We start from the raw sequence: 69641 nt of genomic DNA on the forward strand, positions 1-69641 counted from the left end.
CTCAGGTAAAATCACCCTGGCTGCATGGATGGTGTTTCTCACAGGGGTCAGGGATCCTATTTTTGACCCAGTGTTTGGAAATTTTGGATATTGTAGTCAGGCTTTCTCAATCAAAGTTCCAAATTAAGGTCTTTGAGCTTGGGATTTGCAGCTGGCCCCAGAAGTCTTCATGGATGCAGCTCTCACCCTACAGAGATCAAGCTGATGAGGCTCAGGTGGATTGTACAGAAAGCACTCTCAAGTGATAGAATAAACCAACGCTAAGTCGCATTGCTACAGGTGCGTCGCTGATATACTATTCTAGTGTTCTCGGACTTTCATATAAGCCTGCTGGTTCTGTTTCGATGTTATCAGGCATGATTGTGAGCTTAGTAATAACAAGGACCTGGGGGCTCTGGGGCCTTTTCACAAGTGCCCCTCCCAGCACAGGCCCCTAACCTGAAGGACAGAAAGGTTGCAAAACTCTCCTGCACTTTTGAACTGTTTGCCAAATTCTATCCAAGTTTTAAACATGATGCTTTCACATCGTTAGTCGTCCGCAGTTGTGGTTCTTCTCTGAAAACACAATCAAAGGAGAAAACAGATATTTGCAAATACGGGTTGTCTGACTAAAGCTCAGTGGACGCACTCACCTTTCCAAAAGCTGATAAGGAAGTTGATGGATTCACAGACCTGCTAACGGAGATCACACAGGGACAAGAAGCAATTACAGGAGAGCCAGCAACGTGATCATATTTCCGTGTCTGTGTCTTCCATGAGCCATTGTTGGTTCTGCACATAGAGACCTCGTCTTATAGGTTAAAGATTTTCCTGTGATTCCTATGGTTTACAGTGCTTTAGTGAAATACAGTTTTGCAAACAGAGGCAAAAACAATTCCCTTTCCCCCTGAGTCTACCCAAAATCCAAAACTTTTATAAAGTTTTCATGGCAATGCATTGTTTACACGAGTTCAATAAAAATCTCTTCTTGTCATAATAGAATATCATTAAAAACATTGACATGTCCAAATACCACACTCGGAATGCCTGACTTCCTGGGCTCCCAGCCTTCCAGAGTCCAGTGAATAAATAAAGCTGTCATTTCAGAGTGAGCCATAAAACCTCAAAAGAGCAGGCATGTTAGTTTAAAAAAAGTATTTTCTTGCATTGAGTGTTTAACTTTGAGAGTTTTCCAAATCTGAGGTTATTAAATGACAAAGGGACTTCTGGTACTTTACTTGGTGCGAACAGGCAATCAACAAACTATAATACACCTGCTGTTGGATGGACTCTGTACATGGTTTTGGGGAGACAAACCTGATCTGTTGTGCTCATGTTGGTCTGCTCTGTGTTCTCTCGTGAGCTTTATGTCTATTGCCTGTCAAAACTACAATTCCTGCAAGATAATGCTGGCTTAGAGACGATGGTTCTCACCACCAAACTGCTAAGGTTAATTTTACCAATGGAGTCCAGGTAGAGGACGCCCAAGGTCCCCTCCTTCCAAAATGTCTGCTGTTTAAACATGTTACCTAAAGGATTGCTGGCACTGACTCTTGGCTGTCAATCACACACCCTCCACTATGGGACAAAATCAGACCAACTTCCAGGACACTCCTGTCCTGACAACAAGAGATAAACAAAACTAATTACAGGATGACTGATCAGTTTTGTTTAAAAAGAGAGAAAGTAAGTGAGCAGAGGGGGTAAAAGGTTAAGATGAAGTCACTAGTGTCAACCCTAAATAAAACACATAATACTGACATTACAGGAATTTGGAGTTGGTTCTGTGTCTCACGGGGATGAAGAGTTATGATGAGGACACAAATGGGGGTGAACAAAGCAAGTGAAAGTAGATTTTACTGGGAAACAGAGACTCCTGCACGCCAGAGAGGTCCTCAGGGAAGGAGCTGTCAAGGTCTGGATATTGGGAGCTTATACATGGAGAGCTTATCAATCGATCAATTCTTCTACATGGTTTTGATACATCAGGGGTTGGCCTTTTTATTTTTAAGATTTATTTATTTGAAAGAGTAACAGGGAGATCTTCCATATGCTGCCTCATTCCCCAAATGGCCTCAACAGCCTGAGCTAGGCCAGGATGAAGCCAGAAGCTTCATCTGGGCCTCCCACATGGGTGCAGGGGTCCAAGGATTTGGGCCATCTTCCACTGCTTTCCCAGGCACATTAGTTGGGATTGAGATTGGTAGTGGAGCAGCCAGAGCTCGTGAACTCATGCCCAGATGGGCTTATGGTGTTGCAGGTGGCAGCTTACCTGACCGTGCCACAATTCTGGAACCTGCTATGTTATTTCTGTGCTTTTTGTGTAGCAGGGATGGTTCCTGGCCAGCTAACAAACATCTCCATGTCCACCCCTTGGAAGATGTGACTGATTAGAGACACTGTTGACCTGAACAGTGAAGGCAGGTTATACCTAGCTCATCAGTTGCTAAGCACTTGAGATACGTTGCTTATTGGTGTGCTCTGTTATGAAGCCAGAATCTAACTTCTCACAGGGTTATCTATGAGTGTGGGACCAACCATGTCCCCTATCAGTCTTTCATTTTCAATGGGCAATGTCTTCTGTTTAATCAGTGAATGGCAGCTTTCACACGAACACCTGATTCCTTACTCCCATAGGGGTTCTTCCTAACTGCCTGTTAACCCTTCTAACTCCTGACACCAAGAGGTTGCAAAAAAAAGAAAGAAAAATAGAAAAAAAGAAGGCATTCATGAAGGCCTGATAATGACAATATCAAAAACTATGCCAGCTGGCCGGCGCTGTGGCTCAACAGGCTAATCCTCCACCTTGCGGCGCCGGCACACCGGGTTGGGTCCTGCACCCGCGTGGGAGACCAGGATAAGCACCTGGCTCCTGCCATCGGATCAGTGCAGTGCGCTAGCCGCAGCGCATAGGCCGCGGCGGCCATTGGAGGGTGAATCAACGGCAAAAGGAAGACCTTTCTCTCTGCCTCTCTCTCTCTCTCACTGTCCACTCTGCCTGTCAAAAAAACAAAAACAAAAACAAAAACAAAAAACCCAACTATGGCAGGGACACAACTCTACAGAAGCCATAATTGGAAAAAAGGAATAATTAGTAGATACGACATCTATTGCCCTAACAGCCTATTCTTCCTGGTGTGTTTAATTAATGTTTTATCCCAATAAAAATAAGGATTGATAAAATTGAGAGATAGTCTACCAGGCTCCAACTATCTTTCGATCATCAAAAACCACTACTCTCAATGAGCAAAAATTGTTTTTCAAATTTATTCTTCTGGATGCCACCTTAAATGAGAGCTGGTTTCAAAGGAAATTTGAATAGGATCACTTCTAGTAAAGTGTTAAGACTACTGTGGGCTTAAATTCATTTTATATATATATATTTTTTTTTTGATAGGCAGAGTGGACAGTGAGAGAGAGAGAGAAACGTCTTCCTTTTGCCGTTGGATCACCCTCCAATGGCTGCCGCGGCTGGTGCGCTGTGGTTGGTGCACCGCGCTGATCCGAAGGCAGCAGCCAGGTGCTTCTCCTGGTCTCCCACGGGGTGCAGAGCCCAAGCACTTGGGCCATCCTCCACTGCCTTCCCGGGCCATAGCAGAGAGCTGGCTTGGAAGAGGGGCAACCGGGACAGAATCCGGCACCCCGACCGGGACTAGAACCCAGTGTGCCAGCGCCGCTAGGTGGAGGATTAGCCTATTGAGCCACGGCACCGGCCCTCATTATATATTTTTATACACAAACTTTATAAACACACAACTCAACCAACAGGTGAACAAATGCCTTTGACCTGCTCTCCTTAAGGGGAAAACGAATACACATCAAAGCTTTCATTCCTAAAGCCTTTTCTTCAGGCCCACCCTGAACAGGAGTGTACAACAGGAGGGAACCACCTGATTATGACTCATGGGTGGAAATGCTCTCGCTCCCTTCAAAATGAGGCAGGAAACCATATTTGCCCAAGGGTGCCAGGGTGGTGCAGTCACATCCTATAGGAAGTTGGAATGCAGAGGGGCAGCCAGCCTGCTATTACTGCACATAAAGTTGTTCTTCTATCTAACGTACAGAAAAAACCCTCAGAAAATGACTGAGTTGTTTACCCTATCTTTCAACACATCACTCCACTTGGGCACGTACACAGAAGTCTCTTGCTACACATTCTGCTTCCTGCTGATGAGCCAAGTTTTGTTATGGACAGAGCCAAAAAAGAGGCACCAACCCCTCAATGATGAGAACCCCAGGCCCACTCTCAATCACGCGGCTTCCATCCCAACCTTACAGCCTGGTTGGAACCCTACTGTAGACGGAGACAGTGACAGAATCTGTAACCACAGGAGATGGGTCCTGGCTGGCCTTGGACACGGGGATCATTGGTCACCAGAAAGACGATTGCCAGGCTGTACCTCAGATAATCTAAATGTGAAGCTTCAGGCTGTGTCCACTCTGAGTCCTGCCGCTCTCCTGCCTGTTCATGAAAATGTGTTCCTTCATCAGGAGAGTCTGCAAATCTTCCAGGCTGTTTTCTCCAGCAAAATGGACCTGTGGGAGCAGCCCCTGCCAAGACGACTGGGCCCTCTTCCCCCAGCGGAGCAGGTGTATTGGTAATGGGCAATGAAGGGCTGGGTGAGCAGCCACCCAGGAATGCAGCCCGGACTGCTGAGCCGCTCACTCTGACAAGAGCTCTCCAGCTCCCAAAAGGAAAGAAGGTAAATATTGGCACAGACACCAGACAAGGCAAATATTGGCACAGACACCAGACATGTCTTCACCATTGTGCATGCTCTTGGTGCTATTTGGAAGGAAAGGGGCCCCTGACAACAGGGATAAGGATGCTACGTATGCAGCTGAGATCCTGACCCTGTGCAGGCAGTGGCGGAGCCAGAACAGGTGACCACAAGCCATTGTCCTAGTCACCAGTTGGTGGACACTTAACGTTTCTGCAGGAAACGAGGCTGCCCTTCTGGCTGCCAAAGCCACAGCTCAAGGCAAGGCTCTTCTTGGGGGCCTTGATACCTTCGGCTGATTGAGAACACTGGAACCTCCTTACACCGAGGAAGATGTGGAAAGAGCAAAGGACTGGGTATTGACACTGGGGTGACACCAACTGATGAATACAGAGCTCCTATGGACTCATCCTTGTATCCTTGGCCCTGGTCCACCCATCACAAAGCACTTGGGTGAGAATCCAGATAATGGGCTCAAGGCCTTCATGAGCACTGCACAGCTTCATTCATGAGGACCTCCTCTTCATGTAGTTACAGTAATAAATAACACAGGGCTGTTCTTAATGAGCTTGAAACAACCCCCAAACAGCAAAGGTTTCCAGCTCAAAGGGACATCCAACATGTGAGGGCACCCACCTCTTTGATGATTGAGAAGTAGGTTTTGCTCTGATGCCTAGGACAACTGAGAACTTCAGATATTTCCTGGTATGAATGGACTTCCTTCTTCTATGCAAGTAATAGTGAGCACTGCTCAGTGTGTGAAATAAACTGAAGATATATAAATTCTTTAATTTAAAATGAAAAGCAAGTGTGTCCTATGATCTCAATCTACTAAAAAACCCAAAAGAGAAATCACATCTTTAAAAGGTGATTGCTCGTGCCACGGCTCAATAGGCTAATCCTCTGCCTGTGGCGCCGTTACCTGGGTTCTAGTCCCGGTCGGGGTGCCGGATTCTGTCCCAGTTGCTCCTCTTCCAGTCCAACTCTCTGCTATGGCCCGGGAGTGCAGTGGAGGATGGCCCAAATGCTTGGGCCCTGCACCCACAAAGAAGACCAGGAGAAACACCTGGCTCCTGGCTACGGATCAGCGTGGTGCGCTGGCCACAGCGCGCTGACTGCAGCGGCCATTCGGGGGTGAACCAACGGAAAAAGGAAGACCTTTCTGTCTCTCTCACTGTCCACTCTGCCTGTCGAAAAATAAAAAAAATAAATAAATAAAAAGGTGATTGCCAATTTACACCAAGAAAAAAGCCTAAGTTGATATCAGGTACCTCCACTTAAATTCCTCCATATAGGGGTGGCTCCTAGAAGCAGGCTTAAATTGAGCCACTATAAAGTAATACATGGGAGATTCTGCCTGGTGCACGTTTACAATTCTGGTTCTGAGTCATAGTTATATCTTCTAGTGACCCAATATTCAATCTACTACAGTTCCCAAGCATGGGTGCTTTCACACTGAGGATGTAGTTTAAGTCAAAGAATTGTGGTGATTTTGGAAAGGCTAGGAACTTATTTCTACAGTGGCCAGTGTGATTCCAAATCTTTAGTCTTTCTTTCACATCAGGACCAGCACTTCTGAATCTTTCCCGATCCTTGTGAGGGGTTCTCCTTCCTGGTATGACATGATGTCCATTGTTTTGCCACAACTGGACTTCACAGGGTAGAGCTAGAGCATACAGGTGCTAACAAGTAACACAACCAATAGCCACTGTAGATGCAGACCTATGTGTAACAACTCCTCTTTTTGCTGGAACCCCACACACCTCATCCAGACACCACTGCAGTGGAAACCAAGATATTCTCTTCAATTTTCCGCGGACTGACACTCGTGCACAGGGGGAGTAGTGTTGAGTTTTGTCTGCACAGAGACCCTTCTTCTGGAAACGACATGACCTGGTAATTCTGAGTGCGACTGAGTTCCCAATCAATCCATCATTGATTATTCAGGGCCTCTCCCTAGGGGAAGCACTTACTCAACATTTATGTGAACAATGAGAGCAGTGCCCAAAGGGCCTCAAGCAACAACTGCCTGGCCTGGCCACTGTCTGTCTGTACCACAACCAAGCCTCTCCCCTTGAGCCAATGTTTGTTGAGCTCTTCTGATCCCCTCTGTTCAATCAGGTCCAGTCTGTGGCTTCTGCCTCTGTTCTGTAGAGCTCTAGCCAGAATCCATTGCCCTGGCTACTTGACCACATTTCTACCCATACCACCCCACACTGCCCCCACCTGCAGCTGACATCTGATCACTGAACCTGCTTTCTATAAATATCCTGTTAGTCCAGGACCAGGTTGAACAAGAATGTAATTTTGGACCTAATCTGTGGTCATGGAAACCCTGGCTATTGCCCCTCCTTGGCCCTATGGCTTCCTTCCTCTTGCTGTTTCTCCCTGAACCATGTGTCTTTAATACTCTCACCAATTTGGTCTCTAGTAGAGTATCAGCTGTCCAGCTCCTGATGATCATGAGACGTGGCACCCAGCCCAACCCTTTGGACAATATGGCCAGTACTCTGGACCATACAAGACAATCATTTCCCAGGCCCTCTCTGAACACTCTAGGACAGACAGCAAGAGAAGAATGCCCATCACCAGCTCTATACCCATAGGTCAGCTCTGGATAAAACACAGGAGATGGACCTTCCTCCATGTTATCCCCATAAGATTACAGGTTACTTCTCTTGAGGGGGGAGTGTTATGGTAGCTCAGTAGACACGAGCCTATGTGTTTGAGGGGCTGAAGAGAAATGGGAATTTCTGGGTGATGGAACCAGGAAGCAGCCAGCATTTACTTATCAAAGTCTTGCCATTGTCCAATAACCTGGTCGAGGGGCCTGAGCTCTCTCCTAAGGGCAGCTCAGGGGACTCTCATCTGTCCTTCCCCCAGGGGACTATTATGAAGTTCTGGGAGGGATTCCACACCCAGAAAGCCCTCCACCCAGCTATATTCCAGGGAGGGTGTAGGGGGAGGAGGAAGAAGGCCCACACCAAACAACCATAAATACTCCAAGTGAAAGCAGACTGGGCTCTCGGTTCTTCACTGAGATGCCCACTGGTCTGTCAGCTGTATTCTCTTCATTATTTCCCTTCATTAAACTTTTTTTTTTTTGACAGGCAGATGGACAGTGAGAGAGAGAGAGAGAGAGAGAGAAAGGTCTTCCTTTGCCGTTGGTTCACCCTCCAATGGCCACCGCGGTGCACGGCGCTGATCTGAAGCCAGGAGCCAGGTGCTTCTCCTGGTCTCCCATGTGGGTGCAGGGCCCAAGGACTTGGGCCATCCTCCACTGCACTCCTGGGCCACAGCAGAGAGCTGGCCTGGAAGAGGGGCAACCGGGACAGAATCTGGTGCCCCGATCAGGACTAGAACCCAGTGTGCCGGCGCTGCAGGCAGAGGATTAGCCTATTGAGCCGTGGTGCCGGCCCCTTCATTAAACTTTGCTAGCATGCTGACCACCAAAAAAAAAAAAAATCCTCTTAGATCAGGTTTGCAAAGACTGACCCTACCCCCAATGACAACCCTCTCTCTCCAGCTTTTCCCTTGGGTATCAATTCCCAATTTTCCTTCCTGGATTCCCCATTGAGCCCAATCTCTCCCCTACTGCAAACTCTTACAGCAGTGCTATCAATATCCATCAGGATGACCCTGAATAATTCTGCCTTGATGTTGCTTAGTGTTAAAAACAATTCTTTTTGAGAAAATCTCTAAATTGCCTATGTTATTGCAGCATTTATAGATTCACATATGAGAAAGGAGTGTTCCTTACTGACATGGACAGTATCCTAGTGACCTTGAGAATGGCACGTTAAGTAAAATGGAGAGGAGGCCATTTATTTAGACTGAACTCTAGTGAGTCCCAAGTCATGACACCAAAATTGGAGACACTTGCAGTAAAGTTCCATGTTCCTAAGCCGCACAAGTTAACTGGGAGAAATCGGAACACACAGAGATAACAGCCAAATCCCCAAATAACCCAGTGTTAGCTGGCATGACTGGAAGTCCTCTCCACTTATGTCTGCACAAGAAAGGTCACTTTGAAACAACAAATCTGCTTTGTGTTTTCTGTGTCTGCTTTCCTCCGCCTGTTCTCTGCTCCCCTGCTCAGTCCATCCTAACACTCCTACTTTATGGTGGGAGGCATAGGACGATGCTGTTTTTTATTTTTTATTTATTTTTGTTTTTTTGACAGGCAGAGTGGACAATGAGAATGACAGAGAGAAAGGTCTTCCTTTGCCGTTGGTTCACCCTCCAATGGCTGCCACTGCTGGCGCGCTGTGGTCGGCGCACCGTGCTGATCCGATGGCAGGAGCCAGGTGCTTCTCCTGGTCTCCCATGTGGGTGCACTTGGGCCATCCTCCACTGCCTTCCCGGGCCACAGCAGAGAGCTGGTCAGGAAGGGGAGCAACTGGGACAGAATCCAGTGCCCCGACTGGGACTAGAACCCGGGGTGCCGGCGCTGCAGGCGGAGGATTAGCCTAGTGAGCTGCAGCGCCCGCCAGGACGGTTCTAAAAATGCAAACAAATCCAATGAAGATCTTGAAGCAAAATCTTAAAGCAAAATCTCTCCCGAGGGTTGCAGGGCCCCAAGCACTTGAGACGTTGTCTGTATCTCCCAGCGATGTTGGCAGGACGCTGGATGACAAGCACAGTAGCCGGGACTGGAGCTGGCGCTGCCACACTGGATGTGGCTGTCCTGAGCAGCAACTGCCACAGAGCCTGTGCCTTGGCTAGAATTCTGTAGACATAAAGCAGTGCACGGGAAACCCAGCAACCCCGAGAGAAGGCTGCCTCTCATTGCTGCTTTGTGCCAGCCTCACTGTCATCGGATAACATCCTCCATTCCTGCAAGTGGCAGCCTCCAGGGGCCATCTCTTGTCACCATTAAAAAAAATCTTGCTTATTTCAAAATCAGTTAAAAAAAATCGATCCATAGCCTAAATCTCAATCATAGAGATGGAAGAGGACCTAGAAATGACCCCTGGTGTTGAAGCCTGGGAAACACCAAGGTCCCTTTGTCTGGAAAGCCCTCCCCTCCCCAGAGGCTCCAGCTTCCCACCCTGCACCCTCCCAGCCTCTCCTTCTGCTCCTTGGGGGTCCCTTTACTAGACTCTGGGGCCGATCCTGCACCCCAGGATCGTCTAGCAGACATACCCCACCACTCCAGGGGCTCTGGGGAGGTCCCCCGCCCAGCCTCCTTACAATCCATGTAGATGGCCGCGTTGTTGACCAGCACGTCCAGGCCCCCGTACTCCCGGCGCAGGAAGTCGCGCAGGGCGCGGATGCTCTGCAGGTCCGTGATGTCCAGCTGGTGGAAGCGCGGGCTCAGGCCCTCGGCCTGCAGCTGCTGCACGGCCGTCCAGCCCCGCGCCTCGTCCCGCGCCGTGAGCACCATGTCCCCCGAGAAGAGCCGGCACAGGTCGCGCGTGATGGCGAAGCCGACGCCCTTGTTGGCGCCGGTCACCAGTGCCACGTGGACGCAGGATGATAGGGCTTTTTGGGAGCTCAGGACACCTGCGTGGAGAGTCCGGGTGCTGCAGTCTATGCGTGTTTGGAGCGTGCTGCGTGCGCACTGGCAGGCCGTGCGCTCTGAGCCGCCCGGAGAAGTGTGAGGTGTGCCGAGGCAGGTGCCAGCCCTGCTCTCAGGTCGGGCTTGGTTTCCTGTAATGGCCATGGATTGCAGAGATGTCCCAGAGGAGCCACCTGTCTGAAGATTGCAAAACCAGCAAACTGAGGACCCAGGCTGGTGGCGCCTGGGCGCTGCTTGCCTGGCATCAAAGGGCCATTCAGCTTGGCCATGCTGTTGATTTGGGCTGAGCTTTATCTGTGGTCCTAGAAAGCTTCCCCCTACCCATTCTCCTATCCTTTCAAGGGCTGGTCACCATCCTTCCAGAATTGAGACGTCTGCTCCCCCACCCCATTCGGGAGAGGTTCTGAAACTGGAACTTGAGTCTTTGGAGCTAGAATTGTGCAAATAAATTAGAAGAAAATGACAGAGGATCACATTTCTGTTGATTTCCCCCTTTATGAGATGAGAATGAATTTCCCAGCTTCGCAGCACGTTTTCAGAATACACAGTTGTGGCTGAGGTCTCTGTTGGTAAAATTTAGACCCTATAGCACCTTTGGATAAAGCCTTCCTTCTGGGCTGTCGCATCTCCATTGCATTAAAACACTGTCAGGGGTGAGCGCTCTGCCGTAGCGGGTAAAGCCGCTGCCTATAGTGTCAGTCCGAGTCTCGGCTGCTCCACTTCCCGATCCAGCTCTCTGCTATGGCCTGAGAAAGCAGTGAAGATGGCCCAAGTGCTTGGGCCCCTGCACCCATGTGGGAGACCGGAAGAAGCTCCTGGCTCCTGCCTTCAGATCAGCTCCGTTCTGGCTGTTGTGTTTACTTGAGGAGTTAACCAGTGGATGGAAGATCTCTCTCTCTCTCTCTCTCTCTGGCTCTACTTCTCTCTGTAACTCTTTCAAATAAATAAAATAAATCTTAAAAACACAAAACACTGCCAAGGTGGAGCCTGGCTCTACTTGTGCTGTCTTTGGCCTGGGAGGAGCTGGGTTGGCAGCTCTCATAGGCTGTAAAGCGACTGTGCATCCCAGACCATTGGTGTGGGTTTGAATAAAGAGACATTTTCAAGGGCCAAAGAGTTTGGAGTCACTGATTGTATTAACTCCCAAGACTTGGGTAAACCCAGCCAGGGATGCTCACTTGCGGTGACTGTTCCTCACCACCGCTGGAGAATTAGGCAGGCTGCCCGCAGCTTGCCTTGACCGAGGAGGGGAAGTGCGCCACCTGCCACTCAGCCTTCCCAAACCCGGGGGACAATCAGGCACGGTGTGGAGCCCAGTCAAAGCAGGGTCTCACTTTATTGTAAAAGGGAGGTGTATATATAGCTGAGGTACAGAGCGGATGGTACAGAGGGATGAGTGGATGCAGGCAAGGGGTAGGGTGATGTGATGTAAAAGGGTCTTAGCCACTCCTATTACACCACCTTAGTGATCCTTAGGCAAAAGCGCCCTGGGGCTGGGGTGTTTGCTACCAGGGATTTGAAACTTAAAGTCAGGTTTTCAAATTCGAGGAAGGCTCTGGAAGTTTCCTCTAGGCCTCTCTGGATTCAGCCTCCCCCACACTCACCCAGAAGACTGATGGAGACAAGGCCTGTTCCTTCGAGTGCATGGCAGCATGAGGTCATGACACCAGCACCCGGGGCATGCCACAAAGGCTGGGGCTTCAACACGGTGGCTGGAGTAGCCGGTCCAGGCGAAGAACTCGTGCCTGTCCTTTCCAGCTGGTGACAGGTCGCATGTGGGAAAGCACCATCTCTGGAGGATGGGAGAGTGTGGCAAGTGTCCCGGAGTTTGTGCCTGAATGTTTGATGAAGAAAATAAAAGTTGATGCATTTGTGACCAACAACCTGCTTTTAACGACATTGACAAAGCCGTTGGGCTGATGCACTCCGGGAAGAGCATTTGGAGTATTGTAAAGATGTAAATTCAGATGGGAAGTTTGTCTGTCCCGGACTTAAGTCTTCTTATCTGATGGCAGGCGAGACACACAGAAGAATCTCTTCCTACCACACGGCTTCTGGCACCTTCACTTACCACGCTAGGGCTTAGTTATGCCACATCAGTGATAAATCTGGTCACTGGTGTCTTCCTCACATGAATGATTGCTAACTCATAAAGGAAGATTTTAACATAATTAAAGTGATCTCTGCAAAAAAAACAAAAACAAAAACAAAAATATAGTGCACAGGCACTTGCTGGGCCATCGTCTCACCTGGATGGGGGTCCCGCAGTGCACAGGTGCAACGGGCCTTCACAGCCTAATAGTTCAGTGTTAGGATGCACCTTTTTCTTTTTTTAAAAAGATTTTATGTGTTTATTTGAGAGGTAGAGTTACAGACAGAGAGAAGGAGAGACAGAGAGAAAAGTCTTCCATCCACTGGTTCACTCCCTAGATGGCCGCAATGGCTGGAGCTACACCGATCTGAAGGCAGGAACCAGGAGCTTCTTTTGGGTCTCCCACACAGGTGCCTATGCCCAAGCGATTGGGCCATCTTCTACTGCTTTTGCAGGCCATAGCAGAGAGCTGGATGGGAAGTAGAGCGGCCAGGACTAAAACTGGTGCCCATATGGGATGCCAGTGCTGCAGGTGGAGGATAAACCTACTGTACCACAGAGCCAGCCCCCAGGATGCAACTTTCTATCCCTCTTTCAAAATGAAGAGATGGTTCTATCCTTGGAGATGTGGCCGATTGGTTGAGTGGTGGGAAATGAATGTTCCTCACTACGGTCTGCTTAGGATGGGGGACTGGAGGCTGTAGGGTCAGCTTTCATTTCTGTGTCATCCCGTAGTTGCCACCACACACAAGTGGCCACTGCAATGTCCGTTATAGGAAACTGAATGAAGCAATGAAAAAGTTGGTTCTTGGTTGCAATAGTCACATTTCAGGCACTCACTGTTCGTGTGTCTCAGTGGCCACTGTCTGGGCTGTGCAGACACAGGACATTCCTCACAGACCATGGGGCTTCACATGGATTCCAGACAGGTTGCTGTAAGGTAGGGTTCCAACCAGGGGTTAACAGAAGGTCAATAGCCCGGGACAGACCCTTGCTGCATTCCAAGGGAAATTTTTATTGGGACAATTGTAGATCCACATGCAGTTGTGAGCAATAACACAGAGCTTCCATAGACTTTGCCGATTGCCATCACCGGTAACAATTTGCAATATGCACAGTAAAGTATCACAGTTAAGACCACAACAGTGCAACCCTACTCAGAGTCCCCAGCTCTGTGTGTGTTTGCCCGTGTGTTTAGTTCTGGACAGTTCATCTCATGCAGTTTTGCATTTCCATCACTACAGTCAAGATCAGAGCCTGTCCACCTGCATCAGGAGCCCCCCTGTCACCCTGGTGGAAACAAACACTCCTCCCTTGTCCCCTAATCCAACCCTGTCCTCTGGCAGCCATGAATCTGTTCACCATTTCCACCCTTTCGTCAGTTCAAATATACTGCATGAGGGATCGTCCAATGTGTGACCTCCTGGGATTTCTCCCTCAGCAGTTAAGTAAGAGATGGTGTATACGCTTCCTTGCCACCATGCATGTTGCTCCAACAATGGCTGACTTCCTTCCACACTACGGCTACCTTGTATGGAGGTAGTGTGACCTAGTATTAGCCAGAAGTGGGTTGGATTAAATCCACCAGTATGAGAGTGGATAACACACAGTGTGCAGGGAAATCTGTCTGTGGGGTGCCTGCTGCTGCCTCACCTCCGAAGCCCAAGATCACGATGTTCAGCCTGATTTCCTTAGCATTTAGTGTTAGCACAATGCAGAATCCACAGGTCAATGCAGCTGGATGCCCTAGACAACATAATCCTAGTGAACTTCATTGTGGGAAAATCGAGTTAAAAGATAATGCACATTTTTCTATGAACTTTAAACAATTGTCTTTATTCATTTGAGACTCATATACACACATCTCTCACTCATTGGTTCACTCTTCAAATTCCCAAAATGCCTGCAGGCCAATGCTGGGAGACAGAGACTCCATCAAAGCCCCCGTTGGCAGGCTCCCAGCCACTTCAGCCATGGCCTGCTGCCTCCTGCCTCAGTGTTAGCAGGACACTGCCATCAGGAGCCAGGGCCTGGGGGTCTAACCCAGGTCCTCTGGTGTGGGGTGTAGGTTAGGCCGAATGCCCACCACTCGCACAAACGTTTTGAAGTCACCTTGTGTATCTAATGAAATGGGGTCAAGGTTACTGCAGGGCCTGAGCAGGCAGGACAAGCAGGCCTGTGATGGTCATTCTTGGGGGAATCAGGGTGGCCGCTCCTTTGGGGCCCAGGAATCAGACCCCGGCCTCTGTATTCAGATTAACTCAGGGCAAAGGGGGCCTCTTTTCTTCTCGGCCCTGACACTTGGAGGAAGCCGGTCTGCCTGCCAGTGTGGCAGGAACCAAGTGAGGTGTCTGAACCTGGGCTTCACGCCTGACACAGAAAGGGCCAGGCCGTGCCAGGTGGAGAGGAGGCCTGCGACCCTGGGACCTCCATACCCATCAGGCTGGGAAGCACCCAGGCTGGGACGAGTGGGTCATTGGCCCTCAGCCCTGTCCTTTGGGCCCCCATCACTGCTTCTCTAAAGTCTGCTTTCTACCTCGTAGCTTGGAAAAGCGTTGCCGAGGCTTAGTCAACACGGCCATGCCTACACCTCTACTGGGTGCAGAGTGGTGCAGCCCACCTGGAGAGCACTGGCCTGTGCGAGTCTTCCGGGGAGGGGATTCATGGGAGAGGTTTTCCTGCAGACTCTCTGTGACCTCAGAGGACTTTATAGCTGAGTGCTTCACACAAGTGGCCCTCACATGGTCACACATGGACACTGGGTCTTCTTCCCAATGACTTAGGCTTCTTAAAGAAAGAGGCCAACTGCCTTCCCCTTCACAGTCCTGTCCATGAAGTCCTAGAGGTTCAAATCCTGAAGTCTGAGGGCCACCTTCAGACACGGCCATTGTTTTCCATGTAGTATCGGCTTTCATTTACCTAATGGAACATCTGAGTGTTTGTGACCGGGTGTGTGGCCTACAGATCCAAGGACGTTTCCTATGTGTCCTGTCTCCAGTGTTTGTTATCTCATGAGTTGCACCATCCATTCCTTTGCTCTCACTTTTCCATGATTAGAGTTGGGGGATGAATTTTCTCAGTATTCAAACAATGTGCACAGCAGCTTTATAACGAATCATTTATTTGATTCTTGATTTCCATGAGTTATTTCCAGTAATTACAACTAGATTCTCCCCCATATCACAGAGGAAATCACAAGAGAATTCATGGAATTAAGAGTCAAGTCACTGAGTTACCTACACAAGTTGTAGAACATTTGCAGGCCTTAGTTGATAGCGATGTTTTGATTTCCCCAGTGGCTGGGACATTTGCTGACAGTGTAAAGTCCTTTGGGTTAAATCAGGACAGGATAGAAAACAGGATCTGTGGGTGGAGCTGGGAATGAGCTCACCACTGTTCAACCCTTTTTTCCATGACAAACTGTCCATGAGGGCCCTCGGCATCTGGAGGCAAAAGGGCCAAGTACACGGGGGTCTCTGCTCCTTCTTCTGGACTTTTGGGGGCTTTGGGTCCCCCCAACTCAGTTTTCACCCACCCTGGGCAGCAGGCATTCAGGAGGATCTTGTCCCCTCCCCTCTGCTCACGCAGGTGCCTGGCCTGGATTCTGGACAGGACAGTGACACCGATCTTCGTCACTCCGTAGGCAGTGTCAGGCCAGCCTTCTTTCTTGTGCACCTCCTTCTTCGTGTCTTCCACGAACTTCTTCATGAGCCCCACCAGCTCCTCCTCCGTGATGGTCTCACTGCGAAACTTCTGCTGCAGCTCCGGGCTGCACGATTTAAGGGCCCTGAGACACATCAGGCTGGACACGTTCACCACTCTGCCTAAAATACATGAGACATCACTCTCAGGAGAGGCGTGCACAAGATGCTGGAGCCCAAAGGTGCTGGGATTTGAGAAACCCAGGAAACAAATGGCAGAGTGATTTCCAAGTGAAACGGACAGACACAGCGTGGTGGTTACGTGGCCAACGACTCCACTCCTGCCTTCACGTTCTGGGTGAGCAGAGAAGGCAGGGACATTGCAACGAGCCGCCTCTGAGCTCCCAGGAACGCAGGGTCTTGTAAACAGCAGGACCTCCCAGGAGGACAGGATAGGGAACAGGACAGGAGTTGAGAGGAAACTGTGTGCAAGGCCTCAGTTCCGCATCCCACGTTTCAATGTTTTAGTAGTGGTTGACTGCCTTTCTTGTGTACACGCAAGTGACTGCATCACTCGGGATGAGTGCTGTACCACATTCCACAGAAAATAGGATCCTGTGTCGTGTTGGGAACAATGAGCCCATTGAAGCACAGTTACTGAGCCAGGAGTTAGGCAGCGCCAGAGAATCAGCTCCCTGCAGACCATGCCAAAGGCCCAGACTTTGCATCCAAATTATCTTTGAGAAGGGAGAATCCAGGCAGCAAGTTTGCAGATGCTTGGGAGGAGGGGACTCAAGACTAGGGTCCCTAGGGGATTTGCAGTTCCAGGACCACAGTGAAGCTGCCGTGCACAAGGGCCCTGTTGTGGACCTGGGATACAACGCAGGGGGAGAGACTGAGGGAGCTCCGTCCCAGCCCTGGAAGTGACCGTGGAGGACGGAGCAGGGCAGGGTGACCGCCAGGATCGGGTAGGTGGCCACGGTGACGCAGGGGTGGAGGAGCAGCCTCTGGAAATGCGTTTTAGCCTACAAGGGGCATCAGGAGGTGACGGAGAGGCACGGAGAGCTCAGGGTGTCTAAGGAGGAGACGTCCTCTGGGGGATGCAGCGGGTGACTGCTAGGAAGGACCTGCCAGGCTGACTCAGGTCACTCAGGGAGCAGAGAGGGCCCAGGGTGGCACCCCCAGGGCCTGCGACATGAGACGGGCATGGGAGAAATAAGGAGCCTCTCCCAGGAGACCTGTGAGCTAAGACTGCAGGGCCAGAAGGCGCCAGGTGTGCCAAGAGCAGAGACGGCAGGGGCAGTGCAGGAGCGGGGACGACGTCCTGACCCAGGACAGCCCCTGGCAGGGGGCAGCAGGCCAGTGCAGCTGTAGCAGGACCGGCAGCAGGGATGGAGCTGAGAGCCCAGGCAGCAGGGCCGGGTCCCTCCTGAGGGCACAGCGTGGGGTCCCCAGGAGACTCACCTCCGGGCCTCATCAGAGGCAGCAGCTCCGTGCACACATCTCGGGTGCCATCAAAGTTCGTCTTCATAGTCACTTCCGCTTGAATATGAAAGGGTGTGGTGTCCTCAGCTTTTAGGGGGCAGAGAGAACAGAGTAATAAACACGCAGCCTTGGCCGGAACGCTACAGGAATAAAGCAGCGGGTGGGAAACCTGGCTGCTCCAGTGACATCTGCCTCCCGTCCCAGCCTTGTGCCAGTGTTAACCCCTGGTGTGACAGCTGATCCATTTCCGCACGAGGGCAGCCTTGGGGCAGTGAAGGCTCTACCCTGGGATCTCATGTGATCGTCATTATCACTATTACTATTGTTACATACAATGTATTGTTTACTTCAAAATCGGTTAATAATTGACCTATCTCTAAATCTCCATCAAAGAGAAACAAGGAAGCCTGGACGCGCTCCCCAGTGTCCAGCCTGGGAAACACCCAGGCTCCTTTGGCTGGAAAAGGGTCCCAGTCCCCAGGGGCTCCAAGGGTACCGCCCAACCCGAGACTTCCTTTCCCTTCCCGGGGAGGTCTGTTCTGGACCACACAGGCTCCTCCCATTGGCTCTGCCCATCCCGGCTGCAGGAATCTGGGGAGGTCTCTCCCACGGTGCGCAGACCCCTTACGCTGGAAGGCGATGGCCGCGTTGTTGACCAGCACGTCCAGGCCCCCGTATTCCCGGCGCAGGAAGTCGCGCAGGGCGCGGATGCTCTGCAGGTCCGTGATGTCCAGCTGGTGGAGGCGCGGGCTCAGGCTCTTGGCCTGCAGCTGCTGCACGGCCGCCCGGCCCCGCGCCTGGTCCCGCGCCGTGAGCACCACGTCCCCCGAGAAGAGCCGGCACAGGTCGCGCGCAATGGCGAAGCCGATGCCCTTGTTGGCACCGGTCACCAGCGCCACGCGGCTGCAGGACGACATGGCTGGGTGGTGCTTGGCTCTCAGTCTGAGCTGGGGAGCGATGCTGTCGGCGCGGGTCTGGAGCCTAAGTGTGCAGGTACAGGGCAGGTCCAGAGATAGGCGCTGGCCCCGCCCCCAGCCTGTGCAGGGCTTGTGTTCTGGTAAGTTCCTGAGGTTGCAGTGCAGGTCTGGTGTTGGAACAACCTGTCTAGAAGTTGCAAAATAATTGGCTGAGGACCAAGTTGGTGGCTGCTAGCGCCTGCTTGCTTGGCACAAAGAACCATTCTGCTTGGCCGGGCTGTGGGTCTGAGCTGACCTTTATCCCCGTTTTCTAATGTTTTTTTTTTTTTTTTCCCCAGAATCTCCCAACTGTTATACTGCTCCTCACTGTCCTCGCAGACCTAGACTCCTGTATGCACATACTTTCAGCTGTTTTGAAAAATATCCCAGGTGCTGACGTCTTTGGCATTAGGGTTGTGAGATAAACTGGAAGAGAATGACAAGGGACCAGGTTTCTGTTGGTTTCCCCATAACAAGACAAAAGCACAGCCACTGGCTCCTCTTGTCCTGGTGATCCACCGGCATGCAAGGCACTGAATGGAACAGCAGGGGGCGCCCTGGGCCCTGGCAGGGCCATCATCTTACCTGGCTGGGAGGTCCTGCAGGGCACAGGTGCTGGGGCCTTCCCAGCCCTATAGTTCCCTCAACGTGTCAGATACTCCTTTCTAGCCCGTGGTTAATGAAGAAATAGGTCCCTTCCCAGAGACTTCATCCATTGCCTTGTGGTGGGAAATCAATGCTCCTCACTGCTCACTATTGTAACGTAGTATAATACTGAGGATGTTATTACGTAAGGGGCTGGAGACTACAGGTTAGGTTTCGTTTCTGTGTCATGCAGCAGGTTGCCACTACACACAACTGGCCACTTCCATGTTGATTTCAGAAACTAAATGAATGCAAGAGAAAATTCACTTCTTAGCTGCAGTAGCCACACCCCCAGTGTTCAGTCTCTGTGGCCGGTGTTGGGCTGTGCAGACACAGGGAGTAGTTGATGGACCTTGGTGCTTTATAAGGATTCCATTAGGTTGTTGCAAGGTGGGTTTCCAACCAGTGGCTTAAGAGGTTGATCGCTGGGAAAGACACTTGCTGTTTTTGAAGTGAAATTGTTGTTGAGATAATAGTAGACTCACATGCAATTGTTAGAAATAATACAGAGATGCCTTATACTTTGCCCACTTTCCATCACTGGTAACAGTTTGCAAATGTACAGTACCTGGACTGGTGCTGTGTCACAGTGGGATAAGCTGTCACCTCTGGTGCTGGCCTGCAATACCAAAGCACTGTTCAAGTCCACCTGCCCTGAATTTGATACAGTTCCCTGCTTTGGCCGTGGTAGTCTCTTACTATTTCAAAGGAGAAACCCAAAAGGGCCCAAGAATATTGATTTTCAGCCCAATTTCTTTACCATTTAATGCTGGTACCAACACAGAACTGACAGGTCAATGGGGCTGGATGCTCCAGATTAACTAATACTAGCGAACCTCTATAAGGTCCTGGGGAAAAAATGGATTAAAAGATAGTACACACTCTCTATGAACTTTTAAATTTCATTCATTCATTCAACTGTGTGTGTGTATGTGTGTGTGTGTGTGTGTGTGTGTGTGTGTGTGAGAGAGAGAGAGAGAGAGAGAGAGAGAGAGGATCTGCCATCCACTGGTTAACTCCTATAATGCCCAGAATGCCCAGAGACCCAAAGCTGGGAGCCACATCTCTATCTTTGGTTCCCATGTGGACGTCATGGACACAACTACTTGAGTAATTACTTGCTCTATCTCCAGGTGCACAGTAGCAGGAAGCTGCTATCAGGAGCCAGAGGAGGGAATCTAACCCATGTATTTCAATACGGGCTACAGGCATTTTAACTACTAGGCCAAATGCCCGCCCCCTTAGCAGGCTTTTTGAAGTTACCTCGAATATACAAAGGATGGGAAAGGGGCTGCCACGTGTCCCAGCAGGGCCTGACCAGGCAGGACAGCAGGTGGTGATGCCTAGTCCTGATGCCAGCAGGGTGGCTGCCCTAGGTGTCCTGGAATTAGTTCCTGGCCTCTAAGTTCAAAGTAGCCCAGGAAAAAGAGAGATTCTTATTGTTATGTCTAGGAACTGGAGGATGCAGTCTCCCTGCCAACATGGCATGTGCTAGGTGGAGTAGGGGCCCCAGGACACTGGGCACCCTTGGTACCCACCATGCTGGGTTAGGGATGGTAGGGCCCTAAATCTAAAGACAAATTCCCTTATAGGAAGGGAAGAGGACACACAGATGCTCCGTAGAGAAGAGGATGTGTGAGAAATGTAGGCAAGGCTGTGTTGACTAAGCCTTGGCAATGCTTTTCCAAGCTAAGAGGTAAAAAGAAAATACCAAAAACAAATAAACAAAATCACATTTAGGAGAAGCAACGATGAGGGCGCAAAGGACAGAGCTGAGAGCCACTGACCCACACGTCCCAGCTCAAGTGCTCCCCAGCCTGATGGGCATAGAGGACCCCCAGTGTCCGGGGCCCCTCCTCCACCCAGCACGGGCGTGGCTATTTCTGTTTCAAGCATGAAGCCCACTTGCAGACACTAAGTCAAATGGCTCATGCGCGTTGGCAGGGGACTGGCTTCCTGCAAGTCGCCAGTCCTGAGAGGAAGCAGTTCCCTTTTCCCCTGGCTACTCTGATAGAGAGGCCAGGAGCTAATTCCACGGCTCCAAAAGGGCAGCTTCCTTGGTGTCTCAAGAACAGCCAGCGCATGCCTGCCTGTCCTGCCTCGGCCGTCCCTGCTGGGACAGTGGGAGCATCTGACCCAGCACATGGTACAATGACGGTAAGCTCAAAAAGGTCACGGGCATTTGGCCTAGCAGTTAATGTACTCATACCCCATACTGGAATATCGGTTGGATCCCCACTCTGGCCCCTGCTTACAGTTGTCTCATAGCGTGCGCCCAGGAGGAAGCCGGTGATGGAGCTGATGCCCACCTAGATCGAGTTTCTGGTTCCCAGCGTTGCCCTCCCCCTTCTGTTCTGAGCAATTAAGGGGTGAATCAGTGGATGAAGATCATCCCTGACCCCTTTTGTCAAATGAATGAAGGAATAAAGAAATAAACAAAATTTAAAAGTTCATAGAAAATGTACATTATATTTTAATTCAATTTTCCCATGATCTTTTGGAAGTTCACTAGGATTAGGTTAAGTGAGGCATCCAGCCAAGCTGACCTGTCAGTTCTGTGTGGGTAACAGTATTAAAGTATAACAACATTTGGCTGAAGATCATGATTCTTGTCCCCCCCCCCCCCCCAATTTGCCTTTACAAACAGCAGGGGGCTCCACACTACCAAAGTTTCCTGCATACCATGTGTTATCATTGAGGGGTCTGGTACTATATTTAATCCACCCCACTGCTGTCTAACTTGGCACACACTACCTACAGAGAAAGTATAAAGAAACCAGGATTGGGGCCAGCGCTGTGGCATAGCAGATAAAGTTGTCACCTGCAGTGCCCGCATCCCATATGGGTGCCGGATCAAGTTCTAGCTGCTCCACTTCTGATCCAGCTCTCTGCTATGGCCTGGAAAAGCAGTAGAAGATGGACCTTGCACTTGTTGGGAGACCTGGAAGAAGCTCCTGGCTCCTGGCTTCAGATTGGCACAGCTCCAGCCATTGTGGCCAATTGGGGAGTGAACCAGCAGGTGGAAGAACTCTCTCTCTGCCTCTCCTTCTCTCTGTGTAACGTGGACTTTCAAATAAATAAATAAATCTTTAAAAAAGAAAAAAGGAAATGACATGGCACACATACACTGAGATAGGGGAGAAATTTCAGCTCGCTCTTAATTAGGTTCAGTGGGGAAAAATAATCCCAGGTGGTATAAATCCACCTATATACCATTTAGAAGTTCATTTACTTGTTTTTAGTAATATGAAAGGCAGGGAAACAATAAACAAAGAGAAAGAGTGAGAGGGAAAGAGAAAGAGATCTTCCACCCACTGGTACACCCCCAAATGACCACAAGAGCCGGGGCAGGGCCAGGCAGGAACCAGGAGCCAGGAACTCTAGCCCAGTCACCCAGGCCCAGCACAGGGGACCAAGCACTGGAGTTATCATCTGCTGGCTCTCAGGATGCATTCGGAAGCAGCTGGATAGGGAGCGGAAGAGCCAGGTCCCAAGGGGGCACTCCAATACGAGGTGCCTGTGATACAAGCAGGGGCATAACCTGCTCTTCCACAACTCCTGTCTTTGTGTACATATTTTTTAAAGGATAACAATTTTTAAATGATTACATGGTGTCAGAGGACAGATCTGCGAGGGACCAAGAGAGGACTGTTTGGTTCTACAAGAGCAACAGGGGCTCCTGGTGCAGGTGCAAAGGTTCTGCTCTGGTCTGCAGTGGTGGAAATGCAAAACTGCACGAGATGAAACTGTGCCGGACTGAACACACGGGCAAACACACACACACACAGAACTGGTGGACTCTGAACAGGACGGTGGATTGCTTTGTGGTCAAAATACAAACTGTGATACTGCACTGCAGTTTTGCAAATTGTTAACGCGAATGGTTAAAGCATAAGGAATCTTTGTATTACACCTTACAGCTGCACATGAAGTTAAAACAACTTCCAACACTAACAGTGAAAACAGCAAGGGCTTCCCCAGGTTAAATTCTGTTCACCACTGATTAGAGACCTACCTTCAGGTGGAAACATCACTAGGATCTATTTAAAGCAGCTTCCTTCTGAACTCACCAAGGACGGAGATGTTTTACAACTGCACAGCCAGAACAGTGCTCAGTAAAACACATGAGCACTTAAAATGTGGCTCCTGTGCTGAAAACCCAAAACTCTCATTGCCTTCAGTGTGCTTAACTTTACATGGAAACAACCACTGAGTCCAGTGGCCACCTGTGCGATGACACAGAAATGAAACTTGAACTTACAGCCTCATTCCTTTGTGCTAAGTAGCGAGTAGCGAGCAAAACCCATTTCCCACCCTGACCATCTATAACCCCCCCGCTGCCCAGGTATATCCACTTTTCATTTTGAATGGGAACAGAAAAGTGTGCCCGACACACTGAGTCTGACACAGGGCTGGGAGGCCCCTGGCACCTGCGCCGCAGGACCCCTCCCAGGCAAGACCATGGCGCTCCAGGCGCGCAACCAGGGCGCTCCTCCCCAAATGCCTCCACCGCCAGAGGGAAACCTGGCCAGGACCCGCCAGCAGCTTGGCTGCCAGGCACTCGGGGGGGACCCGACCAACCCCGATCCCCGTGATTCTATGTTTATGTGACAACTGTACGCCCGAGGATTTTGATTTGGGCGCTCTTTTTAGAACGCCGGGGAGGGCAGTGCTACCGGTGCCAATTCGTCTCGAGCATAAAGCATACTTAGGGGTCAAAAACAAAACAAAACAAAACAAAACAAAACAAAACAAAACAGCTTTAAAGAAGCGAGGGGACGGGTGAATGAGAACAAGGCCCACCTGCACGGCCCCTTGCTCTCTGGTGGGCGCACCTGCAGCACCGGCCCGGTCCGCACCTGCGGGTTCCCAGTTCTCCAAGGTCGCCGGCTGGTAAGCGGCGGGAACTGGAAACCAGGGGCTCCGGGGCGGGGCCTGCGCCGGGCCTGCGCCTGCGCACTCGCGGACGGCCCAAAGTCCGCCGCGGGTGCGCAGGCAGCAGAGACGCGCGCCCTGCATCCGCGCCGCCCGCCGGCTCCCTCGCGCGCCCGGATCCCACGCTTACAGCCGAGCCATGTCGTCCTGCAGCCGCGTGGCGCTGGTGACCGGCGCCAACAAGGGCATCGGCTTCGCCATCACGCGCGACCTGTGCCGGCTCTTCTCGGGGGACGTGGTGCTCACGGCGCGGGACGAGGCGCGGGGCCGGGCGGCCGTGCAGCAGCTGCAGGCCGAGGGCCTGAGCCCGCGCTTCCACCAGCTGGACATCACGGACCTGCAGAGCATCCGCGCCCTGCGCGACTTCCTGCGCAAGGAGTACGGGGGCCTGGACGTGCTGGTCAACAACGCGGGCATCGCCTTCAAAAGTGAGGGCGGGGGTGGAGGGTGGGACCGCCCAGAACCTCCAGGCAGAGTGGCCGCGCCCGTGGGGGAAGCCCGGGGTGGGCCCTGCGCCTGCGGGGTTAGGAACAGCCCCCCCCCTCCCCCCCCCCCCCCCGGGAGGGTAAGGAAGGCTGCAGGGAAGGCGGGGAGAGAGTCCGGAGACTGGGAGGTTTCCTGGCCACAGGGACCTTTGCATTTCCTTGGCTGGACACCAGGGCGTCATTTCTAGGAGCTATTCGCAGTGTCAGTGATTGGCGTCAGCGTGTGGGGTAGGTTTGAAGCTGCTTCTGGAATAAGTAAGTTGGAACTGGTTAAATCCAGAGCCCAGGCCAGCAGGCTTCGCCCAGCCTCTCCCAGAGCTGCTGTCTTACACACAGAGGCCGTGGTCAAACCAGGGATAGACGCTGGCGCCTTGCTGGGACTGCACCCAGACCCAACTCAGAACTCACCCATGTCTCACGTGGTTCTACTAAACGGAGTGGTCCCTCGTGCTTGCTGTTAATTGACCGTGCTCTCTCTGCCCTAAAAGTGCGGGACACCACGCCCTTTCATATTCAAGCGGAAGTGACTATGAAGACAAACTTTGATGGCACCCGAGATGTGTGCACGGAGCTGCTGCCTCTGATGAGGCCCGGAGGTGAGTCTCCTGGGGACCCCACGCTGTGCCCTCAGGAGGGACCCGGCCCTGCTGCCTGGCCTCTCAGCTCCATCCCTGCTGCCTGACTGCTCCAGCTGCACCGGCCTGCTGCCCCCTGCCAGGGGCTGTCCTGGGTCAGGATGTCGTCCCCGCTCCTGCACTGCCCCTGCCGTGTCTGCTCTTGGCACACCTGGCGCCTTCTGGCCCTGCAGTCTTAGCTCACAAATCTGAGAAGGGTTTTATTGACTCCATGGCCATCTCTTGTTGGAGACCTGTTCGATACAACTCTGTGCCCTCTGCCTTATGAGTGGCATTCAGGCTAACGGAAGCTTCCTAGAGTCATCCATCCTCCCCCTAAAATCTGTCACCTGCCTAGGATGCTCCTGGAGTTCCTCCTTCCTCTCCTCCTCCTCCTGATGCCCCTCCCAAGCTAACACATTTCCAGAGAGCGTTCATCATTCTCCTGTGTCACCTTGGCCACCCACCAGGTCCTGGAGGTCACCCTGCACAGAGACCTCACAGTCACTACAGGTCCCAAGGTTGCGCCCATTCACTCTCTCCCTGCCCATTGCTCCCAGCTGCAGAGCTGGCCTTCCCGTGGGCGTCTGCACAGTTGCAAACCCCCTAAGAGACGTCTCTTCTTGGGTCCTTTCCTTTCTCGCCATCCTACACAGGCTCTGATGGTCTCTCCCCTCCCAGAAGTCCTCCAGGAGAAAAGTGCAGATCTCACCACGGTTTACAGGGATTCCGTAATCTGACCGTGCCTAACTCCATGCTCATATTCCCTGCTATTCAGTGGACTGATTGTTCTTGACGTGCACATGATCGTATTTCTTTGTTGTGAAGTCTGCGACACTAATCCCAAGTAATGAGACAGGAGGTGAACTGCCACTCAGCTCACCTACGCCAAGAAAGAATGGCAGCCACTTCACAAATATTGGAAATGTGAGGTTGAGGATTTGCACATATTGTTTACTCTTAATTCCTGTCCTATTCCCTGCTCTGTCCTCTTGAAAGATTCTGCTGCCTCCAAGACTGGTTCACTGGGACCTCTAAGGACAGATCTCCCCAGTGTCACCTGCCTCACTTAGCTCATCTATTCTTGAGGGAGAAATGGAGTTCCTTATGCATTCACTGCACCATCTACATCCTTTGCTCTTAAAATGCACACTGGCATTGGTTTCTCAAGAGGAAGTTTTCTGGTCTCAAATCCCAGCGCCTTTGGGCCCCAGCATCTTGTGCACGCCTCTCCTGAGAGTGATGTCTCATGTATTTTAGGCAGAGTGGTGAACGTGTCCAGCATGATGAGTCTCAGGGCCCTGAAATCCTGCAGCCCGGAGCTGCAGCAGAAGTTTCGCAGTGAGACCATCACGGAGGAGGAGCTGGTGGGGCTCATGAAGAAGTTCGTAGAAGACACGAAGAAGGGGGTGCACCAGAACGAAGGCTGGCCTAGTACTGCGTACGGAGTGACGAAGATCGGTGTCACTGTCCTGTCCAGAATCCAGGCCAGGAACCTGCGTGAGCAGAGGGGAGGGGACAAGATCCTCCTGAATGCTTGCTGCCCAGGGTGGGTGAGAACCGACATGGCGGGACCCAACGCCACCAAGAGCCCAGAAGAAGGAGCAGAGACCCCCGTGTACTTGGCCCTTTTGCCTCCAGATGCCGAGGGCCCTCATGGACAGTTTGTCATGGAAAAAAGGGTTGAACAGTGGTGAGCTCACCCCCAGCTCCACCCCCGGATCCTGCTTCCTAGCCTGTCCTGATTTAACCTAAAGGATTTTGGACTGTCAACAGATTTTCTATCCATGGGGGAAAAATGCAAATATCTCTAATCTCTACTAATGTACTGCTATTGGGTGGGCCCCTCCCTGAGTTGACTTCTACCTTTGTGAACTCTTTTGTGATTGCCTGTAGGTATAGGGGGAGTAAAATTGTAATTGCTGAAAAGAATGAGTGCAATTCAAGAGTTGAATAAATAGTTCTTTACGGAGATAGTGTGCATTTTGTTTATTTGTTGACACAGCTCTTTCCACAAGGAAAAGCATCTTAAAGTTAGGTCAGTGGAAGAGAGGATGCAGTTCAGAGTTCAACAGACTCTCTAGAAAGAGCCTGAGGGTCAATATCCCGGGCTCTCTGTGTCCCACACTCAGTCACAACTACTTAGGTGGACCAGTGGGTAACACAGCATGGAGACGGGAGCATGGCAGGATGTGGCTGTTAGGCTTCAGTTTTCCAGGCTCAGGGAGAACAGGGACCATACCATGACCATACCAGAAGGGAAAGGCACTGGCCTGGTTTCTTTAAGAAGCTTAAGTCATTGGGGAAGACAGTCGGTGTCCATGTGAGTCATGAGTGGGTACTTTATATGAAGCACTCAGCTGTAATGCACTCTGACCCCAGGGAAAATCAAGTGTCCTGGATTTAACTTTATGCAGGGCGGACTGTGCTGAGATCTGCAACACGGACAGCTCAGCAGAGTATATAGGTCGTCCAGTATGCAGCGTTCACATGTGTGGAGTTAGGCGTCTTCATTATACTACTTTGAATTCTTTGAAGCTCAGAAGACCTGGGAGAGTGGGGTGGGAATCCCAGCTCTGCCACTTTAATGTGTGGTCTCAGAATAAGTAAGTGATTATGCTGTGTCAGTTTGCTCAGTTTTCAAATGGGGAGCATATGATGACATGTATGGGTATGCAGTGTTGAAACAGCCCTGGCAGATGTACATGCGAAGTGTCTGCTCTCATTAGTACTTGTAGTCAGGGCTGACCCCGCCCATGCAGGTGCTGACAAGCACCCATTCTCTGCCCATCACCACCATGGAGCTGGTGGACATGAGGAAGTGTCCCTCCCTCCCCTCCCTTCCACAAGTCACTACCTGTTGTGTGAGTGCTCTACTGTCATGGTCCTCCTGTCCTTGCCAGTGAATTTCAGACCTAGAGAAATGCAAACAAGGATGCAGCCCATATTTTAATAGTGAGGTTTACATTGCAAGTTCTGATTGTAATAGGGCTGTTCCCTTCCTCCTAGTAAATTGGGGTTTTTTGAGTTTTGGAGAGATTTTTTTTTCATTTTTAGTCAAACATAATGTTTTTTACTTTCCAGTGGTCATATAGAAAAAACACTTAGTTTTTAAAGTCATGAACCCTCAGGAATGAGGAAAAATGTGCAATAAGCCACACAATTCACAGTCTGCACACTTGTCAGAATTGTGAATGGCAGGATACTAAAATCCGGGATACTGTACTTACTGGCTTCCTTACACGTTAGCTTGAGTTATTTACAACATGTATTATGCTGCAGCAGTAGCATTTTTAGCCACAACTGAGGACAATTTTAAGATGCCATCGCTCTAGTCCATACACTCATTTAAACAAACAAAACTAAGCTTACATTGAGAATCTTTCATTTCAACCTACAGCAGTGTATAAGGTAAATACAGACCTATTGTTGAAGAAATTCCATTCAGTAAAAGAAGATATGCATACGTTCTCTGCACCCTTCTCTTCCCGCAGACAGGTCTTAGCGATGACAAAGGAGCTGATAGAGGAATAAGTGGAATTCCGTCATGATAGAATATGGGAGCAGCTGGCATTTCCCCTCTTCCCTTATTATTCTTGGATGAAATTTGAATTACAAGTGTGCTGGACTCACTAGTGGAATGAAATACAGTTCATTCCCTGGGTCAGAAACCCCAGCAGCTACTGGGAGCAAGTAGGCAATGAGGACAGAGGCCATCGCTTCACTGCTGTTATCTGTAATCAAGAATGGGGTTCTCCGATCGGTGTTCTGCCTCATCTGTGGGCCTGCTGCCCACCATGCCAGTGCTTTCATCCAAAACCGGAAACTGCAGTGTTGCTCCTAAATACGAGTCCACAATCGATCCTAGTTGTGCAGGCCTGCAGCACAAAGAAATGGGTTTCCTGAAACAGAGTGGGAATGGGGGGACAAGGACGCAAAGAATGGAGCCAAGGCAAATCCTGATCAAGGCTAGTTTATTCAAGTCCACATAGTATTTAAACATGACCAGTTGTATACAAGAAGACACACAAAAGATTTACATATCTAAACGACTTTTGGGGTAACAAAGATTTCCTGACAGGGTTCTTCTACTTAACAGATCGTAAAATGTTATCAATCATTGATTACAAGGGTATAATAAAACACCTAGGTGATAAATGCAGGTTTCAGGTGTGACTGATTATCTACATCATTTCTTGATAGGGTTCTTCCTGCCTCTTCCTGGAACCTCCTTAACCTTTTGTCTGTGCCAGGATGTCTCCATCCATTTGTTTAAGCGTAAGCAAAAGGGGCGACTGCCTGCGGCTGCCCACACCTAGACATCCCACCACCTACCTAAATTCAGTAATCAGCCACTGGGGAATAGAAATGTCTAAGGCACTCCCAAAAACTTACTGTGTGAAGAAGTATGCAATGCTCACAAAGGTCCCACCAAGGAGACGGGGAGCAAGGCCTACTCTATTATCCCCTCCATGGTTCCCGACTGCAACTTTCTTTCAGATTGTCATTAGCTTTGGCAGGCTTTTGCTCAGACCAGGGCCAGCTTCTCAAGCCCATGTAGCTCCAGCAGAGCAGGCCGGTGCAGCCAAGAGAGACAAAGACATCCAGGAAACTGCACCGCTTGGAGAAATCAATTGGAACTTCCCTTGGGCCATTGTCCATCATGCGTAGCAGGGCCAGCTCTGTGGGCACAACTCATGACAGGACACCTGAACACACTCCCTTTGCCCTCCTCCTGAATCTGTTCGCTCCTTTGTTTCTCCTTTCCTTTTAGTGAGGCTGGAAGAAGAAAGGAAAAACATCAGCAAAGAGGTAAAGAGACGGAAATTCGCAATGGTTAGGACAATCCAACAACCAGAGCCCCTCTGTGATCCAGAAATAGTAGGTGCTTGCAGTCATTGACGTGATCCATAAAGCTAAACAAACAAATGATCAGGCTCAGTGTACCTGTCTTAGTTGTTATCTGTATGTATCTGTGTCTTTCCTATGTATTGGTGTCAAGATCTGGGTGAGTCTGGGTGGACACAGAGTGGCCAAGCAAGGTCACATACCAACAGCCACCTGCCCAGCCACAGCCACGGGTCTGGAGAGCTCTACTGACTTACTCCCTGGACCTGTAATGTAATGGTCCTTTTGCTGTGTCATTCTGACTGCTCACTAAAATAATTAACATTGCTCAGAGAGCACACACCTCCCAGGAAATTTTGTTACTGTGTGACTCACCCATTTATATCCACAAAGGCAGATCCTGATCCCTATCATAGTTACCCTTTATATGAGGACGAATACTTCCTGTTTGCTTAACCTTCTTTCACATGTTTCCAGAACCTTCTATACCCCCCCCCCATTGTTGCAGGCTACCATGGAAGCTCCAGGTATGACAGTGATTGCTGAATGAAAATACAACAGGTTTAAATTCGTCTTCAGAGAACTACCTCCTACTGGAGAGAACCATCATGCACTCACTGGAACTCGCCAACAGGCTATGGATGAAAGGGGTAATCACACATGGATGATGCTCCTACTATTGGATGAGTACATGTCTCAGGATGCTCAGAGCAATTAAAAATAGAGGCAGGAATTCAATTGGACAATGGTCAGCAGATTTAGAAACTTAGCAGGCCCAAGATTTTCTGATGAAGTGATTTTTACAAATATGGAAACAAGCACACCAAGGGTAACTTGAAGCTGAAGAAAAGAGGTGGGCTGAACACTGCTCAGCAGACGGCCCTCCCTAAACTTGTGGCCTTAGGTTTTCCCAGAGTCAAGCACTGGGACTGATCAGAGGAGTCGGCATATCAGTGTCAGGAAGTGGCTCCGAATTTAAAAAGAAGGCCCTGGGTAGGGGGCTAAGCCACCACCTGAGATGCAGACATGCTGTGTAGAATCCCACCTGCTCCACTTCTGATCTAGCTCCCTGGTAATGCAGCAGAGGTGGTCCAAGTGCTTGGGTCCCTGCCACCCGCTAGGATACCCAGCTGGAGTTCCAAGCTCCTGGCTTTGGCCTGACCCATCCCTGGCCATTGTAGCCATTTGGGTTGTGAACCAGTGGACGGAAAATCACTGTCTCTCTCTCTCTCTCTGCCTGGACGGAAGATCACTGTCTCTCTCTTTCTCTCTCTCTCTCTCTCTGTCTTTTTCCTTCTCTCTCTCTCCTCTCCCTCCCTTTGCCTGTGCATTTCAAATAAATCGTTTTTTAAAAATTGCAAAAGAGACCCCAGGAACAATCTGGCTGCATGCATAAGAAAGTGGTCCCTGTATTCTTAGGTCAGAAGTCCACGAAGTGAAGCGTGGAAGATTTTGCATGAGACGGTGCCCCAGTTAGGACACTTTGTGACTGTTCTTGGCCAGCACTGAGGAACATTCTATACTAAAGCTGCTGTAGATGTTTCTGGTTCATGCTTCATCTACTACCAACAAAATACTGAGAAAACTAAAGCAGAGACTTGGACAGGAGTCCAGGCTTCAGAGCCCCTCAGAGCACTGCTACATGGACTTAAGATGATCAATAACGGTGAATTTGAATGTATTTGGGTCATGCTTTGTGTATTCTTGGGATGGGTAGAGGCTCTTGGTTGTCAAGGCGACAGCTCTTACACCAGTAAGCGCCTGTTTCATGTTTTTTTTTCACCTCGCTGCAGTTGTCACTACGGGACCCTGCTACTGTTCATCTTCCTCAGTACTGAGGAACAGGCAAGAGAGCAAAGGATGTATGTACCCCAGCAATGCAGGTCAAAGGTGTCAAAATCTCAAAGGCATGGTTGATAGAATGCAATCTCTGTGAACGAGACCCCGGTGCAAAGATGTGGCCATCAAAGGGCCACGTATTTTTCTCTGAAGACAGCTGAGAACTTCCACTTTGCTTATGGCCTTGTCTAGATGCCGATGGAGTTTGTGGATTCAAAAGGTTTCCATATCGGGCTGGCACTGTGGCATAGTGGGTAAAGCTGCCTCCTCCAGTGCCATATGGCACCAGTTTGAGTCCCAGCTGCTCCACTTCCGACCCAGCTCTCTGCTATGGCCTGGGAAAGCAGTGGAGGATGGCCCAAGTCCTTGGGCCCCTGCACCTACGTGGGAGACCCAGAAGAAGCTCCTGGGTCCTGGCTGCAAATTGGTGTAGCGCTGGCCATTGTTGCCATCTAGGGTATGAACCAGCAGATCGAAGACCTCTCTCTTTCCTTCTCTGCCTTTACCTCTGTGTAACTCAGCCTTTCAAATAAATAAATAAATCTTTTTTTTTTTTTTAAAAGGCTTCCGTAGTCTAGGCAGCTCATGTCAAGAACCTTGGGTGTTTACTGATGTCATATATAAGAGTGTTAATTGTTAAATTAACAACAGGAGTCACTGTGTACTAACTTATTGAGTTGTATTATGAGAGTTAACTGTAAACTTGTTCTCAGTTTGTGTGTGCAAATTGTCAAAGCCTTTACTTAGTACAGAGTTGGTCTTCTGTGTGCAAAGTTAATTGAAAATGGATCTTAGTGGAGAATGGGACTGGGAAGAGGAGAGGGAGGAGGAGGTGCGGGAGGGTGGGTATCGTGGGAAGAATAACTACATTCCTAACATTGTACTTATGAAATTTTGTATTCATTAAATAAAGGTTTCTTTGAGAAAAAAAGTAAAAAGATAAACATAGTAACTAGCAAGCAAAAGAAAATATGATCCAAAACTGTGTCTGAGAAAGAGAAAAGGGAAGTAAGTAGGCGTATAACTTGTCAAACAGGTGAACCACATGGAAACTACACAAGTCCAGAGATAGAATGTTCAGAGGCCAACAGCTGGAGCAACTGCTGTCTGGGTGGACCCATGTGTTTTAGACAGATAAGCTCACTCATCAACTGTTCAAACAGAAAGCGTTTCAGCAACTCTCCTACAGGAGTAACACTGAAGAACCCAAGAGTAGCTCTCAATTACTAACTTCTGCCCTAAAACCACCTGCCTATTAACCATCAAAATATGGGACTCCTGGGGAGTCTATTGGATAGAATGCATTCAACCAGTGTCATTCTTGCATGGCAAGTTTGTAGTGAACATCACCGTTTATTTTTTTAATCAGATTTTTTTCTAGTGGTCTCATGGTAGGGGATCATTGACAACTAATTGTGTAATATTTAGGAAGCATTAAATCCAGTGTTTTAGATCTTCAGCCTGCTCTCTCTTTTTTTTATCTTTTATTTAATGAATATACATTTCCAAAGTACAGCTTATGGATTACAATGCCCCGCCCCCATAACTTCCCTCCCACCCGCAACCCTCCCCTTTCCCGCGCTCTCTCCCCTTCCATTCACATCAAGATTCATTTTCAATTCTCTTTATATACAGAAACTCAGTTTAGTATATATAAAGTAAAGATTTCAACAGTTTGCCCTCACATAGCAACAAAAAGTGAAAAATACTGTTGGAGTACTAGTTATAGCATTAAGTCACAGTGCACAGCACATTAATGACAGAGATCCTACATGATATTTTTTTAAAAAATTGATTAATTTTCTATGTAATTTCCAATTTAACACCAAGTTTTTTTTTCATTTTCAATTATCTTTATATACAGAAGATCGCTTCAGTATATACTAAGTAAAGATTTCATCAGTTTGCACCCACACATAACCACAAAGTGTAAAAATACTGTTTCAGTACTAGCTATATCATTACTTCACCTTGGACAACCTATTAAGGACAGATCCCACATGGGACGTAAGTACACAGTGACTCCTGATGTTGATTTAACAATTTAACACTCTTGTTTATGGCGTCAGTAATCTCCCTAAGCTCTAGTCATGAGTTGCCGAGGCTATGGAAGCCTTCAGGGTTCGCTGACTTCGATCTCATTCTGACAGGGTCATAGTCAAAGTGGAAGTTCTCTCCTCCTTTCAGAGAAAGGTACCTCCTACTTTGATCAGCCTGCTCTCTTTCATGCCGTGTGTAGCTAGTGGTTCTGAGATGCTGTATATGAGAATGAGGAAGTCATTTTCTCTTGTTACAAAGCCTTTACTGTCTCATTCTCCAGTAGGATCCTTCTATGTAACCCAGAACTAAGACGAAAACTGCAACACACCAGTACCAATGATGGGGGTTTGTTGCTTTCTATAGTAGTGCTGGAGATAGTGGAGAAACTATGGGATTGTAATTCACCTATACAAAACCACATATATAGTAGACAAGAAAAGGAATCAGTATAACTGATGTCTTAAAAACAAACAAAAAAAGCCTAAGACTTCAAAATTTGCTACTTGAAGTCACAACACTCATCTCTCTCTCCTCTGTACTATGACTGCTTTGTGGATGGGGGAGGGGCTGGAGGAGGTGACATAAGAAAGACACATAGCAGAGATGCCAGAGAGGCAGCAAAGTCCCTTAGGTGAGATGAGGCTGGTGGTACAGGACCTGGATTGGCCACCCTACTTCATTTGTGTTGGTGGCACGGTTCCCATGTCTAACTCCTAATAGGAGTTGTGGCCTCATATGTTGTCATTTTTGTCCCCCAAACACCACGGTCAAAATATTGAAACTGAGACAGGGTAACCTCATCTTCAGGCTCAGAAGTATCTGTTCACCAGGTCTTCGGTTACTCAATGGAACCAGACATGCAGTTGAACTGAACACTTGAGGTTGTTTGCGGTCAGTGCTGTCAAGATCAGTTTTGGGGGGACTCACCCCCCACACAGCCCATCGTCACAAAAGCTCCATGCTAAGAGGCTAAGAGCACAGTGTCTCCTGTGCAGATGATACAAGGACTTGCAGGCAGAGCTCAGCAGCTGCTGGCTTCAGCTTGAGCAAGGAGCCTTTGGTTTCCCAGGAGGTGCTGTCCTACCACAGATGTGTGCTGCTCCAAGCCAGCTCCCCTGATCCACCAAGATACACAGGCTGGCCCAAGCCTGGGGATGACCGCTCTGATGCTCCTGAGTTCCAGCTCCTCTGATGCCCCACCGAAAAGAGGCATCATGGGGCCCCCAGCCAGCTTTCCATGCCAAACTGGCTTGAGTTCTGAGCACTTGCTGGTGATCAGGGTATCAGGGTCTTTGAATCCAAAGAGAAGCTACGGAGAAAACCAAAGACAGAATGTGGGTGCTGGCTATGCTGGCCTCTGGGCAGGATCCTTCAGCTACAATGCATCCCCAGGTTACAGTTGGGGTCTCAAATCCTGCAAACAGCAGTCAGCAGCCGCTACACACTGCTCTGGCCCTAACTGCCCCCAGGGCCACCAGGCCATCTCTATCCGGGACACAGTGGCCCTTGCAACTAGAGTCTACCTTTATCACTCCTCCTTATGTTCTTCCCAAAGCACATCCTCCAACTCCTTCTGCTGCTGTTGAGACTGTTAATGAGCTAATGGCATACTTTGCCCCCAGGATGCAGCCTATGCCTGAGGGTTTCCCAGTGTTGTCTCCCATCACCCAGGGACATGAGCGTCCTCAAGAAGTGTCTTTGGTCTGGGCAGGGGCTGAACCTGCTGTGTAGAGAGTGCAGCAGAGCGTTATCTGTTTGCCCTTCTTACGCAGGTGTGGAGTTCCAACAGACCGGAGCCTCTGTCCCTCCTCCAGGGTGGAGGGCCTCGTTAGCAGTGAGCTCAGCAACTGGCAGAACAGTCTAGGCGGCTGGCCAGCAGGCACCACCCTCCTCCAGCCTGCCCCTTCACCCAGAGGGCACTGGTGCTGCAGGGGAGCTCGGATTTCTCACCAAGGAAGGCATGTATCAAGCAGGAGGGGGAGGGGGAGTTTGGGGGTGTTAGAGAGCTCTGCATCTCCAGCACCTCACTCACTCTGTGACACCAGAGTGTGGAACCCTGAGTTCCTGGACGCTGAAAACCTGGCAGGGGGCTGGACGTTCCTCAGATAGCCCCCGGGAAACTCTGAGCATCACTGCCGGAACCAGCTAAGAATGCGTGCTGGCTTGTGTAAGAGCCTGTTGGAATCTTAATGACCAAATCACAATCTTCTTCTGATCCTTTGTGTCTGAGCTGCTGAAATAACTTTCTCCTACTGAAGGCAGAGGATGCCAGTATGAGTTTTCCTCCATGGCTCATTTAGCAGACCTCTGGAAAATCTCTCTCCTCGAATTTCTCTTCCTGTTTCCCAGAACTTGTGTGCATTGGGTGTATGGTGAAAATGTACATGGCACTTTTGTGGTAAACTTACACCACCGGTATATGAGTGGTTAAATGTGTGAGATACTGATCACATGGTGCGCAGTCCACCCATTTAAAGTGCACATTTCAGTGGCTTTGGATAGTGCAGAACTAGGTAGCCATCACTACCGTCTTGTTTTAGAACATTTTCATTCTCAGGTCTCTTGCACACATGCACGCTGCTCCCGAAATAGTTGAGCTGAGAACCAAGATGGTTCAGTGATTCAGCCTGGCCAGCCCTGGCTGTTGTGGCCATCTGGGTAGTGAACCATTGGGTGGATGATATCTCTCTCCCTCTCCCTCTCCCTCTCCCTCTTTCACCTTTCCCGTCTCCTTCCCGGTCCCTCGCCCTCTCTGCTGCTCTGCCTTTCAAATGAAGAAATAAATAATTTTTATTTTTAACTTTTTTTAAGATTTATTTTTATTTATTTGAAAGACAGTTACAGAGAAAGGTAGAGACAGAGAGAGGTCTTCCATCCGCCGGTTCACTCCCTAGATGACCACAATGGCTGGAGCTGTGCCAATCTGAAGCCAGGAGCCAGGAGCTTCTTTCAGATCTCCCATGCAGGTGCAGGGGCCAAGGACTTGAGCCATCTTCCACTGCCTTCCCAGGCCATGGCAGAGAGCTGGATCGGAAGTGGAGCAGCTGGGACTAGAACCGGTGCCCATATGGGATGCTGGCATTGCAGGCCAGGGCATTAACCTGCTGTGCCACAACGCCAGCCCCGAAATACATAATTTTTAAATAGATGGCTAAATGGCGTATGGGCAGGCGGCATATAGAATATGCATGCATTGGTCTCAGGGATGACCCACGTCCCTGGCAGACAGAAGGGGATAATGCGATACTGCTCATGCTGCCCTGAACAGTAGCAAATTTGAAATTTACACGTTCCTTATTTCTGGGATTTTTCATTTAATATTTTCAGTCCATAGCTGACTGGGTAATTGGGATATCAGAAATTGAAACTGTAGATATGAAGGAACAACGGGACCAAGTATCAAAAACAGTGAAGATAAGGGGGTACTTCAGAGAGTTGAGGGAGGATTGTGGGTGATGCATGGTTAAGACATGGCTTGTGATGTCCACATCACCAATCAGTGGGTGGCTACGCTTCTTCTTTTAAAGAATTATTTTTGTTTGACAGACAGAGTTACAGAGAGAAGTAGAGCCATATGACCGCAATGGCCAGAGCTGAGCCGATCCAAAGCCAGATCCACAGCCTCTTCCGGGTCTCCCACGTGAGTGCAAGGGCCCAAGTACTTGGGCCAACCTCTACTGCTTTCCCAGGCCATATGGAGAGCTGGATCAGAAGAGGGCTGGATCAGAAGAGGAGCAGCCAGGACTCGAAACAACGTCCATATTGGATGCTGGTGCTGCAGGCGGGGGCTTTAACCTGCTGTGCCTCAGTGCTGGCCCCACGGCTACACTTCTTTTTTTTTTTTTTTAATTTTTTTTTTTTTTTTTTGACAGGCAGAGTGGACAGTAGAGGGAGACACAGAGAAAGGTCTTCCTTTTTGCCGTGGGTTCACCCTCCAATGGCCGCCGCGATAGGCGCGCTGCAGCCGGCGCACTGCGCTGTTCCGATGGCAGGAGCCAGGTGCTTCTCCTGGTCTCCCATGGGGTGCAGGGCCCAAGAACTTGGGCCATCCTCCACTGCACTCCCTGGCCACAGCAGAGAGCTGGCCTGGAAGAGGGTCAACCGGGACAGGATCGGTGCCCCGACCGGGACTAGAACCCGGTGTGCCGGCACCGCAAGGTGGAGGATTAGCCTACTGAGCCGTGGCGCCGGCTACACTTCTGATGCCAGCTTCCTGCTAATCCACACCCTGGGAGCAGCAAATTATGACTCAATCAATTGGGTCCCTGACACCTATGTGGGAGACCAGGATTGGATGGGATTTCTGGCTCCTGAATTCAGCCTTGCTTAGCTCTTTCTATTGTCAATGTTAGAGAAATGAACACAGCAGATGGGAGATCCACCCCTACAAACAAAATGAATAAAATTTTTTTAAAAATGGGGAGCTTTGTGGCTCAGTGGTTAAGCTGCCACCTGCCATGCCAGCAACCCATATGAGTGCCCACTGAGTCCCAGTTCAAGTCCCAGATGCTCCACTGACTATCCAGCCCCCTGCTGATGCACCTGCAAAACAGTGAAAGACGGTCCAACTCCTTGGGTCCCAGCACACACATGGGAGTCCTGGATGCAGTTCCAGGCTCCTGGCTTTGGCCTGGCCCAGTCCCAGCTATTGCAGCCATTTGTGGAGTGAATCAGTGGATGGAAGATTGATTCTCTCTGTCTCTCTCTGTCTCTCTCTCTCTCTATCTGTAACTCTGCTTTTCAAATAAAAATATGTACTTTTAAGAACTTAGAAAAAGTTTATGGAAATGAAATTAAAAGGTTTTTGAATACTGATGCAAAAGTTTTGAAGTCCTTCCACCTATTTTCATAATACACATTCTACAAGGACTTCATGATCACCCCTTTTATACTACTGTGAAAAGACATGAATATAAATGCAAATTGTTTTTTAACTTTTATTTATTTTTTTTGACAGGCAGAGTGGACAGTGAGAGAGAGAGACAGAGAGAAAGGTCTTCCTTTTCCGTTGGTTCACCCTCCAATGGCCGCTGCAGCCGGCGCACTGCGGCCGGCGCACCGCACTGATCTGCAGCCAGGAGCCAGGTGCTTCTCCTGGTCTCCCATGTGGGTGCAGAGCCCAAGCACTTGGGCCATCCTCCACTGCACTCCCTGGCCACAGCAGAGAGCTGGACTGGAAGAGGAGCAACCGGGACAGAATCCAGTGCCCTGACCAGGACTAGAACCCCGGGGTGCCAGCCGGCGCCGCGGCTCACTAGGCTAATCCTCCGCCTTGCGGTGCCGGCACACCGGGTTCTAGTCCCGGTGGGGCACCGATCCTGTCCCGGTTGCCCTGTCCCAGGGGCCCCTGTGCTCACCCTGTGGGCCCTGGGGAAGGCTTTCTCTGTATTCCACTGCTCCCGGCATGCACCTGCTACTGCACAGTCCCCAGCATAACCTACAGTAAATCCGGGTAAGGCTGCAGTAAGCCTGCAGCTCTGTGGCAGGCACTATTGTAGCTTTACTCCACAGTCTCCTGTGTTCACACCCTGGGACCTGGAAGTGCCCTGTCTCGTGCCGAAGCTCCAGACCTAGGCCTGCTGGCACACAATCCACAGACTGACCTGCACTCAGCCCTTGGGACCCCAACAAGTTCCACTTCACATCTTCCAGGACTGAAGCTGAGCTCTCGCCGTTATAAACCCCGGCATTACCCACACCCACACAAAAGAACCTGAGGAAAGTCCCATCCACATTCCACATTTCCAGGGCTACAGCTAGTGGTGCCAGGAGCCCCAATGTCATGCAGACTCCCCTGGAAAGCTGAGGGGACAGTCCCCCTCTGTGTCCCAGGGCAATACCAATGTAGCTACTGCCATCACAAACCCCAGGGTGAGTGATAATCAACCACCTGGAGACAAAAACCTTAGGAAGCCCATGTCCACTGCAGTCATACCTAACTCTCTCCACAAGCTAGACCATGGAGGCACTCGTAGATACTGCTGGCATTGGTTAGAGCTATGAAAATCACTAAGAGATTACACTTGTAGACTCACCTAGAACCAAAGCCAAAGCCACTACTCAACTGACATCCGGCATCCCATCATCTGTAGGAAACGTCAATCTTTTCCAATGAGTGCCGGTCCATAGAGAAGATGCTCAGAGCCCTGAGCCCCATACTGGGCCTGGGCCAGCACTGGCCTGTGTGTCAGAGATCCCGGCAAGCTAAGGTGTTGTCCTGTGTTAGGTTCAACACAAAGAGCTCCGTGACTATTCCCAGTGAGCAAGGTGTTCCTGGGCCAGGTGGAGCACCTAGGAGCTTGTGCTGAGTCGGCCAAGGAGTCCCAGTCACCATTCGCTCAGTGGTACAGCAAGAGTCCAAGTAATCCCGGAGATGGGGGGTGGGGGGTGGAGCGCCTCTGGCTGCTCTCAGTGTGGGGAGAGGATGTTGGCTCTGCCTCGTGTGTGTTCAGACTCCCTTTACCCACCCATATGTGTGCAGCGTCCACCGTGACTCTGCACATGACTCCCTCCCTATTGTGACCTCCCACCCCACTGTGAGATCCAGCCCCAGTGTGCGGGGAGCTCGGAGCCTCTGTGGTCAGGTGAGCTGGTGCATGGGGACCCAGCTGTATCCTGAAATTCTTCAAGTGGTCAGACGAGGAGAGGCAATGGGGAAGAGTATGGTCCCCAGTTCTGACCAGGCCGGCCTTAGTTCCAGAGTCCCAGGGGCTCTCTATCCAGGATGCCCTGCCCCACCATCTACTGCAGTGAACAGTGCTATGCAGGCCTTGAATCTGGGCCACTACTGCCCTGTGGGCCCAACAGGAGCCAGGGGCCTCAGTCTACCCTGCCAAGATGCAGGCATGTCATTCTAAACTGGACCTGAAGCCAGTGAGCACTGTGGAATCCCCACAGCCAAGGTTGGTGGTCTATATGGCTGGTGGGGGCCACAGTGTCCCCTTAGCTTTTTCCAATAAAATGGCACCTGAGCCAGGAGCATGTAAGGTAGAAGTTGCAGGTGTTGCACCGGCAATGGAGGTAAGATTGTCCTGTCTCTCCACTGGCTTACCGAGTGTCTATGCTGTTCCATTGGAAATGTACTGGCTTCCTTAGCTCTTGTGAAGGTGGCTTGGTGTGTGCATAGCTGATGAACTGGGTGTCTCTACGAGGAAGAACACTGGACCATCCTACAGAGCCCCCATCTTACTCTGTAGCTACTTGTACATGTAATTACCTAAGATGAGGCCAACTGGGATAGAGAGAGACTTAAAGCAAATCCTGTAGACGCTGTCAGTGCCTTGATCTTATGTTTGTGGCTTTCAGAATTGTGAGAGGATGGATCTCTGCTGTTCGAGGCCAGCCACGGTGTGACATTTGGCCACGGCAGCCAGGGCACTGATGCACCTGCCATGCAGTGCAGCGGCCACAAGACCACGAGAGGGCAGTGTCGGGCAGCACGCGCTATTCCTGCAGATGCAGTCTGGGGGCTAAAGAATCACTGAGCTCTACAGAGTAAACCACACAGTGTTTTAATGATGGCCAACAAGTTATAAACCTTCACTTTAAAATGTACAGCCATTCTCACCTTGCACATTGATTTCCGAGCTCTGCACAGCCTTCCAGGAGCCACCTTTAGGGAACATCCTTGTCCTGCTGTCATCTCACACACAGGGGAAGGAGTCTGCAGGAAAAACTCCCCTAGCAATTCCCATGGGAGGAAGACACACACAAGGCCAAGAGCCCCCTAAGTAGACTGCAGCACTGGACACTCAGCAGGAATGCATGGGATGCCTGCTTTTACTAAACCTAAGCAGTATTTTCCAAGTTGAGATTATTTCTTTAAAAAACTGATGATAGGCTTCAGAAGAAGCAGTGAAGAGGGCTCAAAGTTCAGGGCTGAATGCTGATGGACCCACATTTCCCAGCTCAGGTGCATCTGAGGCTGATGGGTACCACGGATCCCCAGTGTCCTGGGGCCCCTACTCCACCAAGCACATACCACGTTGGCAGGGAGACTGCTTCCTCCAGTTCCTAGACATAACAATAAGAATCTCTCTTTTTCCTGGGCTACTTTGAACGTAGAGGCCAGGAACTAATTCCAGGACACCTAGGGCAGCCACCCTGCTGGCGTCAGGACAAGGCATCACCACCTGCTGTCCTGCCTGGTCAGGCCCTGCTGGGACACGTGGCAGCCCTTTTCCCATCCTTTGTATATTCGAGGTAACTTCAAAAAGCCTGCTAAGGGGACGGGCATTTGGCCTAGCAGTTAAAATGCCTGTAGCCCATATTGAAATACATGGGTTAGATTCCCTCCTCTGGCTCCTGATAGCAGCTTCCTGCTAATTTGTGACCTAAGATATAACAAGTAATACTCAAGTAGTTGTGTCCATGACATCCACATGGGAAACCCAGATTGAAATTTTGGATCCTAGCTTTGGTTCCTTTCTTTCTGGACTTGAAGAGTTACCATTGGGTGGCTCTCCCCCCTTCTCTCTCTCACTCTCTCTCTCTCTCTCTCTCACACACACACACACACACACATACACACACATTGTTTGAAATCATCTATACAACTTTTTCAGTGTTTATTTTTATTTATTAAAATCAGAAGCAACGGAAAGAGATAGAGATCTTCCATCCACTGGTTCACTTCCAAAATGTCCACAAGAGCCGGGCTTTGGCCAGGCTGAAGCCACGAGCCAAGAACTCCATCCAGCTCTCCCACATGCATGGTAGGGCAGCAAATACTTCACCATCTGCTAGTAGGATCAGTTCCCATTAAGCTGGATCAGCAGAAGAGTAGCCAGTTCTGGAAATGGCACTGTGATATGGGATGCAGGCATCCCAAGTGGTAGCATAACTGGCTGTACCACAAGACCTGGCCCTGTGCAACACTTCTGATGGACAAAAGGATGAACGGTGAAGAGATTCATGGTTTCCAGGGACAGAAGGGGTTTGGGGCCAAGAAGAGAGTGTTTGGTTCTACAGGAGCAACTGTTGAGATCTTCTTGCAGGTGCAAAGGTTCTAGATTTTTCTTTCTTTTTCATTTATTATATTTATTTGAAAGGTAGAGTTACAGAGAGAGAGAGAGATAGGAAGAGCCAGAGAGAGTAAGATCTTCCAATTGTGGGTTCACCCCAAAGGTGGCCACAATAGTCAAGCCAAAGACAGGAGCCAGAAGGCATCCAGATTTCCCAAGTGAGTGGCAGGGTCTCAAGTACTTGGGTTGTCTTCCACTGCTTTCCCAGGCTCATTAACAAGGACCTGGATCAGAAACAGAGCCATTGTACCTGAACAGGTGCTTTGCTATTGCAGGCCAGCACCACAGGTGGCAGCTTATCCCACTGTGCCCCAGAACCAGTCCAGGTACTGTACTTTTGCAAACTGTTACCAGTGATAGAAAGTGGGCAAAGTATAAGGCATCTCTGTATTATTTCTAACAACTGCATGTGAATCTACAATTATCTCAACAACAATTTCCCTTCAAAAACAGCAAGGGTCTTACCCAGTGATCAACCTTCTGTTAAGCCACTGGTTGGAAACCCACCTTGCAACAACCTAATAGAATCCTTATAAAGCACCATGGTCCATCAGCTACTCCCTGTGTCTGCACAGCCAAACACTGTGGCCACAGAGACTGAACACTGGGGGTGTGGCTACTGTAGCTAAGAAGTGAATTTTCTCTTGCATTCATTTAGTTTCTTGAAATCGACATGGAAGTGGCCAGTTGTGTGTAGTGGCAACCTGCTGGATGACACAGAAATGAAACCTAACCTGTAGTCTCCAGCCCCTTACGTAATAACATCCTCAGTATTATACTACGTTACAATAGTGAGCAGTGAGGAACATTGATTTCCCACCACAAGGCAATGGATGAAGTCTCTGGGAAGGGACCTATTTCTTCATTAACCACGGGCTAGAAAGGAGTATCTGACACGTTGAGGGAACTATAGGGCTGGGAAGGCCCCAGCCCCTGTGCCCTGCAGGACCTCCCAGCCAGGTGAGATGATGGCCCTGCCAGGGCCCAGGGCGCCCCCTGCTGTTCCATTCAGTGCCTTGCATGCCGGTGGATCACCAGGACAAGAGGAGCCAGTGGCTGTGCTTTTGTCTTGTTATGGGGAAACCAACAGAAACCTGGTCCCTTGTCATTCTCTTCCAGTTTATCTCACAACCCTAATGCCAAAGACGTCAGCACCTGGGATATTTTTCTAAACAGCTGAAAGTGTGTGCATACAGGAGTCTAGGTCTGCGAGGACAGTGAGGAGCAATGGAATAGCTGGGAATCAGAGGGAAAAATATTCAGAGAACCGAGCCAAGCAGAATGGCTCTTTGTGCCAAGCACGTAGGCGCCAGCAGCCACCAACTTGGTCCTCAGCCAATTATTTTGCAGCTTACAGACAGGTCACTACAACCCCAGACCTTCACTGCAACCCCAGGAACTTACTGGAACACACCCCCTCAGGGCCTGGGGGCGGGGCCGGCGCCTATCTCTGCACCTGCACACGTAGCCAGGAGGCTCTGGGCACCAGAGCTCCAGACCTGCGCAGAGGCAGCTTAGGCTCTGAGTTGAGCTCCCACCCAGCCATGTCGTCCTGCAGCCGCGTGGCGCTGGTGACCGGCGCCAACAAGGGCATCGGCTTCACCATCACGCGCGACCTGTGCCGGCTCTTCTCGGGGGACGTGGTGCTCACGGCGCGGGACGAGGCGCGGGGCCGGGCGGCCGTGCAGCAGCTGCAGGCCGAGGGCCTGAGCCCGCGTCTCCATCAGCTGGACATCACGGACCTGCAGAGCATCCGCGCCCTGCGCGACTTCCTGCGCCGGGAGTACGGGGGCCTGGACGTGCTGGTCAACAACGCGGCCATCGCCTTCCAGCGTAAGGGGTCTGCGCACCGTGGGAGAGACCTCCCCAGATTCCTGCAGCCGGGATGGGCAGAGCCTATGGGGGGAGCCTGTGTGGTCCAGAACAGACCTCCCCGGGAAGGGAAAGGAGGTCTCGGGTTGGGCGGTACCCTTGGAGCCCCTGGGGATTGGGACCCTTTTCCAGCCAAAGGAGCCTGGGTGTTTCCCAGGCTGGAAACTGGGGAGCGCGTTCAGGCTTCCTTGTTTCTCTTTGATTGAGATTTAGAGATAGGTCAATTATTAACTGATTTTGAAATAAACAATACATTGTATGTAACAATAGTAATAGTGATAATGACGATCACATGAGATCCCAGGGTAGAGCCTTCACTGCCCCAAGGCTGCCCTCGTGCGGAAATGGATCAGCTGTCACACCAGGGGTTGACACTGGCACAGGGCTGGGACGGGAGGCAGATGTCACTGGAGCAGCCAGGTTTCCCACCCGCTGCTTTATTCCTGTAGCGTTCTGGCCAAGGCTGCGTGTTTATTACTCTGTTCTCTCTGCCCCCTAAAAGTGGAGGACACCACGCCCTTTCATATTCAAGCGGAAGTGACTATGAAGACGAACTTTGATGGCACCAGAGATGTGTGCACGGAGCTGCTGCCTCTGATGAGGCCCGGAGGTGAGTCTCCTGGGGACCCCACGCTGTGCCCTCAGGAGGGACCCGGCCATGCTGCCTGGGCTCTCAGCTCCATCCCTGCTGCCGGTCCTGCTACAGCTGCACTGGCCTGCTGCCCCCTGCCAGGGGCTGTCCTGGGTCAGGACGTCGTCCCCGCTCCTGCACTGCCCCTGCCGTCTCTGCTCTTGGCACACCTGGCGCCTTCTGGCCCTGCAGTCTTAGCTCACAGGTCTCCTGGGAGAGGCTCCTTATTTCTCCCATGCCCGTCTCATGTCGCAGGCCCTGGGGATGCCACCCTGGGCCTCTCTGCTCCCTGAGTGACCTGAGTCAGCCTGGCAGGTCCTTCCTAGCGGTCACCCGCTGCATCCCCCAGAGGACGTCTCCTCCTTAGACACCCTGAGCTCTCCCTGCCTCTCCGTCACCTCCTGATGCCCCTCGCAGGCTAAAACGCATTTCCAGAGGCTGCTCCTCCACCCCTGTGTCACCGTGGCCACCTACCCGATCCTGGCGGTCACCCTGCCCTGCCCCGTCCTCCACGGTCACTTCCAGGGCTGGGACGGAGCTCCCTCAGTCTCTCCCCCTGCGTTGTATCCCAGGTCCACAACAGGGCCCTTGTGCACGGCAGCTTCACTGTGGTCCTGGAACTGCAAATCCCCTAGGGGCCCTAGTCTTGAGTCCCCTCCTCCCAAGTATCTGCAACCTTGCTGCATGGATTCTCCCTTCTGACAGATAATTTGGATGCAAAGTCTGGGCCCTTGGCATGGTCTGCAGGGAGCTGATTCTCTGACGCTGCCTAACTCCTGGCTCAGTAACTGCGCTTCAATGGGCTCATTGTTCCCAATACGACACAGGATCCTATTTTCTGTGGAACGTGGTACAGCATGCGTCCTGAGTGATGCAGTCACTTGCGTGTACACCAAGTAGGCAGTCAACCACTACTAAAACATTGAAACGTGGGATGCGGAACTGAGGCCTTGCACACAGTTTCCTCTCAACTCCTGTCCTGTTCCCTGTCCTGTCCTCCTGGGAGGTCCTGCTGTTTACAAGACCCTGCGTTCCTGGGAGCTCAGAGGCGGCTCGTTGCAATGTCCCTGCCTTCTCTGCTCACCCAGAACGTGAAGGCAGGAGTGGAGTCGTTGGCCACGTAACCACCACGCTGTGTCTGTCCGTTTCACTTGGAAATCACTCTGCCATTTGTTTCCTGGGTTTCTCAAATCCCAGCACCTTTGGGCTCCAGCATCTTGTGCACGCCTCTCCTGAGAGTGATGTCTCATGTATTGTAGGCAGAGTGGTGAACGTGTCCAGCCTGGAGTGTCTCAGAGCCCTTAAATCCTGCAGCCCGGAGCTGCAGCAGAAGTTTCGCAGTGAGACCATCACAGAGGAGGAGCTGGTGGGGCTCATGAAGAAGTTCGTGGAAGACACGAAGAAGGGGGTGCACCAGAAGGAAGGCTGGCCTGACACTGCCTACGGAGTGACCAAGATCGGTGTCACTGTCCTGTCCAGAATCCAGGCCAGGCACCTGCATGAGCAGAGGGGAGGGGACAAGATCCTCCTGAACGCCTGCTGCCCAGGGTGGGTGAGAACCGACATGGGGGGACCCAACGCCCCCAAGAGCCCAGAAGAAGGAGCAGAGACCCCCGTGTACTTGGCCCTTTTGCCTCCAGATGCCGAGGGCCCTCATGGACAGTTTGTCATGGAAAAAAGGGTTGAACAGTGGTGAGCTCACCCCCAGCTCCACCCCCGGATCCTGCTTCCTAGGCTGTCCTGATTTAACCTAAGGACTTTACACTGTCAGCAAATTTCTGAGCCACTTGTGGAAATCCATACATCTCCATCAGGTAATAGTTGTTGATGGTCTATGATTTATGTAGGCTTTGCATGACCTGACTGTTAGTTGTTTGTATTTTCTTGTGATTTTCTCTGTGATTTGGGGAGAGAAATGTTGTAACTGTTGGAAATAACACATGGAAATCAAGAGTTGAATAAATATTTCTTTATAAAACCCCCTATTCCGATTGCTTATATGTTAAGAATATTCATCCCACAACTCTAATCAAAGGAAAGTTGAGAGCAAAGGAAGGGATCGTGCAACTGAGGAGACAGCAAGCTATAGAACCAATAGGAAATATCTTGACTTCTTCAAGTCCCACAGCTCTGTCCCTGTGACTCAGGCAGGCATACTCTTCAGGAGCCCGAATGCAGACACAGTATGGGACCCGACGTGGATGGCTGCAAGTGGCCTTCAGGCATCAGCTTTGCAATCTCCAGGAGAAAGTACACAGCATGGTGAAGGAAAGGGCCGCTCGCCTCGCTTACTTAGGAAGCCTAGCCCACGGGAAAATACAACCATGTCCGTGTGGGACCTGAGGGAGGAGTGTTCTGAAAGACTCAGTGAAAGGCACTCGGAGATGAGAGAATTCCTGTGACATCTCCTCCATGTCATTGTGTTATATAGGGATGAGGTGCGCTGAGTTCTGCAACACTTACCTATCTCAGCAACATACATGCACAGACATGCGCATCCAACATGATGAAATTGCCACAGCTTTTGAATCATCAGGGGTGTCTATTATACAATTTCTTGAACTTTCTGTTTCTTTAAAACCTACAAGACATGGGGTGTGGGGGGTGAGGAGGTGGATCCTGGCTCCATCATCTTAGTGCATGATCTTGGGCAAAGTGACTGCATTTTGACGTGCCTCAGTTTCTCCAGCTGTCAAATAGGGGATGTAGGGTGACATGGTTGGATGTACAGTGTGGAAAACAGCACCTGGCAGTTCTACATGCAAAGCAGAGACTATCCCGGTCCCTGGTGGCACTGAGAGGCATCTGTTCACTGCCCATCTCCCAGTCAGGGTGCTGGGCAGGAGGAAATGTCCTGGGCATTCCCTCCTATTCACAGACCCACTACAGGTGGTGCCGGTATGAATTTCAGGCTTAGAGAACGAAAAGTGATCCCCTCTGAAAACAGATCAGGGCCATGTTTTACAGTGAGTTTTACACACATTCTGTGCCTTAGTAGGGCTGTTCCTTTCCTCCTCGTAATTGTGTTTTTGTCAATGCACACCAGAGGAACAACTGTGAGTGGCTCAGGGATACGTGGATGGTATTTCAACTGCCATCTGGACATGTAGCGTGGAATTGCAAAACTATTTTCCCCTAAGAGTTGAAGAAGATTATTGGAGGAATTTAAGAAAGCATTGTTCCAGATTCCGGTTACCTCTGCGAGGACAGGGGATACACATCTCTGTTGCCAAGGCTTGCTTTCTTAAGCTGGAGGATAGGTACATGTTGCTAAAATGAAATCTTCAGAAAAAGTAAAATTTCTCACATAAATATAAAAATAAACTCTTTAAAAGTATTTTTGCTTATGATAAGCAGGAACCAGGCATATGTGATAACTTGCTGAAAGGAAAAGCCAAAAGCGCAGTGGTTTGGATGCAAGAGAGGAATGTTGAGCTCAGTTGCAAATGCAAACAAAACTCATGCCTCCGTATGAGAAGGGAGTCCACTGAATCACTGAGAGATCTGACAACTGTTACCTGTCTGTGCATTGTCTACAATGTACACTTGCCCAAGAGCTCAATGACAAGAGCAAGGCTGGAATGTGGGAACCCAGAGGGGATGATGTCGACTCTGAAGGGTTTTCCAGTGAAACATCTGTTTCCCACTGTCTCCCCATTTGAATCAAACAACCTTGGAGATATGTTATTCTTTTTTTTTTTTTATTTGACAGATAGAGTTAGACAGTGAGAGAGAGAGAGAGACAGAGAGAAAGGTCTTCCTTCCGTTGGTTCACCCCCCAAATGGCCGCTATGGCGCACTGCGCCGATCCGAAGCCAGGAGCCAGGTGCCTCCCTCTGGTCTCCCATGTGGGTGCAGGGGCCCAAGCACTTGGACCATCCTCCACTGCCTTTCTGGGCCACAGAGGAGAGCTAGACTGGAAGAGGAGCAACTGGAACTAGAACCCAGCTCCCATATGTGCTGCCTGCACCAGCAGTGGAGGATTAGCCAAGTGAGCCACAGAGCTGGCCCTGTTATTCTTGATCATAAAATAATATTCATCCCATCAAGTTTGGCTGATATGTAGAGACAGAGTCTACATACCAATTTATTTTAGTTTGTTCATTTGCTTGTTTCACCAGTGTTACTCTACATTTATTTTCTAAAAAGTCTTCATAAAGAATATTAGTTTTTTTTTTGTTTATTTGAGAGGTAGAGTTACAGAAAAAGATATGGAGAGACAGAGAGACAGGTTTTTCATCTGTTGGTTCATTCCACAGATGGCTGAAATGGTCGGAGCTGGGCCATCCTGAAACCAGGAACCAGGAACTTCTGGGTCTCCCACATGGGTGCAGGGACACAAAGATTTGGGCCATCTTCCGTGGCTTTCCCAGCCCATAGCAGAGAGCTGGATCAGAAGGGGCGCAAACAAGATATCAACTGGTGCCCACATGGTATGCCAGTGCTGCAGGCAGAGGCTTAGCCTAACACGCCACAGTGCTGGTCCCAAGGAATATTAGTATTTGCTTTCAAAGTAGCTCCAGGTTAGGAAGGCCAGCCAGGAACTTGGCACCAGACTTTGCTGACAGTACCTACTAACATAAGCTAATTTCTCCGGGCAAAAGACAAAATTACAAAAAAAGATTTTGCTTCCAGATCTTGATTGGATTCATTCACATTTCTAGGATTGTCCTATGCCTCCCACTATAAAGTAGGAGTGTTAGGATGGACTGAGCAGGGGAGCAGGAAACAGGCGGAGGAAAGCGGACACAGAAAACACAAAGCAGATTTGTTGTTTCAAAGTGACCTTTCTTGTGCAGACATAAGTGGAGAGGACTTCCAATCATGCCAGCTAACACTGGCTACTTCTCAATCATCAAAGAGGTGGGTGCCCCCGACATGTTGGATGTTCCTTTGAGCTGGAAGCCTTTGCTGTTTGGGGGTTGTTTCAAGCTCATTAAGAACAGCGGCTCACTAGGCTAATCCTCCGCCTTGCAGCGCCGGCACACCGGGTTCTAGTCCCGGTCGGGGCACCGATCCTGTCCCGGTTGCCCCTCTTCCAGGCCAGCTCTCTGCTGTGGCCAGGGAGTACAGTGGAGGATGGCCCAAGTGCTTGGGCCCTGCACCCCATGGGAGACCAGGAGAAGCACCTGGCTCCTGCCATCAGAACAGCGCGGTGCGCCGGCTATAGCGGCCATTTGGGGAGTGAACCAGCAGAAGGAAGACCTTTCTCTCTGTCTCTCTCTCTCACTGTCTAAACTCTGCCTGTCCAAAAAAAAAAAAAGAATAGCCCTGCGTTATTTATTACTGTAACTACATGAAGAGGAGGTCTCATGAATGAAGCTGTGCAGTGCTCATGAAGGCCTTGAGCCCATTATCTGGATTCTCACCCAAGTGCTTTGTGATGGGTGGACCAGGGCCAGGGATGCAAGGATGAGTCCATAGAGCTCTGTATTCATCAGTTGTTGTCACCCCAGTGTCAATACCCAGTCCTTTGCTCTTTCCACATCTTCCTTGGTGTAAGGAGGTTCCAGTGTTCTCAATCAGCCGAAGGTATCAAGGCCCCCAAGAAGAGCCTTGCCTTGAGCTGTGGCTTTGGCAGCCAGAAGAGCAGCCTCGTTTCCTGCAGAAACGTTAAGTGTCCACCAACTGGTGACTAGGACAATGGCTTGTGGTCACCTGTTCTGGCTCCGCCACTGCCTGCACAGGGTCAGGATCTCAGCTGCATACGTAGCATCCTTATCCCTGTTGTCAGGGGCCCCCTTTCCTTCCAAATAGCACCAAGAGCATGCACAATGGTGAAGACATGTCTGGTGTCTGTGCCAATATTTGCCTTGTCTGGTGTCTGTGCCAATATTTGCCTTCTTTCCTTTTGGGAGCTGGAGAGCTCTTACCAGAGTGAGCGGCTCAGCAGTCCGGGCTGCATTCCTGGGTGGCTGCTCACCCAGCCCTTCATTGCCCATTACCAATACACCTGCTCCGCTGGGGGAAGAGGGCCCAGTCGTCTTGGCAGGGGCTGCTCTCACAGGTCCATTTTGCTGGAGAAAACAGCCTGGAAGATTTGCAGACTCTCCTGATGAAGGAACGCATTTTCATGAATAGGCAGGAGAGTGGCAGGACTCAGAGTGGACACAGCCTGGAGCTTCACATTTAGATTATCTGAGGCACAGCCTGGCATTTGTCCAATCGTCTTTCTGGTGACCAATGATCCCCGTGTCCAAGGCCAGCCAGGACCCATCTCCTGTGGTTACAGATTCTGTCACTGTCTCCATCTACAGTAGGGTTCCAACCAGGCTGTAAGGTTGGGATGGAAGCTGCGTGATTGAGAGTGGGCCTGGGGTTCTCATCATTGAGGGGTTGGTGCCTCTTTTTTGGCTCTGTCCATAACAAACCTTTGCTCATCAGCAGGAAGCAGAATGTGTAGCAAGAGACTTCTGTGTACGTGCCCAAGTGGAGTGATGTGTTGAAAGATATGATAGGGGCCTGCATTGTGGCGTAGCAGGTAAAACCGCTGTCTGCAGTGCCAGCATCCCATATGGGCGCCAGTTTGAGACCTGGCTGCTCCACTTCTGATCTATCTCCCTGCTATGGCCTGGGAAAGCAGTGGAAGATGGCCCAAGTGTTGAGCCCCTGCGCCCAAATGGGAAGACTTGGAAGAAGCTCCTGGCTCCTGGCTTCGGATTAGCGAGGCTCTAGCCATTGTGGCAAATTGGGGAGTGAACCAGTGGATGGAAGATCTCTCTCTCTCTCTCTCTCTCTCTGTAACTCTGACTTTCTAATAAATAAATCAAATCATAAAAAAGAAAAATATGGTAAACAACTCAGCATTTTCTGAGTGTTAGATAGAAGAACAACTTTAGGTGCAGTAATAGCAGGCTGGCTGCCCCTCTGCATTCCAACTTCCTATAGGATGTTACTGTACCACCCTGGCTACTGGCACCCTTGGCCAAATATAGTTTCCTGCCTCATTTTGAAGGGAGTGAGAGCATTTCCATCCACGAGTCATAATCAGGTGGTTCCCTCCTGTTGTACACTCCTGTTCAGGGTGGGCCTGAAGAAAAGGCTTTAGGAATGAAAGCTTTGACATGTATTCGTTTTCCCCTTAAGGAGAGCAGGTCAAAGGAATTTGTTCACCTGTTGGTTGAGTTGTGTGTTTATAAAGTTTGTGTATAAAAATATATAATGAATTTAAGCCCTATGTAGTCTTAATACTTTACTAGAAGTGTTCATATATATATCAAATTTCCTTTGAAAAAGATCTCATTAAGGTGGCATCCAGGTGAATAAATTTGAAAAACAGTTTTTGCTCCTTGAGAGTGGTTTTTGATGATCCAAAGATAGTTGGAGCCTGGTGGACTATCTCTGAATTTTATCAATCCTTATTTTCATCTGGAATAAAACATTAACATAAACACACCAGGAAGAATAGGCTGTTAGGGCAATAGATGTCATATTGTTTCTTTTTTTTCCAATGATGGCCCTCTGTAGAGTTGTGTCCCTGGCACAGTTTTGTGATTGCCATTATCAAACAATCATGAATGCCCTTTTTTGCAACCTCTTGGTGTCAGGAGTTAGAAGGGTTAACAGGCAGTTAGGAAGAACCCCTATGGTGTAAGGAATCAGGTGTTCGTGTGAAAGCTGCCATTCACTGATTAAACAGAAGACACTGCCCATTGAAAATGAAAGACTGATAGGGGACATGGTTGGTCCCACACTCATAGATAACCCTGTGAGAAGTTAGATTCTGGCTTCATAACAGAGCACACCAATAAGCAACGTATCTCAAGTGCTTAGCAACTGATGAGCTAGGTGTAACCTGCCTTCAGTGTTCAGGTCAACAGTGTCTCTAATCAGTCACATCTTCCAAGGGGTGGACATGGAAATGTTTGTTAGCTGGCCAGGAACCATCCCTGCTACACAAAAAGCGCAGAAATAACATAGCAGGTTCCAGAATTGTGGCACGGTCAGGTAAGCTGCCACCTGCAACACCAGAAGCCCATCTGGGCACGAGTTCACGAGCTCTGGCTGCTCCACTTCCAATCTCAATCCCAACTAATGTGCCTGGGAAAGCAGTGGAAGATGGCCCAAATCCTTGGACCCCTGCACCCATGTGGGAGACCCAGATGAAGCTTCTGGCATCGGCCTGGCCCAGCACAGTCTGTTGTGACCAGATGGAAGATCTCTCTTCGTAAAATTCAAATCAATAAATAAATCGTAAAAAACCAAAATGACCCCTGATGTATCAAAACCATGTAGGCGAGTTGATTAACTCACAAGCTCTTCCTATATAAGCTCCTAATATCCAGACCTTGGTGATTCCCCCCCAGAGGACCCCTCTGGTGTGCAAGACTCTGTTTCCCAGTAAAATCTACTTTTCTTGCTTTTCTCTTCCCCATTTATTGTCCTCATCCTTATTTTTCATCACCATGAGTTAGAGAACCAACTCCAAATTCCTGTAATATCAGTATTATCTGTTTTATTTTAAGGGTGACACTAGTGACTTCCTCGTAACCTTATATCCCCTCTGCTCACTTACTGTCTGTAAACAAAACTGATCAGTCATCCTGTAGCTAGTTTTGTTTATCCTTTGTTGTCAGGACAGAGTTGTCCTGGTTATTGGTCTGATTTTGTCCCCTACTCAAGGGTACATGATTGACAGCCAGAGTCAGTGCCAGCAATCCTTTTGGTCACATTTTTAAGCAGCAGACATTTTGGAAGGAGGGGACCTTGGGTGTCCTCTACCTGGACTCCATTGATAAAATTAACTTTATCAGTTTGTGATAAGAGAGCCATCATCTCTAAGCCAGCATTATCTTACAGGAATTGTAGTTTTGACAGGCAATAGGCATAAAGCTCACGAGAGAACACAGAGCAGACCAACATGAGCGCAACAGATCAGGTTTGTCTTCCCAACACAATGGACAGAGTTCCATCCAACAGCAGGTATATTATAGTTTGTTGATTGCCTGTTCGCACCAAGTACATTACCAGAAGTCCGTTTGTCATTTAATAACCTCAGATTTGGAAAACTCTTTTTTTTAATTAAACTTTTATTTAATGAATATAAATTTCCAAAGTACAGCTTATGGGTTACAATGGCTTCCCCCTCCCAAAACTTCCCACCCACAACCCTCCCCTTTCCCGCTCCCTCTCCCCTTCCAATCACATCATGATTCATTTTCAATTCTCTTTATATACAGAAGATCAGTTTAGTATATATTAGGTAACGATTTCAACAGTTTGCCCCCATATAGCAACACAAAGTGAAAAAAAATACTGTTGGAGTACTAGTTATAGCATTAAATAAGAGTGTACAGCACATTAAAGACAGAGATCCTACATAATATATTTTTTAAAAATTAATTAATTTTCTATGCCATTTCCAATTTAACACCAAGTTTTGTTTTGTTTTTTTTTTTCATTAGATTTGGAAAACTCTTAAAATTAAACAGTCAATGCAAGAAAATACTTTTTTTTTAAACTAACATGCCCGCTCTTTTGAGGTTTTATGGCTTACTCTGAAATGACAGCTTTATTTATTCACTGGACTCTGGAAGTCTGGGAGCCCAGGAAGTCAGGCATTCCGAGTGTGGTGTTTGGACATGTCAATGTTTTTAATGATATCCTATTAAGACAAGAACAGATTTTTACTGAACTCATGTAAACCACACATTGCCATGAAAAATCTTACAAAAGTTTTTGGATTTTGGGTAGACTCAGAGGGAAAGGAAATTGTTTTTACCTCTGTTTGCAAAACTGTATTTCACAAAAGCACTGTAAATCATAGGAATCACAGGAAAATCTTTAACCTATAAGACGAGGTCTCTAAGTGCAGAACCAACAATGGCTCATGGAAGACACAGACACGGAAATATGATCACGTTGCTGGCTCTCCTGTAATTGCTTCTTGTCCCTGTGTGATCTCCGTTAGCAGGTCTGTGAATCCATCAACTTCCTTATCAGCTTTTGGAAAGGTGAGTGCTTTAGTCAGACAACCCGTATTTGCAAATATTTGTTTTCTCCTTTGATTGTGTTTTCAGAGAAGAACCACAACTGCGAACGACTAACGACGTGAAAGCATCATGTTTAAAACTTGGATAGAATTTGGCAAATAGTTCAAAAGCGCAGGAGAGTTTTGCAACCTTTCTGACCTTCAGGTTAGGGGCCTGTGCTGGGAGGGGCACTTGTGAAAACTCCCCAGAGCCCTCAGGTCCTTGTTATTACTAAGCTCACAATCATGCCTGACGACATCGAAACAGAACCAGCAGGCTTATATGAAAGTCCGAGAACACTAGAATAGTATATCAGCGATGCACCTGTAGCAATGCGACTTAGCGTTGGTTTATTCTATCACTTGAGAGTGCTTTCTGTACAATCCACCTGAGCCTCATCAGCTTGATCTCTGTAGGGTGAGAGCTGCATCCATGAAGACTTCCGGGGCCCAGCTGCAAATCCCAAGCTCAAAGAACTTAATTTGGAACTTTGATTGAGAAAGCCTGACTACAATATCCAAAATTTCCAAACACTGGGTCAAAAATAGGATCCCTGACCCCTGTGAGAAACATCATCCATTCAGCCAGGGTGATTTTACCTGAGTTACAGACCAGAGTTAATTGCAGCAACAAAATACAAAATCTTTTCTCCCTTTTGGTCCCTCACCAAAAGAGGCCATGGTAAAACCTGGACTAGAAGCATGAGTGTAAGAAACTGTCTCACTGTTTGGAACAATGTAAAGACATCAGGAAAGACCAGAGGTAAAGAATGAAATTGTCCTGTTATCCTAGGTTCCAAGACAAACATTTTTAGTGTCTGTTTATAGCAGGGTGAGAACCAGGGAGGAGAAACAGCTCACTGGTGCTGCCCAGAGAGACAAGGGCGTCCCAATTAAACAGACACTGTGGGAAGCAGAAGTTGCAGTTTAGAAGATTAGAGAACAGATTTTAAAATTAAAGATCAAGACATCTTGTAATACGTATTAATATGTCTACATCTTAAGAAAACCTGATTCCTTTAGTGTAGGGGGCCAAATTTTGGTTAATGTTAGAACATTGTTAATGGCACAGTTTTTTAGAAACTTTTATATGGGATTTTCTTTTCATCTAGGCCAACTTAATTTCATAGATGTATGTCTTATACATTTTCTACAACACTTTTATAATTTTTCAGCATTTGTCTTTTTTTTTTTTTCCTAGTATTACACCAGCCATGTGGTTTCTGGTCAAATGTTTATTTATTTAAAACATATCTCTCATATCTCACATATTTATCAATCAAAAACATAATTTTATACTTAGAATTTTTACTTTTTTCTACTTATTTTTTATTTATACTTAGAAGCATTTAACTTGCTTAAATTTATCTATTGTTGGGGCTGGTGCTGTGGCGCAGCAGGTTAATGCCCTGGCCTGAAGCGCTGGCATTCCATATGGGGACTGGTTCTAGTTCTGGCTGCTCCTCTTCTGATCCAGCTCTCTGCTGTAGCCTGGGATAGCAGTAGAAGATGGCCCAAGTCCTTGGGCCCCTGCACCCATGTGGGAGACCCAGAAGAGGCACCAGGCTTCAGATCAGTGCAGCTCCGCCCATTGTGGCCATCTGGGGAGTGAGCCAGCGGATAGAAGACCTCTTTCTCTGCCTCTACCTCTCTCTGTAACTCTGTCTTTCAAATAAATAAAATAAATCTTTTAAAAACATACATTTATCTATTGTTAATAATCATACATGGATTACTTACAAAGACTGAGATATTTAAACAGATACAGTCACTGTTACCTGAGAATGGCAGGGCTCTTGTCTTCGCGCAAGAAAGAATTCAGGCGTGAGACAGAGAGTAGTGGAAGGTAAAAGAGCAAGGTTTATTAGGGCAGGGACATCCGTAAGAACGGACGGGCACCTCTCCAGACAGGACCTGAGAGAGAGCGTGCCCAGTTGCTCAGACCCAGGGAGAGCGAGGTTACATGGTTGAGTGGAGAGAGTACACCTGGGCAGGCCAGGCGGGTGGCTCAGCAGAGAGGCAGAGGGCTGAGTACCCAGTCTGGTTGAGGCCAGGGGTTTTGAAGGGTATGGGCCTTGCCTTCCCCTCTTCTCCTACTGGAACAAAGGATTTTTTGGATGTAAATACTAAAAATTCCTTTCTAAGTTTTCCCCCCTGAAGTTATCAGAGAGGGGAAAGCCTGGCTCAACCCTGGCTGTTGCAGGCATTTGGGGAATGAACCAGAGGATAAAAGTTATCTCTATTTCTGTCTTTCTCAATCTCTCTCTCTCTCTCAAATCAATAAATAAGCAATAGATACATGGTTCAATGATTAATCTTTAAATATTGCTAAAACATTGCTGTGTCTGTCCGATGACCATTTGACAAAAACAGGAGGCTCTGCCACACACGGAGACCAGTGACCGCCATCGTGACCACAGATAAACAGCACTGTGCTGTAGGTCAGTGAAGTCTCTGATCATAGGCTGAAGTATGGCCAAAACGTGGGACTGAAAAACAGGGATTGAAGAAGATACAGAGGTATCTTGCCACATAGGTGAACTACAATGAAAACAGAACACATACAAAGCAAAGATAGACTGTTCAAATGCAAACAGTTGGAGCAACAACTGTCTTGGACGATTGCTATGATTTAGGAAGATCAGATCACAGAGAGCTGTTCAGACGCAGAACGTGTTAGCAGCTCTCCCCCATGCCTAGTGCTGATCAGGAAGAGAACGGATCTCAGTCTAAATTCTGCCTGATAGCACCTGCCTACTTACCACGTGGGCATTAGACTCAGTGTCAGGACCACGCGGGCATCTGTTGGACAGAGTTTACTCAACCAATGGCCTCCTTGCCCAGCAAGTTTCTACACAGTTTTTGATGCCTTTTTAAAAGATTTATTTATTCGTAAGATATGCAGAGTTATGGAAGAAAGTGGAGGAGACAGATATAAAGAGCGTTTCCACCCATTGGTTCACTCCCCCAAAGGCCACCATGGCAAGGGCTGGGCCAGGCTGAAGTCAGAGGCCTGGAACTCTGTCTGGGTCTCCCATGGGGGTGGCAGGGGCCCAAGAAGTTTGGCTATCTTCTCTGCTTTCCCAAGTGCATTAGCATGAAGTTGGATCAGAAGTGGAGCAGCCGGGACTTGAACCAGTACTCACATGCACTGCTATCGTCACAGGAGGCAGCTTAACCTGCTGCACCAAACACTGACCCTTGTTTTTTTTTTTTTGACAGGCAGAGTGGACAGTGAGAGAGAGAGAGAGAGAGAGAAAGGTCTTCCTTTGCCGTTGGTTCACCCTCCAATGGCCACTGCGGGCACCGTGCTGATCCGAAGCCAGGAGCCAGGTGCTTCTCCTGGTCTCCCATAGGGTGCAGGGCCCAAGCACTTGGGCCATCCTCCACTGCACTCCCGGGCCACAGCAGAGAGCTGGGCAGGAAGAGGGGCAACCGGGACAGAATCCAGCGCCCCGACCGGGACTAGAACCCGGTGTGCCGGCGCCTGTTGAGCCGTGGCGCCAGCCTGTGTTTTTTTTGATAATCAGATTTTTTGTTGTTCTCATGGAGGTCTTAGACAGTTCATCGGAGCATACTCAGGAAGCGGTTATGAGGCATTTGTACCCTTGAACTTGCTGTTTCTCCTTATAGTTCATAGCCAATGATTCTGAGATGATGAACGTAAGAATGGAGACGTTTCCTCAGGTGACAGATTCCCACCATTCTCCAATGCCATGAGATCCTGCTCTGCGACCCCAAACTGAGCGCAAGGCAGCACCCAGGTTCAGTGGAGAGGCCGGTTGCATTCTAAACTAGTGCTGGAGGAAGAGGTGAAGCTGTGGGATTATAATTCACAGATGGACAACCAGTCAATAGGACACAGGAGAGTAAGTCATTCTAACCGGCGTTTGAAAAACTTGGCTGTGACATCAAGAAGTAGCCCTTGAGGTCACAGCTCCCATGTCTCTGTACCTTGTAGTCAATGCAGGTCCCCATTTACTTCAGATTTGATTTCCTACGCTGGGTTCAGAAAGGTGACCTTCAAAATCCACCTGGTGTGTCTGGTCGGATGTAGGTTCTCAGACTCGAGATCTTAGACTGCCTCCTGGATGTGTGCCTTCTGTGTGAATCTTCTGATCCTCTCGCTGGTATGTCAGGAGGCAGAAGGGAGAGAGGAAAAGGCACGCTCAGAGCCTGTTCTGTGGTTTCTGCTGGGAAGAGTAGGTGAGGCAGGGTAAGGGATGTTTGGGATTGGGTGCTTGGAATTTTTTCAGAGGGCTTTGGGCTATCAGGGTGGTCCTGGTACCTGGCCCTGGAGTGATCTGGAGCAAGGGAACCACTGACTGGAGAGCGGGGTTTGATAAGAGGGTCGGGAATATGAGCGCCTGCTTAGTTGGTTTAGGTATCAAAGGTGTGTGCATGCAAAGGAATTTGCTATCTCCAGGAATTCACGAAGTCTGGAAGAGGCAATCTGTTACCAGCCAGCAGGCTCTCAGGAAGTCAAAACTTTATAAATAGCCATGGTCCCAGCCTACCGTTTTCCATATTTATGATACGTGAAAGCAATAAGCAATCAATAGAAACAGAACTACAACTTCTAAATTCTGAATTTTGATCTGTCCTGGGCTGGATGTACGTGGCTCAGTGCACTCTCTGGAGCTGGGCAGAGGCAGGGAGCCCAGCCCGCATTCAACCACACCAACGTGAGCATGAACAAGCGACATGCTGCAGTGTGATATGTTGCCAAGCGAGGATGTACAGCAGGTTACAGGCCTTCAACCTGTTTCTGACTTGTGATCCTGTCAGGTCATCATGGGTCTATGGAGCTGTAACCCCAGGGTGCGTTAAGCTCCATCTGTATTCTGTGACTGCCTCCTAGTGGGTCTGAGGAGTACCTCACCGTGGGATAGATGTGTGTTTCCCTGAATGGCTAAAACCGATCGTCTTCTGGTCCTCACCGCCCATGGTACACATCCCTTTGAGAAAGACCTCAGCAATCCCTTTGACTGTTTGATGACCAGGGGGGTTTCTGTCATTATTATTGAGCCATGAGGATCCCTATATGGTTTAAATATGAAAATACCAGCATCGGTGAGGATGCAGGCATGGCTGGGGGACTGTGTGGACAGACTCCCAGCCACAATCTCCTGCAGGGGAGTGAGGCCTCCCAGAACCCCCAGTACAAGCTCCATGGGGCCAGCAAAAGCGACCACCCAGAGGGTCAGAAAAATTGGGGAAAGTTGCAAACTACTGTCCCGAGGGGCTCACTCGGGCTCCTTCCTCCACCTTCGTGCTGGGACGGAAGCACGCTGCTAACAGCAGCACCCTTGGCTCAGGGGTGGGAGCCCACGATGAGGGTGGGAGCAGCTCCAGTCCTGACCTGTGTGGCTGCACAGCTCCAGGTGGCCGGCTGCTCCGGGCGTCCTGCACCCTGCACACCACTGTGTGACACGAAGATCTGCTTGAACCATGGTGATCCATTTCTCTGTTCTGGAGGTGTAGCCTGCGCTCTAACTCATCTGGCAGTGGAAGGGCGGGGCTCTGTACCACGGTCACATGTCTGGGAAATGACAGAAGAAACCTAGAGAAAAGCCTCCTTCTTAGAAATGGTTCCATGTATTTGTGTTTGAAACACAGAGGGACAGGGACACAGCTGTTCTGTCTGCTAGTTCACTCCCCAGATGCCCACAGCAGCCAATACTGGACCAGGCTGAAGCCAGGAGGTGAGAACTCTGTCTGGGTTTCCCATGTGGGTTGCAGGGACCCGAATTCTTGAGCCGTCATCGGTGTCCAGCATGCACAGTAGTATGGAGCTGGTGTGGAAGTGGGAACAGCCAGGATTCAAACCAGCCACTCGGATACGGGACACCTGCTTCCCAAGCGGTGACTTAACTTCTATGCCGATACCTGCCCCCGAAAAGCTCCCTCAAAGGCTGTGATTCTTCTAAGCCAACCTCTGGTTATTGGGAGGCCCATGGTAATGGGATCACACAGGAGTGCAGGGTGTGGTGCTCTTGATTTTTAACACAGAGTTATCACAGCACATATGACTTCATTAGCAGAGAAGTGAGTGCTTTTTTGGGGAACAGAATACTACACTATGTGGCTCCCAGACCCATGTCCATTTCATATGCACTTTTCCAAAGAGGATGCCTAGCCCACTGCTGCACTTACCTGAAGAGTGTTGGAGCCAAGCCTGCCTGTCAGGGAGTCAGCTGACTCTCAGGAACTCAAGACGCTAGGTTTGACCGAGGGAAGGGGTTCTAAGAATGGTGGGCACATATGTGGAAAGCACACCATTGTATGGCGAGAGGATATTTGCCTAGTAGATGGAAAATGTGGAGAAGACACTAAAGCAAAGGATGGATTTGGTGCCCGTAACGCTGGGCACTTCTGTACACCAACAAAACTGCACCAACCAAAGAAAGCGCCAACAACACACCAGTGAGAACATGTATGGCCTTGTGAGCAAGACCCAATATCTGTAATAATTGAAACATGTTTCTCTAATAGGTAATCAAAGAACACTTTCCCTTTAAAACCATTACAGCCTGCTTTTGCCTGCTTTCTTGTACCTCCAGAGTCCAGAAATGCAAAACTGGCCCTGTAAGTCACCTGCCGATATGTGACCATCCACCGCAAGCTTAGGGGCTTACGTGCAAACCATCCCTCACCTTTCGAGGGGCTCACTCACTGGTCTGGGGCTGACTGAGGACTGGCTTGTCTTGGCCAAGAGCAGCTACCTGTGGCTCCCTTCCATGTATCTCTCCTTCCTGCAGGGACAGCAGGTTAACTCAAGCCTTCCCTCGTCACAGCGTTAACAGAGGTACAAGAAGAGCAAGCCTCAGTGCACCCGTGCTTCTGAAACTCTACCTGCCCTACATCCACCACCTCAAGCTTTCTATGCAACAAAGCAAGACATAGGGAACTTATTCCTGTATCCCCTTGGATTAGCGCCTTGGGCCCTGTAAATTAGGCTGAAGAAAGACTAACCACAGAAAAGGTGAGTTAATACACATGCATTGAAGAGAGGACACCAAAGAGAGCATAAGTGCAGGGGCTGACTTACCATCTTCCCAAAGAACAGGAAGTCGTGCAGACAGGACAAGACAGGAGAAAGGGTGCTGAGATCTGGGTGCAGGGAACTGTGGAGGGGAACAAAACAAGAGAGCAGCGGAAGGCTGCTCTCTTGTGTCCAGCCCCATTGCAGTGCTAACTGCCCATCTTCTTTAAGGCCATGCAGTCCACACCAACAAGCCACATACCCAGTGGAGAGGAAGGAGGGCTCCCACCCATAAACAGACATCCTGCATGGTTCAGATAGGGAGATGGGACACAGCTGAGCCCAGCCTTCCTCACCAAGGCATCGGGCACAACACTGATGTCATCTTGGACCCTCCAGCCCAATCCAGCCAGAGATAAATATCACCAAGGAATTCCAGTCAACATCACATGAATGGAAAGAATTACCCTTCCACATCCTGTCTCAATTCTTGATTCACTCTATCAAGACAATAAAATGATTGTCATTGTAGGCCAACACATGTTGGAGTCATTCACTATCTGGGATCAGACAACCTGAAACAAATGTTGGTAGGACATGGGAAGATATCAAAGGTAATTCACAATAGAAGAAGCAGTGACCACCAGTACAATGGAGAAAAAATTCCAAATTATGATTAATATGCAAGGATTAAAGAAATAGTGCATGTGTCAAATTGGGAAAGTCAGATCTTTTACTTAATTTATTTGAGAGGCAGAGAGAAAACTAGACAGGCAGGCAGAGAGCTATCATCTACCAGTTCTGTCTCCATTTCCAGCAATGGTCCACCTGGGCCAAGCCAAAGCAGGAGCCAGGGACTCAATCCAGGTCTCCCGTTTGAGAGGCAGAGACCCAACTACGTGAGTGTCATGGTTAATGTTATGGTGTCAGCTTGACTGGATTAAGGAACACCTAGAGAAACTTGGAAAAGCATTGTGGGTATATTGGCAGGATATTTCCAAATGAGGTTAGCAGGTGATTCTGAGTGCACCAGGTGGGAGGACTTGGTGGGCAGGCACCATCAATTGACTTGGGTCCTGGCAAGACTAAATGAGGAAGAGATTTGCCCTGTCCCCACCTGGGAGCTGGGACACACTCAGCTCCTGCCTTGGATGTCACTTGCTGGCTTTTGGAATCCTGGACTTAGACCACAGCCTCCTGCAGGCCTGTGGGCCTTCACTCACACTGGGACTCACGCCCTCAGCTTCCTACTACTGAGACCATGGGCTTGGACTGAGCCTTGAACCAGCAGCCCAAGGTTCCTGGCCTGCAGGCGACCCTTACGGGGCTTCTCAGCTACCAACCCCACACTCAATCCCCCTTCATTGTGCAGAAGTGCTTGTCCTATCAGCTCTGTGCTGTGCAGAACCCTGACTCAGAGAGACTCGGTCCAAGCAGTGGTTTTACAGGAACAGAATTTGAAAGATGAGTTTCTGTAGCTGGTTTTGGGGGTCCAGGAATTGGACCAAAAGATGCTGGGGAGTCCAGGGATGCCTCCCGAAGCTGTGTCCCTGCCAGCCCTACATGGGAGTCCCGGGTTGTGTTTCTGACTGCCAGATCCAGCACAGACCAGCTAACTCTGCTGCAGGTATGCGAGAAGGGACGCAGCCATGGCAGCTCTCTGTGCGCCTGTCTGCCTCTGGGCCTACATCTTCTGCCTCTCAAATATATAAATATTTGTGTAAAACCACATTATGTAAGAAATTTATAAAATGATGGGTGAAAGTTATTTCCATCGATTTTGTTTCATTTTCCTGTAGGAAATTTTAATAATTATTTCTTATGATGTAGAAGACATTTACGTTATGCTCTAAATATTTGTGATAAATTTCTTAGACACCTGTCATGTATCTAGGCTAAGTGATCAATACCTTTGATTATATGCATCTGAAACCGCTAAGCTTGCTTTCAGTGACCCAGTTATTAGTGTCTCCAAGAAAGAAACCGTGACGAGAGAGAAGAAAGGATAAGGACCCTGACAACTGGGGGATCACCCACCCGCAGGATGTGAGCTCCTGATTCGAATCTTAACTCAAGTAAATTTTTTAATGGGAAAGTTGTGGACACTTGAGTTGTGGATTGTATTTGGGTAGGAATTGTCCTCTTTTTTAAAAGCATGCAATATGATGGTTTGGTTTGGCTGCTAGCAAGAGTTGCCTTCTCCAGATACACGCACATGGACACGCACACACACGCCTCCCACTGGGACTGCAATTACACCAGCAGGAAGTGGGATGGCCTTGAGGAAGAGGACATGGTACAGGCTGCTCTCAGGAAGGAGTCGTCTTTAGCTGGAATCTGAGACAAGATGGGTGACAAAGAAGGTGACAGGTTGTTCTTGAGAGAGGTGACAAAGGAGGTGACAGCATGTCCCTGAGAGAGGTGACAAAGGAGGTGACAGCATGTCCCTGAGAGAGGTGACAAAGAAGGTGACAGGTTGTTCTTGAGAGAGGTGACAAAGGAGGTGACAGCATGTCCCTGAGAGAGGTGACAAAGGAGGTGACAGGTTGTTCCTGAGAGAGGTGACAAAGGAGGTGACAGGTTGTTCCTGAGAGAGGTGACAAAGTAGGTGACAGCATGTCCCTGATAGAGGTGACAAAGGAGGTGACAGCTTGTCCCTGAGAGAGGTGACAAAGGAGGTGACAGCATGTCCCTGAGAGAGGTGACAAAGGAGGTGACAGCTTGTCCCTGAGAGAGGTGACAAAGGAGGTGACAACTTGTCTCTGAGTGAGGTGACAAAGGAGGTGACAGCTTGTCTCTGAGAGAGGTGACAAAGAAGGTGACAGGTTGTTCCTGAGAGAGGTGACAAAGGAGGTGACAGCTTGTCCCTGAGTGAGGTGACAAAGGAGGTGACAGCTTGTCCCTGAGAGAGGTGACAAAGGAGGTGACAGGTTGTTCCTGAGAGAGGTGACAAAGGAGTTGACAGCTTATCTCTGAGAGAGGTGACTAAGGAGGTGACAGCATGTCCCTGAGAGAGGTGACAAAGAAGGTGACAGGTTGTCCCTGAGTGAGGTGACTAAGGAGGTGACAGGTTGTTCCTGAGAGAGGTGACAAAGGAAGTGACAGCTTGTCCCTGAGTGAGGTGACTAAGGAGGTGACAGCTTGTCCCTGAGTGAGGTGACAAAGAAGGTGACAGGTTGTCCCTGAGTGAGGTGACTAAGGAGGTGACAGCATGTCCCTGGGAGAGGTGACAGGTTGTTCCTGAGAGAGGTGACAAAGGAGGTGACAGCATGCCCCTGAGAGAGGTGACAAAGAGGTGACAGATTGTCCCTGAGAGAGGATCAGAGAGACGCAAGAACTCAAGCTGACCAGAGACCTGCACGACGGGGCGTAAACATTTTGTGACATCCTACTGTGTGCTTTACCTGGGATTTTGTTTTTAGTTGCAGGTCCTGATGCCTGTACTCTTAGTTTTTTTTTTTTTTCTTAAAGTAATTGTTCTAATTAACAATAGAGAACCACATTTGAGGGAAACATCTTTTGATGTGGAGAGACCTCGGGTTTCCCACACGTGATTTTATTGGTCCCTCGTCTGGTGTACTTTATTGTGGTTTACTCTGCAGCTTGGTTTGTGCAGTTGGCCCTGCTGGAGGAGGTCAGGGTGTGGATCCAGAGCTGAGTGCTGCCCAGGAAGCAAACGGAGCAAGCGCAGTGCAGCCTCACTGAAACCCTGTGTGAGGAGCTCAGCACGCAGATGGGGTGGGGTTAAGATGGAGACGGGAAGAGGCCCGGGTTGGGCAGTCGCCCTTCAACAGGGAGAGAGAGGGTGGGGAAATGCAGTAGCGGCCAGGGGACATGCTATGGACAGACACATGGACTGGGCATCTTTACAGGGGCTTCGGTAGATTCTCACTTACGCGTCCCAGCTCTCGCAGGCGCTGCTCGGATCAGATAGGCCTGACATTAACGGAGGAAGGGTAGGTGTTGTGGAATCTGGCTATGGAGAGGTTGTTTAAAGATTTATTTTATTTATTTGAAAGGCAGAGTGACAAAGGATTCTCCATCCTCTGGTTCACTCCCCAAATGGCCACAATGGCACGGACTGGGCCAGGCCGCAGCCAGGAGCCCGAAGTGCATCCAGGGCTGCATGAGATTGGAAGGGCCCAAGTACTTGAGCCATCCTTACAGCCTTCCTGGGCACATCAGCAGGGAGCTGCATTGGAAGTGGAACAGCCGAGACTCAGCCACTCTACAGCATGCTGGTATCCCAGGCAGCGGCTTAACTGGTGTCACCACAGTGCCAGACCCTGGTTGAAAAATTATAAAGTGAAGAGTTATAACTTGTGTGCCATCATTAAAACACTGTGTGGTTTTCCCCATAGACCTCAGTGATTCATAGGCCCTGAGTTTGCATCTGCAGGAGCAGCGCGTGCTGCCCGACACTGCCCTCTTGTGGTCGCGTGGCTGCTGCGCTCCAGGGCAGGTGCATCAGTGCCCTGGCTGCCACATCCAAGTGCCACGTGGTGGGGGCCTCAAACAGCAGAGCTCCATCCTCTCAGGGTTCTGGAAGCCACAAGCCCGAGGTCCAGGGGTGGCAGGGCCCTGCTCTCTCTCCAAGCTCTGACCCAGGATCCTCCCTTGCCTCCCCCAGTGGCTGCTGCCTGCGTGTGTCCCTGGTGGGCCTTGGACGTGGCAGCAGAACTCCAAGCTGTGCCTCTGTCCTCACACAGCCTCTTCTCTACGGAGCATCCGTGTGTCCTCTTCCCTTCCTGTAAGGACACTGGTCGTGGGATTTGGGGCCCTCGCTAACCCAGCACAACCTCAGTGATTCTATTACATCTGCAAAGGCCCCGTTACCCCAACGTCACACCTGAGCCTGGAAGAGGACGTGAACTTGGACCTTATGGATGCATTGGAACCACGGTAGGAAGGTACCTGGTTCTGACGTGTTTGTCATGAGCTTGTGTCTGCGTCAGTCTAAGCTGTGTGTTCTGCCATTGCAAAGTACCCGGGGCTGGGGTATTTATCAACAACACAAACACATTTCTCACAGATCCCGAGGCTAGGATGTCCAAGACCAAGACATCGGCATGTTTGGTTCCCACTTGTCTATATTGTTGACCTTATGAAGAAAGCCAGCTTCCGGTTTTTTTGGTCATCTGTATTGCATTTTTTCTAAGTTTCCATTTCTTTTATTTCTGCTCTGATCCTTATTATTTCTTGCCTCCTGCTAATGTTGACTTCCATGTATTCTCTTTTTTCAATATTTTGTTTATTCATTTATTTGAATGGCAGACGTGGGGTGATAATATCTCCCATCCTTTGGTTCACTCCCCAAATGGCAACAGCATTCTGGGCTGGGCCAGGCTGAAGCCAGGGGTCAGGAACTTCATCCGGGCCTCCCACATCGGGGGCAGGGGTCCGAGGACCTAGGCTGTCCTCAGTTACTTTCCCAGACTCCTGAGCAGGGAGCAGGGTTGGAGGTGGAGCAGCCGGGATCGGGTACAGGAGGCTGGGGTGGAGTTGCGGGGACTGGAGCTGGATCGGTATGGGAGGCTGGTACCACAAGCAGCTGCCTACCCCGCTGTGCCACCACAGCCCCAGGGTAGTTGGTTCTTGTTTTTCTGAGCCCCTGAGTACCTCTGTTAAGTTATTAATCTTCTGTCTTTCCTATTTTGGCTTCGCAAACCAAACCCTGGCAGACTTCAGACTTCACCGGTGCTGGCCACCCTCCTGGCTCCTGGGCCTGCCCGAGAGTGACCGTGCTGAGTGACGGTCCAGAGTGATGGTAGTGCCTGGGGCACTTGAAGCAGACACTGGGTTTGCACTTTGAGGCATGCCAGTGTTTCTAAAAGATCCCCTCATAAACAGAACAGATTCTCACTGAACTCATGCAAATAGCCATATTGCGATAGAAATATTTGTGAATGTTCTCTGAATCTTGGAAGACTCAAATGAGGAGAAACAGAGTAAGTGCTTCCACTTTGTTCACTAAAGTCTACTTAACCAAAGTGGTATGAACTATAGGATAAGAAGTTTCCTGGGGCCAGCGCTGTGGTGCAGCAGGTTAACACCCTGGCCTGAAGTGCCAGCATCCCATATGAGCGCCGGTTCTAGTCCCAGCTATTCCTCTTCCGATCCAGCTCTCTGCTATGGCCTGGGATAGCAGTAGAAGATGGCCCAAGTCCTTGGGCTCCTGCACCTGCGTGGGTGAAGAAGCTCCTGGCTCCTGGCTTCGGATCGGTGCAGCTCCGGCCGTTGCGGCCATCTGGGGAGTGAACCAGCAGATGAAAGACCTCTCTGTCTCTCTCTGCCTCTCTCTGTAACTTTGTCTTTCAAGTAAATAAAATAAGAAGTTTCCTTTATCTGGAAAGCAAAAATATTTATATAAAGAATCAATGTTTAATAAAGGCATAGAAACCACCAATTTTATCAGTTCACTCAGGTTCATGTAATTGATTCATGTTCTTCATTATAATTTTATTTATTTTTTTAAGATTTTATTTATTTATTTGAGAGCCGAATTTACAGACAGTGAGAGGGAGAGACAGAAAGGTCTTCCATCCATTGGTTCACTCCCCAGATGGCCACAATGGCCAGAGCTGCACCGATCCAAAGCCAGGAGCCAGGAGCTTCTTCTGGGTCTCCCACACAGGTGCAAGGGCCCAAGGACTTGGACCATCATCTACTGCTTTCCCAGGCCTTAGCTGGATTGGAAGTGGAAGAGCTGGGCTAGAAACAGCGCCCGAATGGGATGCTAATGCTGCAGGCAGAGGATTAACCTACTGTGCCACAGCACCAACTCCAGAAGTTTCTATACGTAGTATTATTTTTTCTTCAGAATTCTGAAAAGTTTTACTTCGTCACTTAGTCTTAAATTCATCAGAAACTTGTATTCATGAGAAATCGTTAAAGTCTTTGCTATGAATATGATTGCAAATGTATTAAGAATCAAAACTGAAGATGACAAAACACTTAGAACAGCCAGGGTAAAAATTTTTATAACAGCTCAGCAATTGGCAAGGAAATTCAGTTATTGCATTGCATAAGAAGGTTTTTAAAATTTATTTATTTATTTGAAAGAGTTACAGAATACAGGGACAGAATGAGAGAGAGAGAGAGAGAGAGAGAGAGAGAGAGAGAGAGAGAGAGAGAAATCTATCTTCCATCTGCTGGTTCACTTCCCAGGGCTGAGCCAGGCTGAAGCCAGGAGCTTCATCTGGGTCTCCCATATGGGTGGCAGGAACCCAAACACTTGGGCCATTCTCTATTGCTTTTCCCAAATGCATTTGCAGGAAACAGGATCAAAAGTGGATCCAGGGCAGACACTGTGGCATAGTGGGTAAAGCTGCTGCCTGCAGTGCCGGCATCCCATATGGG

At 49.5% G+C, this 69641-nt stretch overlaps 4 protein-coding genes and 2 pseudogenes across 6 annotated transcripts; 3 read left to right on the forward strand and 3 right to left on the reverse strand.

The window, feature by feature from the left end:
- Positions 1-9421: 9421 nt before the first annotated feature.
- LOC133746662 (carbonyl reductase [NADPH] 3-like) lies at positions 9422-10365 on the reverse strand. The gene is made up of 2 exons (XM_062174872.1): positions 9846-10365; positions 9422-9429 (listed from the first exon to the last, which is right to left on the reverse strand). The coding sequence occupies exons 1-2, from the start codon at positions 10363-10365 to the stop codon at positions 9422-9424; spliced, it is 528 nt and encodes a 175-aa protein (XP_062030856.1).
- Positions 10366-10376: 11 nt separating this feature from the next.
- LOC133746667 (alcohol dehydrogenase class-3-like) lies at positions 10377-12182 on the forward strand (annotated as a pseudogene).
- Positions 12183-15417: 3235 nt separating this feature from the next.
- Positions 15418-23942, reverse strand: LOC133769973 (carbonyl reductase [NADPH] 1-like). Of its 3 annotated transcripts, none has more exons than XM_062205431.1 (4): positions 23844-23942; positions 18068-18543; positions 17419-17526; positions 15418-16137 (listed from the first exon to the last, which is right to left on the reverse strand). In XM_062205431.1, exons 2-4 carry the CDS (start codon positions 18354-18356, stop codon positions 15701-15703), a joined length of 834 nt encoding a protein of 277 aa, XP_062061415.1. In that variant the 5' UTR covers positions 18357-18543; positions 23844-23942; the 3' UTR covers positions 15418-15700. The 3 variants fall into 3 exon arrangements, with proteins under 3 accessions (XP_062061415.1, XP_062061423.1, XP_062061432.1); XM_062205439.1 differs by having other exon boundaries at positions 18068-18539; positions 23844-23937; XM_062205448.1 differs by having other exon boundaries at positions 23876-23927.
- A 75-nt stretch (positions 23943-24017) lies between these two features.
- Positions 24018-27042, forward strand: LOC133769991 (carbonyl reductase [NADPH] 1-like). The gene is made up of 3 exons (XM_062205461.1): positions 24018-24403; positions 24949-25056; positions 26335-27042. The coding sequence occupies exons 1-3, from the start codon at positions 24115-24117 to the stop codon at positions 26769-26771; spliced, it is 834 nt and encodes a 277-aa protein (XP_062061445.1). The 5' UTR covers positions 24018-24114; the 3' UTR covers positions 26772-27042.
- A 571-nt stretch (positions 27043-27613) lies between these two features.
- On the reverse strand, positions 27614-30336 carry LOC133746673 (transmembrane protein 19-like; annotated as a pseudogene).
- A 13937-nt stretch (positions 30337-44273) lies between these two features.
- LOC133747130 (carbonyl reductase [NADPH] 1) lies at positions 44274-47275 on the forward strand. The gene is made up of 3 exons (XM_062175320.1): positions 44274-44657; positions 45199-45306; positions 46587-47275. Exons 1-3 carry the CDS (start codon positions 44369-44371, stop codon positions 47021-47023), a joined length of 834 nt encoding a protein of 277 aa, XP_062031304.1. The 5' UTR covers positions 44274-44368; the 3' UTR covers positions 47024-47275.
- The last annotated feature ends 22366 nt before the right edge of the window (positions 47276-69641 follow it).

This window comes from Lepus europaeus, chromosome 2, assembly GCF_033115175.1.
Source record: "Lepus europaeus isolate LE1 chromosome 2, mLepTim1.pri, whole genome shotgun sequence".
NCBI classification, from domain to species: domain Eukaryota; kingdom Metazoa; phylum Chordata; class Mammalia; order Lagomorpha; family Leporidae; genus Lepus; species Lepus europaeus.

Excerpts from the sequence above, each read along its gene's own strand:
- LOC133746662 (XM_062174872.1), bottom strand. The coding sequence starts at position 10,365 with ATGGCCATTACAGGAAACCAAGCCCGACCTGAGAGCAGGGCTGGCACC.
- LOC133769973 (XM_062205431.1), bottom strand. The coding sequence starts at position 18,356 with ATGTCGTCCTGCAGCCGCGTGGCGCTGGTGACCGGTGCCAACAAGGGC. Across the intron at positions 17,527-18,067 it reads CGCGGCCATCGCCTTCCAGC|CTGAGGACACCACACCCTTT; the intron begins GTAAGGGGTCTG and ends GCCCCCTAAAAG. Across the intron at positions 16,138-17,418 it reads GCCTCTGATGAGGCCCGGAG|GCAGAGTGGTGAACGTGTCC; the intron begins GTGAGTCTCCTG and ends CATGTATTTTAG.
- LOC133769991 (XM_062205461.1), top strand. The coding sequence starts at position 24,115 with ATGTCGTCCTGCAGCCGCGTGGCGCTGGTGACCGGCGCCAACAAGGGC. Across the intron at positions 24,404-24,948 it reads CGCGGGCATCGCCTTCAAAA|TGCGGGACACCACGCCCTTT; the intron begins GTGAGGGCGGGG and ends CTGCCCTAAAAG. Across the intron at positions 25,057-26,334 it reads GCCTCTGATGAGGCCCGGAG|GCAGAGTGGTGAACGTGTCC; the intron begins GTGAGTCTCCTG and ends CATGTATTTTAG.
- LOC133747130 (XM_062175320.1), top strand. The coding sequence starts at position 44,369 with ATGTCGTCCTGCAGCCGCGTGGCGCTGGTGACCGGCGCCAACAAGGGC. Across the intron at positions 44,658-45,198 it reads CGCGGCCATCGCCTTCCAGC|TGGAGGACACCACGCCCTTT; the intron begins GTAAGGGGTCTG and ends GCCCCCTAAAAG. Across the intron at positions 45,307-46,586 it reads GCCTCTGATGAGGCCCGGAG|GCAGAGTGGTGAACGTGTCC; the intron begins GTGAGTCTCCTG and ends CATGTATTGTAG.